This window comes from Lycium barbarum, chromosome 11 (assembly GCF_019175385.1).
Source record: "Lycium barbarum isolate Lr01 chromosome 11, ASM1917538v2, whole genome shotgun sequence".
NCBI lineage: Eukaryota > Viridiplantae > Streptophyta > Magnoliopsida > Solanales > Solanaceae > Lycium > Lycium barbarum.
In genome coordinates this window covers 101,167,307-101,239,395 of record NC_083347.1, presented here as the reverse complement: position 1 = coordinate 101,239,395, position 72,089 = coordinate 101,167,307, and the positions used below count along the sequence as shown (strand labels likewise).

Genomic DNA, 72,089 nt, shown 5'->3' with positions numbered 1-72,089 from the left:
GCTCTTTCGTCTACAGAGAGAAGAGTCTAGGACAAACACCATCAAGCATTTCTAAGTATGAGATCTCTTTTAGGTTAGTACTTGTCAAAATGAATTAAAATATTCCTTTTAGATTAGTAACAGAAAAATCTTTGGCAGGTTCAATTATGTTAACCTTCTTACCGGCCAATATGTTTAGGACACTGTTTGGAAATAAAGAAAATGTTTATGGAACTGTTTGAAATTTATTGTATTTGTAAGATGCAGAGTTAGTTTCTGTACATACAACAAGGAAGCTGTTTGACCCAAGAAGCTATTGCCTATTGGTATCTCTTTTCTTGAAATTCTTTCCCTTATAAAATTTGCAGATTCCAGAGACCACCTGGAGCAATACCCTCTTCAATGGTCGGCTTAGAGGCCATTACAGGAACTTTGGAGGGCTTTGGTTTCGAGGATTATCTAAATGGTAAACAAACTTAATGATATGCTACCTACTATTGTTTACAGTTATCTGACTATGCTGAGTCTTAACTATGTTTTTTCTTGGGAAGCGCCTTGGATTGATTTGACTTTTCATTTGGTTGGCAGTAGTTAATTAGATACTGAAGCAAACTATGTTATTGACCCAACTCCGGTGACTAATAGATTCTCGTTACTGCCTAATTTTCATTCAATTTGACCTAAAATATTTGTTTTTCCGGAAGTTAAGACTGTTCTCAGTTGGTTTGGGCAATGGGTTTGAAGTAACTGCATTACTTGACGAATGATAGTCTCTTTTGCCAACATTCTCAGACATCCTTTTGACAAACTTTGAACTACTAAAAGGCCAGAGAGTTCTTTCCTGGGAAGCTTTCATTGTAACATGATCCTTTTGACAAACTTTGAACTACTAAAAGGCCAGAGAGTTCCTTCCTGGGAAGCTTTCATTGTAACATGATTTTGACCTCAATAATTTTTTACACAGTGGAAGTCATACAATTCCTTCAGCTTGATCAGACTCGTATGAACTGCTCAAGAGTGAGAACGTGACATTAGATCAGTTGAAACTTATTTGGGTCTTCTTATTTTGTCGTAACTTGTGGGCTACTCAAATTGTTAACTTACACATGAGCTAACATGTAACAATTGTGCTTGGTCATCAATGCTGGAAAATACCATTTTCTGTAATTAAACGCTCTAACTATTGTTTACTTTGAGTTTGGGTTGATCTTTTAACTTCTGAAATACATGTATATTGTCCAGTTGGAGCTCCTTTTCCCTTGCTCCATTTTTTCTGTAACTTTTTGCTAAATGTGTTTGTTGTTAAGAAGTTTTCTTCGTGGTGCACTTCATTGATTTTGGAGAGTTCAACATCTGTTTCTTGATGCTTCTTGCAGATCCGAAGGATTCTGAAAGTTTCCGTCCAGTTGACATGCATCATGGCATGGAAGTGCGTCTTGGGCTTTCCAGAGGACCGGTGTGTCCGAGTTTTATCTGATCATTTAGCAGTTCACTGAGAAACCTTTCAAGTCATGTCTTATAAGGCCGAAGTGTACTTGTATTTTGAAGCTTGTGTCTTGGTTATTCCAATATAATTGTGTTAGATAAAAGTACCTATAATGAACTTGTTTTCTGTTGATTTCTCCTCGGTCTAGTTTGAAGCAGGAAGTTCTTGAGATTGTTATGAATGTGGTGAAAACTTCATTTATGTCACTAAGGGGTTGTTTGGTAGGGTGTATAAGAATAGTGTTGAATAGAGTGTGTTAGTAATGTTGAGATTAGTAATGCTGGAATTATATTTTATCGACTGTTTGATTTGTTGTATTATATGAATAAGGTGTTATTAGAATAGGAATAGTACCGAATAGGGGTACTAGAATATCAATAGTTCTTGTATTGCTAATGTCATGGTTTGCTATCTATAAAAATAGAATTGAATAGGGTATATAAGTAATGAAAATTTTACATAGCGTAGGTAACATCTAAGAGGTATTTACCTATCGTTGTTATACTTTAAATTAATTACCTATCGTTGTTATACTTTAAATTAATTACCTATCGTAGCTATATTATGTATTTTAACTACACGCTAAGTGTACTTATATCTAAACCTCATGCTCTACCGAGCCCCAACTTCTTAATCCTGTTAGCTATTTCCCCGTCTTCCTCTTCTTTTCATTAATCCTCTCCATCACATCTGTTCCTCCTAATTCCGGTAGTTTAATACATTTTTTTTTTTTATCAATCTCATTTCTTCATCCAACTAAATCCATGCATATAATAGAGTAAGTACGTTCTTTTGCTCTTCCAGCAAGTAGTGGCTTGTATTTTTGAATTTGTTACTTGAATACAATCGTATCCCTATATTTTTTGAATTTTGTTGTTTGAATACAGTGAATTGAATACAATTGAGTTACGTATTTGAATACAACGGACTATAGCTGGTAATTAATAGTTACGAAATGTTTATACCTAAACTATAGCTACGTAATGTTAGGCGCCTACAAACAATGGTTGTTTATGTAAGTTACTCATAACTAATACTCCTTCTGGCTCAATTTATGTGACACTTTTCTTTTTAGACTGTCTAAAAAAGAATGTCACCTTTCTATATTTAAAAAATAATTTAATTTTATGAGATGATTTATAGCCACGCGAGTATTTAAGGCTTCTTTTAGATCACAAATTTCAAAACTCTTCCTTTCTTAAACTCCGTGTCTAGTCATGCTACATAAATTGGGATGGAAGGAGTACATGTAATAATTCCTAGTTATACAAAGGTTGAAAACATTATTGACCAAGAAGGACTTTCTCTCTCTAGATGTTTATGCTCTCGGCGCACGATAAGCCAGGATACACTAACGTGCACTGAGTTTCCATGAATCGACGAAAAAAGAAAGGAAAGGGTAGGAATGCCACCACTTCGCGGGTGGTTAAGCCGGCGTCTGGAGTTGCTCCAACCCTAGACCCACTACAACTAGCTAGTTGGATCCCCGAGGCGAGCTCTTCGGGTACCAAAGTTGACCTTGGTAGTAGCCCTAGAACGGTGCCAGCAGCGACGAGCAAAATACCTTCTGCACAACAGGAGAGCCAGGCCCCGTCAGTAATGGAGGAGACAACTGCGGCTCGGAAATTGGATTTTGCTGGGCAGACCCAAGGCCCAACTCTTGCAGAAATTGTTCGGAATAATCGCGCAAATAAGCAAGGTATGAAGCTTAATTTCTTCCCACCTATCATCAAGGAGGGAATGAAACTAGTACGATTGAACCATGCTAAGGTCAAGGAACAATGCCAGAAGTGGGAATCTGCTTTGATTAGGAATGTGTTAGGGGGAATGCTTTTGTTCAAGGAGATGCTTAAGTTTGTTTATGGAGTGTGGTGTGTTGTAACTACCCCCAAATTATTCCTGCATGATGAGGGGTACTTCATATTCAAATTTGACACTGAAAATGATGCGGACCTTATACTAGAAAATGGCCCCTATACATTTAATAACAGACCTATGATTTTGCAAAGCTGGAAACCTGATTTTCAGCTGAAGTAGGAATCTATGCGTGTATTACCACTTTGGGTGACCTTCCCAGACCTTCCTGTACAATACTGGGCAGAGGAGAACTTAGGGAGGATTGCTAGCTTTCTGGGCAGACCTATTTGTACAGATAAACTCACTGCAAAAGAAGAAAGAGTCTCATATGCTTGAATACTCATTGAAATGGACTTAACTCAACCGCTTCCGGATGTGTTGTTAATTGAGAGGGCTGATGGGAGTGTAAAAGAGCAAGATATTGACTATGAGTGGAAAACTTGCTTCTGTCAAACTTGCAACCAGTTTGGCCATAATACGGATGAGTGTCAGAAGGATGAGCACCCACATGGTACAGGGCAAAAAAAGGGCAGAAGGAGGAACAGAAATAAGGTGGTGCCGCAGTGGTTAGCAAAGCCTAATGAAGGCAAACCAGTTGAGCATACTGAGCATGTTTCCCCAAAGCAGCCTAATGAGAAGAATGATAGTGGGGTTCCACATCTTACTCCCACCCCTGTACCTACAGAAGAGGAGAAGCAATCGGTGGATACAGCTACTGAACTGACTGCCCAAAGTCCTGAGAGGATACAGGACAATGCTGATGAGAGTGTTGATTTACAAGCAGTTGAGGGGGTGTTGACTCAACCCACTCTTGCCCTGACGCGGGTCACAGTGCCACAAACACATGTATCTGAATTCCTGCAGCACCCTCTTGTTGGTAAAGATCGAGGGAAAAGGGTAACTGATGGTGAAGGGTTGAAGATTTGCTCACTTGCCATCTTTCCTGAACTAAAATCCACTGCCCATCTGAAAGATCAAGAAGGCATATCAAAGAAGATGATTAGAGGGGTAACCCAAGAACTTGCTTTACCAGGAAGGGGAATGAAGGATCTAGGAATCAAGAAGGGTCATGATCATCAGTTCCTGGAACATCAGAGGGCTTAACCAGCTCTTCAAGCAGAAAGAATTACAATCTTTTCTGCAAAAGAATAAAGTGTCTCTAATTGCTTGCTTAGAGACTAAAGTTAAGACAAGTAAAATGCCAAAGATGAAAACAAGACTTGGCATGGACTGGCAGTTTAGTTTTAACTATGATCATGCTCCAAATGGAAGAATTTGGGTTGGATGGAGGACAGCACAAGTAGATGTCACTATTTTGCTAGACATTAGCCAACTGATTCACTGCCAAGTTGCTGATAAAAAATCTTCATTCTCCTATTTCATCACGTTTGTCTATGGTTTTAATACCACATGGGAGAGGAAAGAACTATGGGATCATCTGAGAGCCATACATTCGAGCTTATCAGGCCCCTGGCTCCTACTAGGTGACTTTAACATTCTGTTGTCTGCAGATGATAGGCTCCATGGAGCACCTGTACACTTCTCTGAGGTTGAGGACTTTCAATCTTGTGTGGATGACCTTGGGATGGGACAACTCACCAGAAGAGGATGTTTGTACTTTTGGTGCAACAAAAGGAAAGCTCAGGCCAGGATTTATAGTCACATTGATTAGGTATTTGGAAATGCAGATTGGTTCTTAAGATATGGAAGTATTGAAGCTGATTTTAAGAACCCAGGCTGCTCTGATCATTCTCCAATACTACTCAACACTGAAACTACTTATAGTCACACAAGAAGGCCTTACAGGCTACTTACTGTGTTATTAGATCAGGAGAGCTACAGGTTAGCAGTCCAGGGTGTATGGGATCAAACTATTACTGGTTGTCACATGTATATAGCCTGGCGAAAGCTGAAGCTGGTTGAATTAAATACTAGGCAATTGTCCAAAGAATATACAAGTTTGGAGGACAGACTTACTAATTTGCAGCAGCATCTAGCCAAGACTCAGGACAAGCTAAACAATGATCATTTTAACCTACAATTTATTACTGAAGAAAGCGAACTCATTACTCAGCTGCACAAGTGGAGTTCTATTCAGAAGTGTGTACTACGGCAGAAATCTAGGGCCACCTGGATTGCAGTTGGTGACTCAAACTCTAAGTTCTTTCATGCCCATCTCAGAGCAAGGCAATCCAGAAATAGAATCTCCAGTATTTACAATGAACAAGGTATCAAGCTCACTGACCCTGATCAAGTCCAACAGGAATTCATAGGTTTTTTTCAGAACTTATTGGGTTCTACAGCATCTGAGCTCCCTTTCATTGATGTCAACATAGCCAGGAATGGGCTGTGTTTAACTTTGGCTCAGCAGCAACACCTTATGCTACCAGTAACTACTAAGGAGGTATATGAAGCCTTAAAATCAATGCCAAATGACAAAGCTCCAGGTGTTGATGGATACCCAGTGGAATTTTTCAAGCAGTTTTGGCCACTCATTAGAAAGGAAGTCACAGCAGCTGTACTCCAATTCTTTCAGAATGGCAAGCTACTCAGAGAGGTCAATAGCACATCAGTCACCCTTGTCCCCAAGGTAAAAAATCCAACTTATGTTAAGGACTATAGGCCAATTGCTTGTTGTACTACACTGTACAAACTGATTGCTAAAATACTTACAACAATACTGAAGACGGTAGTAGACTTATTGGTGGGGCAGTCTCAGTCTGCCTTTATTGAAGGAAGGAACATACTAGACAATGTCATTGTGGCACATGAGCTTATTAAAGGGTACTCTCAAAAAAATGTTTCCCCCAGGTGCACTGTCAAAGTTGATATCAGAAAGGCATATGACTCAGTTGAATGGGCTTTCCTGAAAATGATATTGCTCGAGTTTGGATTTCCTCATAAGCTGGTTCAACTAATCATGACTTGTGTCTCCACCGTGTCTTACTCACTGCTAATCAATGGGGGTCTTACTCCTAGCTTCCCTGCTAAGAGAGGATTGAGACAAGGGGACCCTATGTCCCCATATCTCTTTGTGTTGGCAATGGAGTATCTAAACAGATCATTAAAGCTACTACGAATGGAACTTGATTTCAAGTATCATCCCAAGGGTGCCAAACTACACTTGGTTCATATATGTTTTGCAGACGACCAACTCATATGTTCTAGGGCTGATAGTGCATCAATTAAACTCATGTTGCAGAGATTCAACCACTTTTCAGAGGTCTCTTGGCTCAAAGCAAACATGGAGAAAAGTTCTTTGTATGTGGCAGGCATCACAGATGACACTAGAGACCAGCTGGTCCATGAGATGCATTTCACCCTTGGGACCTTACCTTTTAAGTACTTAGGAGTTCCTTTATCTACTAGAAAACTCTCCATTAGTCAATGCTTACCACTAGTGGAGAGGATTATAGCTAGAATCAAGTGTTGGACATCAAAATTCTTATCTTATGGTGGAAGGGTTCAACTCATAAAGAGTGTGCTTTTTGAAATGCAAACCTATTGGGCACAGGTCTTTCTGCTGCCTAAGAAGATTCTATCCCTAATTACTAGTATCTGTAGAAACTTCTTGTGGACTGGAAGTAATGAGTACTCAAGAAAAGCACTGGTGGCATGGGACACTATGTGTCAACCTAAGGCTACTGGTGGACTGAACCTTGTCAACTTCCCTTTGTGGAACAAGGCTGCTATATGCAAGTTACTATAGGCAGCAGCAAAAAAGAAGGAAAGGCTATGGGTTATGTGGATCCATTCTTACTACATAAAAGGAAGGGATCTAACTCAAGTTCCTACACCAAAGCAAGCTAGTTGGGTAGTGCGAAAGATTTTTGATGCTAGACACTGGGGGATGTTGGTGTGGACTGGAGAATCAGACTAGAACAGAAGCTGTACAAATCCATCCTTCCTCAATTTCCAAAGATGCAATGAAAGAGCCTGATTCTTGTGCAATGTATAATACCAAGACACCACTTCATCTTGTGGTTGGCTCTGCATAATAGACTCTCAATAGTGGACAGGCTAAGGAAGTGGGGCATACAAGTTGATCCGGATTGTGTCTTATGCTCCTCTACTCAAGAGGAAACACATTCACACCTATTCTTTGAGTGCCCCTACTCTAGATTTATATGGCAAACTCTACTGTCATGGCTTGGCCTGACCAGGCAAGTGGGTACATGGGCTGAAGAAGTACACTGGTTATCATCTATCATCAGGTGCAACAGCCCAAAGACGTTGATATTGGGTGTCTTGTTCTCTGCGACTGTATACCAGATATGGGCTGAAAGGAATTCAAGACGATTCCAACAAGGGCAGAAAGACAAGAAGGCACGAGTCAAAGAGATAGTCCTGCAGCTGCACATTGTAGGACAGCATAAACCAAAATGGAGCAGAATTCTGCATGAGACATTTTAACCGATACCTAGCAGCTACTATCAAAGGAATTACCTGAGTGTTCCACTTAGTGTAAACCTCATAGATAGTGCAAGCAGTTAGGATCTGTAGGGTATTTTTCAATTTCCTGATCTGAGAGCTAGCTCTAGAGTCCAAATGAGTTGGTTGTACATAATTGCTATACTTGGTTGAATAAAATATTTTAATTTAACCAAAAAAATAATAATATCATAGCTAATATAGTACACGTATTATTTTCTCTAATATATCGTGTCAAACGATCCCTTAGGCAGTGCTTGAGCATTGGGACATTTGAGAAGAGCACCTGGATGCCAACCAGAAAAGGGCAAAGCTACGCCCAACCCAAGTGAAGTCAGTAAAAGTTAATGATTTTTTTTTTCATTATGACACTTTAGAGCAGCCCAATCACAGATTACACCCACACAGAAAGCCAAGAAATCTAGAAGATGTGAACTAATATCTTGAAGCTCTTTGTTCCTGACACTTACTTTTATGCCAACACAGCTGTGGCTATCCATACCAAGAATTGAGATAATAAATACGTGAAACTAAAAAATGTGGTCCAAGGACTAAGCCCTGTTTGGCCATAAGAATTATTCACTTTTTTCCGGAATTAGCGTTTGCAATGAGAATTCCGAATACTAAAAACTCAAAAAACTTGTTTTTCAATTTTTTTTTCACTTTTTTATAATTACATTTCACCAAAAACTACAACTTAAAATACTATGACCAACTCCAACTCCAACTCCAACTACAAAATTCCAAAAAAAAGTGATTTTTTTTTTTGTATCTATGGACAAACGGGGCCTAAAAAATAGGTTGACTTCTTCCCTATTAATGCAATGATTAAAAATGCTAATTTCTACCAAGTTGAGTATTTTTATTTTTGTTGTGATCTTTTCACTATTGAGTTGCTCTCTGACAGGGGAATAATAGAATTACCATTTGAGGTTTACATTTTTTTTTTTTTTTAAAAAGGAAGTAAAATTGAACCGTACCAATTGAGATTTGAGAGTACCAACCAAGTTGAGTAACACATATTTAGTTTAAAACTACAAGTTTTTATTTTGTTTATATATTTTTACATTTTGTGTTCACTAAATACACATGAAATGAAAAGGGGAGAGTATGTGTTATTCCACGTTTAGTTCATCTCAAGCATTAAGCACAAGCATATGTTAGACTGGACACATGATAAGAAAGTGTTCCATGTAGGGCCTAAATCCTTTCTTTTCTTTAGGGAGCGCTTATTTGGTTCCTTTTTGGATTGCTCATAATTTAGTCCTCCAAACTTAATGGATGAGATTTAAAAAAAGTTCACTTATTTTTTATATTTGTGTCAAAAAAAAAAACGGTAACTTGATGATTAAGGATGGGTCAAGTAGAGGACTGACTCCCCTTTATTCTTCTAAAGAGTAGCTTTCATCTTTTACGTTTGATTTCATAGGAGTCGTTTTTGTTTAGGGAAAAGGGTCAAAAATACCCTTCTGCTTTGAGAAAATGACTAAAATATCAACCGTTACAAATTTGGGTCAAAAATATCCCTCCCGTCATTAAAGTTTTTAAATATACTCTGATCTTATTTAAGATCACAAGTTTTAAGTAGGGGCAGTGCCATCATTGAGTTACGGGTTCAGTAGAACTCAGTAACTTTGACTCAAGTCATGTATTTGTATGTAAAAAAAAATTATTTAACATGTATAAATAATCTAATTCGTCACAACTCAGTAAGTAAAAGACTAGATACGTAAACTAAGTCGAGTTGTTTCCTATTAACGCAAGAACTAAAAAATGCTAATTGAGTGCCTACCAAGCTAATTATTTTTGTTTTACTTCTGATCTTTTCATTATTGACTCCAACGATATCTTAATCTCGTTTGTTGATCTGGTCAATTCCATATTGTAGCCTTCTTCGTTAGTGAAGCTTCTGAGTACATATAGCTTTTACTACGGGACATGACTAAAAGTGAGTGCTTTGACTGGGAGCCTGTTTGGGTTGGCGTATTTTAGGTGTTTTTAAATCAAAATAACTTTTAAACACTTTTGTAGTGTTTGGATAAGGTAAAAAGAATTTTTAAACACTTATTTTTATGTCAAAATAATAAAAATAAGTCAAACGTCAGTTAGAATTCCTAACTCATGGCTTATGCTCGTAAGAATTACCGTTTGAGATATAATCTTTTTAAAAGTAAACTTTGATTCGTACCAATTGGGTGTGTACTAAGTTGAGTATCTTATCTATGGGGAATGAACCGACAAACAAGTATACATATCTCATTCAGCCTGGCCAAGTGTTAAGGATTATTCACTAATTTAGTTTTTATCTCAAGCATTCAGAACAAACATATGTGAGATTTGACACATGAAAATAAAGTATTCCGTGTAGGTCCATCTATAGACATATTTCTATTTATGATCGAGGTGAACTTTTATAATGTATCTTTTTATTTGTGAAGAAGTAAATGGGTGATGATGATAGGTGGTCAAGTAGAGGATGACTACTGTTTTTCTTCTAGAAAGTAATTTACAATTTTTTTCATATTATTTTTTGGAGTCCTGCGTTTATTTCTTATTAAAAATATAAAACTACGCATTTTTCGTCCATAATAACTAAAAGGTACTGCATTTTCTTTGGTAAATTAAAAATGCTTGACAAATTTAAAATCTTTCATTAGTTACACGACTTTAAATTTAAAATTTACTTTTTATGCATAACCAATGATATTAATTTTAGGTGAGAAAAACTATGTACCTTAAAAGACCTATTTCTCAATCCTTATAGGTAAAAAGAAAATTTTGGAACCAATGGAAGGATTTTATTCCCTTAACAATGAGTTAAGTACCATCGATAAAAATGCCTCTACATATACATAAACTAGATGGCATTAGCACGGGCCCAATACTTTGGGTTATATTGTATCAATCTCTATGTAGTTGTGTACAATTTGCAAAGATATGCATTGGATAGTGATAGTATATAGATGACACGCATATCGTAAAATGTTAATACATATACACAAATAGTGTTTGTTTATTACACTGATGATTGCACTGTCTATATATATATATTATATTTACAGAAGCTGGTACTGGTAAAAAGTTAAAAATTAATGCAGTCGGCTATTTTGTTGTTAAAATTAGAAGAAGTGTTTAAGTGATGGATGTAGAGAGTGTAGTAGTATTGCAATTGAATTAGTTGTGTCACGTACCTTTTCAAAGCATGGGGCGTCGCATATGTTCGTCTTTCTTTAATCCAGCTTTTCAAAAAGACAGTGTTGTGACAAAAAGATAGTTGTTTGTGCTTTACTGTGCTTCAAAAACTTGCTCCCAAAATCAAAGGCCAAAGGTGAGGATAAGAGTCTTGCAAGGAGATGATATAACAAAAAATGATAAACCCTGATAACAAAATGATGTCAGCATTGTTTAGTAATGTACATGTTCACCAAATGATTATGCTAACCTTATCAACTGATCACAAAATAAATTATCATGCGATATATGTACACATTCATCAAATGATTAGTACGCATGCAAAACACAGTAGTAATGTTCGGCAAAAAATGCATATATTTATCCATTGTTGCCTCACATTCTAATACTTTTAATTGTCTTTTGAGTATTATTTTATTGATTTGTGCTTAATATTATATTTTATTGTGTAAGAATAAAGTGGTATGAAATTGAAGAAATTTTGAGCAAAATTAAACAAGTGTTGAAATTGAAACAGAGGAAAATATTAAAGTGAGTATATAACATGACACGGGTATTGAGGTCTTTGGCGCTTGGGAGCACAGGATATTTGGAGATGAAGACTTTAGTATAATTAATTTAAGTGACGAAGGCAGTCTCACATGATGACAAAAAATGCACAGTTCAGTGGGAGTTCAGCAACGCAAGGATCAGCGTAAACTCTTGTTGTGTTTATTTATTGATCGACATTATTTTTAATCAAGTAAGTTATTGTTATTTTAATTATTCTTGTCCTTCAATGTTTCTTAAGGGAGTAGCTAACCCTAAGACTCGCTCATTTACTTTGTTTGAAACTTAGAAGAGGAAGAACGGGGTTGGGATAGAATAATTAACATGAATTTGGGGCGTTAACCCTCATTTAATGGAAATTGATCTAGGAATAGGCGATACCACTTGTAGCCATAGTCGGGTGTTCTTAATGCTTCTAATTGCTTTAGGGATATTCAATTAGGTAGTCTAGTTAATCTTCGGGAGAAGTTAATTTAGAGTCATTATCCAAGGTTAATTAACATAATATTATTGTTATCTGTAATTCGTGAAATATATTGGATCGTTACTTGAGAAGTAGTTTCCTTTATTCCATTCTTGTGGCCATTGATCAATTTACTTGCTTTCTAGATTAGATTTTATATTTTCGTATTTTATCAAAGTCATATTTAAAAACCACCATTGATGCGTTCGGCCCAGCTGTTGTTAGTGATAATTCTTAATCTGCTTAAACGTCTACATATTGTTCTTTGTGAGATTCGACCCCAACCTTGATGGGTTACTATATTTGACAACGTCCGCGTTATGCCATTAAAAGGTATAATTTGAGCGTATCAAATTTTGGCGCCGTTGCCGGGGAACAATTGGCGTATTTTGGCTAATTTAGGAAATAAGCTAACTTGCTTTGAACCGAACCTGTGAATATTTGTATAGTTGTTTTATGTGTTTTATTTTATTTTTAGAAAAAAAAAAATGGCATCTTTCCATCAAAACTTGTTTAGCAATGATTTTTATTGTGAGCATGGCCAAATTGGTAAGTTCAAACTCATGATGGAGTGCCTGCTAGATGAGGGTAACGAAAATAAAAAGCCTTAGAATAATACTTGGAAACTAGTCTCCAACTTGGTTTGATGCCAGAAGAAGAAAATCCGTCATGGGCATTTGATCCAGATCGGAATCATTATGAACTCCCTAATGCTAAATCTGAAAAGGTAATCCCTTTGTTGAGGGTCAATCATGAAGATGAGTTTATTGGGAATGCCAAAGAAAAATATAAATTGGAGTCAGCCATTATTCTGAAAAATATGGTTGTTGTTGACTCCAATCCGGGGGAAAAAGAGGGTGTCGAAATTCAAGAAGTTCAAACTCCATATATCCTGCAATTTGAAAACTCAAGAAGGGAAAACGACATTCCTCACTTAAGGGCCAAGGAGTGCAAGATGCGACACCTATTGCTTGGTTTATTTATTTTTACAACACCGCCCCAGAAGCGTGAAGAAAATCTGATGCAAAATTAGGGGTGAAATTCATAAGTTCGAGGTGGAGGAAAACGTTGATTCACGTCGTGCCGCGACGTTAACTAAGGCGCTTATTGGGAGGCAGCCCAATGTGTAATAATTATAGGTTTTTATTTTTATAGTGTTACGTTTTGTTTTGTTTTGCAGATTAGGGGAAGTCTGAGTACCCGAAGTTGATAGCTAAGGAGCGTGTTTGGAATTAAGTGTGGGGTCATTCGCCCCTTGATGTTGAAGATTATGCTGCTAGCGAGGCCCTAGAGGGTCTCAGGGAGTATTTCTCACCGTTGTTTTAATTTTTCTCTACTATATATGCATCGAGGACAATGCATATTTTTAAGTGTGAGGTGGGTGCTTCCGATATTGAAGTCAAGGATGATTATGCTAAAAAAAAAAAAATTATTTCTTAGCCTTATATATATATATATATATATATATATATATATATTTATTTATTTATTTAAAAAAAAACACACAGAAAACTAAGAAAAATTCAGAAAGATTTTTACTTTGTCCTTTTATTTTTCTTTTATAGTTTTTTTTCTCATTATCGGCATACATCATCCACCCCCTTTGGTTTTCTTATGGCCTGGGTTCTTTCCAGAGGGGGAGGGGGGCTTTGAACCGGGTAATTTTTTTATTTTTAGGATTAATTTTTCTAGCAGTAGTAAAAAAGAGAGAAGAAAGACCTTTTTGACTTGTTTGATACTAACATATTTAGGCCTGAGCTTGAGTAGTACGTTCCTGTGAATGCTTGAATAATGAAAAAGATAGCAGACTTCTGACACCTAGCCCATGGTTGTGACTCTGCATATACCTTGTTCTTATTTTGTAGTTCGTCATGATCCTATCTGTCTTAGAGTAGAATTGATCCATCTTGATTGAGACTTGTGCCATGTGTGGTGAGGATTTCTTGCATATATTCTATGTTTTGCATCTTAGTCTAGAACTTGCCCTGCATGTTATTGAAGCGAAATAAAAAGTGTTGCTCTGTTTGGAAGATGATGATAGGCTTTCTTTGATATGTCTTGTGAATTTTAGCCTTTCAGAAATTGTACCAGTAGTTAGCCCTTTGAGCCTATGGCCTTTTGTTGTTAGCCGTATTTTTGCCTTGATCCTTTTATTTGAATCCCAAGGTTTTTCACCCTACTTTCTTGAGTACTGTAGCATAGATTGTGTTATAATTGTCAAATCTGAAGAAAAGGGATGGTCAAGTGAAAAAATGGTGACCAGTGATAGCTACAAAGTGATGAAAAGGCCCTCTTAGAAAGAATGAAAAAAAAAAGGAGAAAAATTGCGGGAAAAAAAATGAAGCGTTCTTGATATGATGAAAATTTCTAGTGAAATAATTGATGAAGAGAGGGCTGAAAAATAAAGTGAAGATTTGAAAATAATGGGTGATGAAGTTTAAAAGTGCAAAGTGCTTGGGGAAGTGTAAGTCATTATTATATAGTTTTCCTACCATCCCCTAGCCAACATTACAACTCTTTAAAGTCCTATTTGATTCTATTCGAGCACACTTGATTAGTGGAGATGTACATAATGGGCAAGCCTATGGTTCTTTGTGCATACATGTGATTTTATTTTTTTGAGTGCGAGAGTTGTGCTTTGATGCTAAGTCCCTAAATTATATTCATTCTTTGACTTGAGCGTGTGGACTATTTATTCTTGTGAGGGCACTTGTTTCATGATATATAGGCGATGTTATTAGATTTCTTTGACAGAGTAGGTGAGCGAGCTTAAATTTGATGAGTTAGAGTCCATCTCTGAGACTAGGAGGTTAGAAGTTTGTACTTTGTTTGTTGACTTGTAAACCTTGCATGATGATCAGGAAGTAGATATTTGATGGTTAGAGTTGCTAGAGGACCTAATTGTTGGTATCAACCAAAGTAGTGGTGTTTCCAGGCTTGATTTATTAAGAGTGGTTTTAGTACTTACTCGAGGATGAGCAAGAGTTTAAGTGTGGGGTGGTGATGTTCGGCCAAAAATGCATATATTTACCCATTGTTGCCTCACATTCTAATACTTTTAATTGTCTTTTGAGTATTATTTTATTGATTTGTGCTTAATATTATATTTTATTGTGTAGGAATAAAGTGGTATGAAATTGAAGAAATTTTTAGCAAAATTAAACAAGAAGTGTTGAAATTGAAACAGAGGAAAATATTAAAGTGAGTATATAACATGACACGGGTATTGAGGTCTTTGGCACTTGGGAGTTTTGCTCCCAAACACACACGCAAGTATACATGGTCGTACAAGTAATATAGACTGTTAAGTCCATATATCGATCCCACAGAGACTAAAATTCTACTGTTAAGCTAATTCAAATTCGGATGAAACTATTCAAGAAAGTGAAAATCAAGATGTTTGTTGTACTAAACTAAAACTGAAAAGTAAATAATTGGTGATGGGTGTTTTTGTGACTGAGACTATTTTGACAAAGATTGTAAGAATTATCAGATGAGAGAAAGATCTAGGGTCATGGCTTTCGACAATCCAGTTGATCTTCGGACAATTCCACCTATTTCAGTTCCTGGGTTACTAGTTGACGGGTTAATTATACTTTATGATGTTCTCTCGAACTTCTCACAAGTCTGTAGATGTTACTATAACGCCTATATCTCTATGGTCATCAGAGGTAACAAGAACGCATTTATTTCACCGTATTCAACTAAGTAGGGCTAAAGGGTATATCTCTATCCTCAGTAGCAAAACGATTAAATCGAACAAACTCTCTTTATTCTTATTACGTACGTAAATTCCCTTTCTCAAGTTCAATTCACGCACCACAGATAATGTCTAACTATTGGCCAGATAATCAAACAAATTAAGATCAAGAATAAACAAGCAACCCAAAATATGGAAAATCAATAGATAATAATTGTCATCAAACCAACTTTCAAGTCTTTCGCCACAACCCTAGAATTAAGAGATTAGCTACTCATGATTCAATCATAGACAAAAGAATCCATGAATAAACTAGGGTTGAAAAAGAAAATAAACCTAGAGAGAGAAAAATAGAACGGTGGCTTACAAATCCTTGAATAATCCCAGCACACCGTTCTCAGCTATTAAAACGTCTATATATAGGCTAGGGTAAAAATAACAAATAAGGAATCCAAATCCTAGTCTAATCGAGATAACTTCTGCAGAACCCCGCTTTCCTTCCGCATCGCGGAAGGATCGCGCAATGTACTGAGGGTTCTCGCTTTCCTTCCGCGATGCGGAAGGATCGCGAGATGGTGATGACTGAGTTGGTTGGTCCGCTTTCTTCACGCGATGCGACTGGATGGCCTGATGTTCTGAGGCTTCCCGCGATGCGGAAGAAAAGCGAGGTTTCTTCAGTCGATTTAATCTCCTTTTAGTTCATCCTTTGTGGTCTTCGACTCGTCACCTCATCTAATCGACATATGCTACGAATTCCAATCATTTTAAGCACAATTTCCATCGTTTGTCGTCATCGTACCTATACACATGAAATATAACGACATAAGTTCAAATACGACGGTTACGTCATGAATTAAGCGATAAAAGTCATAAGCGTAGGCTGTAATACGACACAAAACATGATATTTGTGCCAAATATCACCACCCCCCACTTAGACTTTGCTCGCCCTCGAGCAAACACAAACCAACACCAGACTACACTTCTAGCTCAACTCATTCAAACAGGTCTGCAACGGGATTCGGCTAGTATGGCTATCTCTGAAGAAAGATTTTCAAAACCAAAACAATGACCGAAGTTGCGAAAGCCATGCCAAAGGTTTAAAAGCCTCATTTTCAGGACCAAGTACTTCTTCCCAAAGAAAACACTTCAAATTTCAAAACCAATTGACTCAACCACACCACTTTAACGCATATAAGCAACCTTATGATCAAGAAATCAACACTTCACCACTCTATTGCTAGTTACGTGCCCTTACTACAACAAAGTAGTCCATATCTCATCAAGAATCACATATGTTTAAATCAATGGACCTGAAATAAATAAGTACGCTCACTCTCACAAAGAACATCACATGTAAAATACGACATACCATAGGCTTGCCCGTAGTGTAACCACTCTACTAATACAAGTAAGACGAACCTAGAATCAAATAGGACTTCGAGGGTTGTAATGTAGTCTAAGGGACGGGTAGGAATTATTTGGATAATAGTGACTAACCTCCCTAAGCACCTTAATACTTCTACTTTTATCATTCTTGCACGATTTTTTCATTAGCCCTTATTCAATACCAACCAACCTTTAAATTTCTCCCCAATTCACCCATTTTCTTTGTTTAAGCACCACTCTTTTTAAAAGTCACACAAGTTAGAAGGGAAACTTTTTCGCTATAAAAAAAAAAAAACTTTTTCGACTCCCAACTAACAGGTGAACTAGTTCTGTTCATTCGGTGCTCCCATCGTCTTCCTAGATTTCAATTAACAACCATTTCTCCTCTTTATTTCACATCCCAACTCCCATTATACTTGTAATTGATTAAAGTGCTCATGGAGTGTTTTGGATCAAACATCAAGTGTTATAGAACGAAGGGGTAAAGGCTAATTAACTGCTATCAAAGAAAAGGCTAAAGGCTCAAAAAGGTTAACTAGGGTGCTATTTGCAAATTGGTAGGATAACTTTTAAGGCTTTTTAGTGACTAATCAAAGAAACGCCTCTATCACTTTCTAGGCTCAACCAAACTTCATTTCGCTTTGTGAACACACAGGGCAAGTTCTAGATGTCAATACCAAACATGGATTCAAATATGAAACCTTACTCACACATGGCACACAATCGACGCAAGAGGGATCCGATTGTACCTCGAAACAATCAAACAACAATGACAATCAACAATGCCAAGTGGGTCATACGAGTCAAAATAAAAACCATTTTCAAGTGCTTCCAAGAAAAGTGATACAATTTCACGGCATACTTTCACAAAAAAATTCAAGATCACTCATATGACAATACTTCACCTATCCCGTGCACCTAGCATTTGAATACACCTAGCCTAAGGAATAATTTTCCCCAAGCAGGTTGTCATCCACCCGTCATCAGGAACAGCCCTTCTTATGACTATAAAACAAAAATCTACCTACGCCCGATTCAAAGGCCCCCCCTCGGGAAAGAACCGAGGCCATAAGAAAACCAAAGGGGGTGGATGATGAATGCCTACTAATGAGGGACTTAAGAAGTTATCAAAGAAAAATAAATAAAATAAAATCTTTTTGACTTTTTTTTTTTAATTGTTTTTTCGACACTAAGATGCAAAACTACTAAAAAAATAAATCCTAAGGCATACTAATCATCATCCGCAACCTCAAAACATGTTGTTACAAACCAGGGATGTATTTTTCCACCCCATACTTAAAATTATGCAATGCCCTCAATGCATATATATTTGAAACCAAATAAATCGCAAGCAAGGTAAGAAATACTCCCTGGGGCCCACTAGTGCCTAGTCGTCCTCATCATCAGCCTCGCCCTCATCTGGCTCGGCGTCCTCTTCTTCTTCATTGTCGTCGCCTTGCATCAGCGACTCTACCTCCTCCTCCTCGTAGAATGCAGCTATGACTCGATCAGCCGAGTTCTCGTCCTTATCCGCAGGTAACTGAGACAGCTCGCCCACCAGTGCCCGAGAATGTGGAGTGTGGGGGTTCTGAATAAAGACCCTTGTGAGATCAATATTAAAGTTCTCACTCGCAACCATCATTCCCGAGTAAAGCTGGGCTAGTACGGTGGACTGGGCGGACCTCTCCTCTGCCGAAGTCAAATGATGTCCGGATACACTCTCTGGGGCCATGACATTTGAGATGTCGAGCGAGTCAATGGGCGCCTCAAGTACTCTATCAGTAGAGTATGCCAACTCCTCGTCGAGCCTCATTAAGTAGGAAGTGAGAGTGTTTCCATAACTCAGCCTTTTCGACTTGCCAGCCCGCACTTTGCGAATTTCCGGCAGCATCCAATACCCGATATTCACCGGCTGCCCTGTCATCAGGAAGTACACAATGCACACTCTCTCCCTTTGTACCTCCAAGAAGTGATCAAGTGGCATGATTCTAGCATTTAGAAGGCGCAACCACACTCGGGCCTCTCTACAAAAGTTACTCATGCTCATGCTCCGATGCTTCCGAAGAGGCCCTGAGTATCGAGCCCATTGAGCTTTTGAGTTGGCTCCACAAAGAGTTTCCCAGATAGCCCTATAATCGGGCCTTTTGATGAATTCTAGTAATGGCTCAGCAGGCACATCCGAGACTCCAATTGCCCCGCACAAGGTTGATGCCGTCAATGGCACCCAATTTTTTCGAATGAACACAGAATCTGGAGTCCTACGGATTGGCATGCTAGCATAAAGTTCCATGACCAAATCAATGTTCACAGGCCCCGGTTGTTCGAACACAGACGTCCATCCCATGGCAACTATACAGTTGTAGACATCCCGGAAATTCTTCTTCAAAGGGACTCGACTGATTGCTCGCTCATGATTGTATCCCTTCGAGGTGTCAAACCCCGCATACCACTCTGCCCCTTCCCCCCGAGAGATGGGGGTAGGTTGTCCTTTTAGATGCCGGCGGAATGACGACCGCGGGATGCTTTCCCTTTCCGGATGTTTGCACTTTTGTCGCTTTGGACATGTTTTGTGCTCTTCCTCTTTTTGTGCCTTGGGAGGAGGAGGCGACAGCTTTGCCCTTGGACTTGGCGTGAACCATTTTGCCTGCAAAACAACGCATTACCAAATGAGAGGTATAGGTCAGTAACTAAGGGGTCATGGCACAACCCCACACTTACTTCAAACTACATTATGAAAATTGAAAACAAAGGAAGTTAACTACTCCTACATGACAACACAAACAAAAACAAAGTAAGTTATTTTCATGTTGTAGGGCTTGGGGTGGAAAAATCACAATTCTCCAATCCTCCCTCACAATTCGAATTTTATGGTGAGAGGAGATGCACAAGGGTTCCTATGTTCGGTTAATGTTCCATTGCTACTCAATACTTCACAATTTCACAAAAACTTGGTTTAGGACTTTTATCGAACACCTTGTGGGCGTAAAATCGTCCCTTAACTTTTGATAACAATGGTGGGTTGAAGAACCCTCCCTTGTGCAATGGGAGTCACATTCTAGCCATAATCACCTATATCACACAAGCAATACCAATCCCCGCCCAATAGTCGCCCATACCCATATCCCTATTTTACAACTACACACATCGATAACAATGGAAAGAGGAAAACAATGGAAACCAAACCCACTTACCTTGTGAAGTTAATGGGGGATGGATTGGTGCAACTTGAAGTTGTTTTTGTTAGAGAGGGAATAGGGATGGGGATGTGTTTTCCGTGGAAAAGGGAATATGGGAGAGAATGGTTCTGTTTTGGGGTGAAAGTGAAGGATGGGTCGTGTATGTATTGTAAATAATAGAAAAACGAATGCAAACCGACTCGACCCGCACGATCCGTCTGCATCGCGGAAGGAAAGCGCGAGGCTGCAGTACTCTACGCGATTGGTCCGCATCGCGGATAGATCGCGTGAATCACTGAAGGTTTTTGATTTTCCACGCGCGATTTGTCCGCATCGCGGGACCAATGTGCAAATCACTGGGCACTTTGTATTTTTCTTCTTTCCGCCCAATTCCTGCAACACGAACAAACGTGACCTATCTCATACAAAAGGTTGGGTTGCCTCCCAACAAGCGCCTTAGTTAAGGTCGTGGCACGACACTTTTTTTTTACACGGGTTGCCTCCCGAGAAGCGCCTGATTTAATGTCGCGGCACGACGTAGGCTTTCCTCAAGCCTCTTCTAGATCGATGGTGGACCTTGCGCGATCGGTGGCCTCCCCGTAGTAATGCTTCACTCTTTGCTCGTTCACCAAGAATGTCTCATCTGAGTTGGGTCTCTTTAGCTCGGCTACTCCATGTGCAGTCACACGAACTACCTCGAATGGTCCAGACCACTTACTCTTCAACTTTCCACCGAAGATCTTCAGCCTAGAGTTATACAGCAAGACTAACTGCCTAGGCTCAAAGTCCCGAGACTGGATGCGCCTATCATGAATTCTCTTAGTTCGCTCCTTGTACATTTTCGCGTTTTCATAAGCATGATAGCGAAATTCTTCCAACTCGTGCAGCTGCAACAATCTCTTCTCTCCAGCTTGAACCATGTCTAGATTCAGCTTCTTGATCGCCCAATATGCGCTATGCTCAAGCTCGACTGGTAGATGACATGCCTTACCAAAGACGAGCTTATATGGAGATGTGCCAATCGGAGTTTTGTAAGCTGTTCTGTATGACCACAGAGCGTCATCAAGCTTCAATGACCAATCTTTTATACTTATGCTCACAGTCTTCTCCAAAATCCTCTTGATTTCTCTGTTCGATACCTCCACTTGACCACTCGTCTGAGGGTGATAAGCAGTCGTTATCTTGTGTTTCACCGCATACTTGAGCAATAATTTATCAAAGAGCCGATTGCAGAAGTGCGTACCTTAATCACTGATGATGGCCCGAGGGGCCCCAAACCTTGTAAAAATGTTCTTTTTCAGAAATCGCGCCACCACACTTGCATCATTGGTGGGAAGTGCAATGGCTTCCACCCACTTCGAGACATAGTCTACAGCGACCAATATATACTTATTTCCTTTGGATGGTATGAAGAGACCCATGAAGGCAATACCCCACACATCAAACAACTCGATTTCTAAGATGCCCTTCAAAGGCATTTCGTGACGCTTGGAAATATTTCCGGTTCTCTGGCAGCTATCACATGCGCGCACAAATTCATGAGCATCTTTGAACAATGTTGGCCAGTATAACCCGGACTGAAGTACCTTTGCAGCTGTTCTGTCACCGGCGTGATGTCCCCCATAGGGTGATGAGTGACACTTCTCGAGAATCGCTGAGACCTCTTCCTCTGGAACACACCTTCTGATCAGCTGATCTGTGCCAACCCGGTAGAGATAGGGTTCATCCCACACGTAGAAACGACTGTCATGCAAAATCCGCTTTTTTTTCTCGTGATTAGCACCAGGGGGTAAATCTCACTTACTATAAAGTTCACCATGTCTGCATACCATGGCACCTCAGCTGATTGAAGAGCAAAGAGTTGTTCGTCAGGAAAAGTCTCCTTAATCGCCACTGCTTCGTCCACATGTTCCCGATCTTCTAATCTCGATAGGTGATTTGCTACCTAATTTTCTGTGCCCTTTCGATCAAGAATCTCGATGTCAAACTCTTGTAGCAGCAACACCCAATGAATAAGCCTCGGCTTTGCATCTTTCTTTGCAAACAAATAACGAACTGCAGTGTGATCAGTATAGACAGTCTCCTTCATGCCCACAAGATATGAACGGAATTTGTCAAAGGCGTAGACAACCGCCAATAACTCCTTCTCTGTGACAGTATAGTTCATCTGGGCTGCATCAAGTGTTTTGCTGGCGTAGTAAATAGGATGAAAAATCTTGCCCCTTTTCTGACCAAGGACAGCTCCCACAGGAAAATCACTTGCGTCACACATCAAAATAAACGGCAGAGACCAATCGGGTCCGATGATAATAGGTGCTGACACTAACCATCGTTTCAGCTCCTCCAAAGCCTTCAGACAGGCTTCATTAAACATAAACTTCACATCTTTCTCTAACAGCTTGCACATTGGATTAGCAACTTTAGAGAAGTCTTTGATGAATCGTCGATAGAATCCTGCATGCCCAAGAAAACTGCGCACTCCCCGAACTGAAACAGGTGGTGGTAATCTTTCAATCGCTTCAATCTTCGCCTTGTCAACCTCGATTCCCTTGGTAGATATCTTGTGCCCAAGAACGATTCCCTCTCGCACCATGAAGTGGCATTTTTCCCAGTTAAGTACCAATTACGTTTCTTCACAACGGGCTAACACGGCATCAAGATGATTTAAACAGTCATCAAAAGAATCTCCAAAAACAAAGAAGTCATCCATAAATACCTCCACATAATTTTCCACCATATCGGTGAAAATAGCCATCATGCATTGCTGGAAGGTACCTGGAGCATTGCACAAACCGAAAGGCATCCTCCGGAATGCAAATGTGCCATATGGACATGTGAATGTGGTTTTCTCTTGATCCTCAGGCGCAATCATGATCTGGTTGTAACCTGAATAACCATCCAAAAAGCAATAATAATCGTGCCCAGCCAACCTGTCGAGCATCTGATCCATGAAAGGCAAAGGAAAATGATATTTTCTGGTGGCGTTGTTCAACTTGCGATAGTCGATACATATCCTCCAGCCCGTAACAGTTCGTTGAGGTACCAATTCATTCTTCTCGTTTTCCACCACAGTTATGCCCCCTTTCTTCGGGACACATTGTACAGGACTCACCCAATTGCTGTCAGAGATGGGATAAATAATGCAGCTGTCAAGCCACTTGATTACCTCTTTCTTCACCACCTCCTTCATGATCGGGTTCAGTCGCGCTGGCACTCAATACTGGGTTTGCTGTTTTCCTCCAATAATATTTTGTGCATGCAAAATGAGCTACTAATACCTCGAATATCAGCTATCAACCACCCAAGGGCTCGAATTCGATCTCTTAGCACTCGTAACACACGTTCAACCTGCACATCAGTCAAATAAGCAGAGAGGATTACGGGCAATGTGTCTCCACTACCCAAGAAAGCATAGCGAAGGTGAGGAGGCAATGGTTTCAACTCAAGAACGGGGGCCTCTTCAATTGATGGTTTCGGCTTTTTCCATGACTCTGGTCTGTCTAGCTCCTCAACCGGTGTCCTTGCGCGTAGATAAGCACATGAAGTGTCAAGAATGCTAAGACACTCCTCCACTTCTGCGTCAATTTTCAGATTTTCCCGATACACCAAAGCTGTCTCTAACGGATCTCGCGAAGCTAGAAAGTGATCTAACTCGGCATTAGTGAGCTCGGGTTCCACCACGGAAATCATCTTCAACTCCTCATAATGGGCTAGAAGTCTGGTAGCTTTAAACACATCAAAAGTCACCTCTTGCCCATTAACTGTCATAGACATCTTCCCATCTTTCACTCGAATCACAGCATCGACAGTAGCCAAGAATCCTCTCCCCATGATGAGAGGAACACTCTTATCTGCCTCATAATCATGTATCACAAAATCAACTGGCAGAATAAATGGGCCTACCTTCACAAGAGCGTCCTCAATAATACCATCAGGGTAAGCAAGAGATCGATCAACCAACTGCAACGTAATAGTGGTTGGCCTAGGCTCTCCCAAACCCAACGTTCGGAACACAGAGGTGGGCATCAGATTAATACTAGTACCCAAATCACACAATGCTAGCCCAACTTCAATGTTGCCAATCGTAATCGAAATTGTGAAGCTGCCCGGATCTTTCAACTTTGGAAATTTTACTCCTCACTCTAGAACTGCACTCCTCAGTAAGTGCAACAGTCTCAAACTCTATCCAACGCCATTTGTTCGCGACCACATCTTTAATATATTTCGCATATTTTGGGACTTCTTGCAGAAGCTCCACCAAAGGTATGTTGATGTGTACCAGTTTTAAGAGTTCAAGAAATTTCTTGCAAGTCGAATCTGCTTTCTGTTTCTGAAGCCACTGTGGAAAGGGGGGGGGGGGGGGGTGGTCGCACCACTTCCTCCACATGTTGCTCTGCACATGTTTGCTCTGGTTCAGCTCGCTTAGCAGGGATAAGTTCTGCCTCTGCTATGTTCTTCTTTTTCGGCAGCCATTCTTCTAGCTCTCTACCATTCCTCAAGGTGACTGCTTTGCATTCTTTTGGATTCTTTTCAGTATCACTCGGAAGAGCACCCGGAGGTCTGACATTCTGCATAAGAGCCATCTGCCCCATCTGATGCTCAAGCTCGTGAATAGATTTCTGCATTTCACTCTGAATTTTCTGATTTTGCTGCTGCATCACTTGATTTTGAGCTATGAGCTGCTTCATCATCTCCTCTAAATTGCTAGCTGGCTGAGCTTGAGGTTGCTGATAATTGTTCGGCTTGTGGAAATCCTGCTTCCCAAATGGAGTGTTGTAATTATTTCCATAATAGTTTCCCCGATTACCGGGACCGCGATTCTGCTGTCCCACAAAATAAACGAACTCTGGATTCAATGGACAATTGTTATAGTCATGAGGTTCACCGCAACCCACACATACTGCTTGTTAAATATGTTGGACTGGTTGGATCTGCTGAGCTTGAGGAAACACCCTCAACATCACGTTAGTGAGCGTACCAATATCAGCCCGAATAGCTGCAACATCATCAAATTTAAGAACCCCAGTAGCTTTTTGTGGTAACCCCCGGCTATTTTCATGATACTCATGATGACCCTCAGACATCATCTCAAGGAGATCTTCCATCTCTTCATATGTTTTGTTTAATATCTGACCTTGAGCTGAAGCATTCAGCAGGGCCCTTGATTCATGGTTAAGACCTTCTACGAAATAGTTGCCAATGATCTCCTTTGGCTGTATGTGATGGGGGCAATCTCGCAGATAGCCCTTATACCTTTCCCAGACGTGTGGTAGAGATTCGTAATCTCTCTGAGTGAAGTTAGCAATTCGTCCTCGCAGCTCATTTGTCTTCTTGGGTGAGAAGAACCTATCGATAAACTTATTTGATAATATCTCCCAAGAAGTAATAGAACCTGCAGGTAGATTCGTCAACCATTCCCTTGCTTCGCCAATCAGTGAGAACGGAAATAAGGATAGCTTCACATAGTCATCGGGAACATCTCTATATTGGAAATTTTCGCTCAACTTCACGAACTGCATCAAATGCTTATGTGGGTCTTCACTAGACTTACCCATATACTGGCACGTATGTTGCACCAGCCGCACTGTTCCTTCTTTTAGCTCGAAATTTCCAGTAATGTCGGGCCTAACAATAGCCTTAACAATAGTTGCCAGACTAGGCCTAGCATAACTGGATAACATAATATGTTGTTCTTGTGCCCTCGCAGCTGCTCTCTCACCCTGTTCATCAGCGTTTCTGGCTCTATCCCTTTCTGCCTGTTCAAGAGCAAGTCTTGCTGCTTCGTTAGCCATTTGTCTCTGTCGGTGAAAGGTTCTTTCGATTTCTTGATCAAGATCAACTAACGGTTGTCCTGAACTTCTAGTGCTTGGCATAAACCAGAGAAGCCTGAAGAATCACAAGTAGAACAACGAAAAAAAGTAAAGACTTGAATAGAAAAACAAACTCAAATTAGAAAAACAGTAAATTTTTCTAAGTCCCCGGCAACGGCGCCAAAAACATGTTGCTCCCGAACGCACACGCAAGTATACGTGGTCGTACAAGTAATATAGACTGTTAAGTCCAGATATCGATCCCACAGAGACTTAGATTCTACTGTTAAGCTAATTCAAATTCAGATGAACTATTCAAGAAAGTGAAAATCAAGATGCTTGTTGTACTAAACTAAAACTGAAAAGTAAACAATTGGTGATAGGTTTTTTTGTGACTGAGACTATTTTGACAAAGATTGTAAGAATTATCAGATAAGAGAAAGATCTAGGGTCATGGCTTTCGACAAGCCAGTTGATCTTCGGACAATTCCACCTATTTCAGTTCCTGGGTTACTAGTTGACGGGTTAATTATACTTTATGATGTTCTCTCGAACTTCTCACAAGTCTGTAGATGTTACTATAACGCCTATATCTCTATGGTCATCAGAGGTAACAAGAACGCATTTATTTCACTGTATTCAACTAAGTAGGGCTAAAGGGTATATCTCTATCCTCAGTAGCAAAACGATTAAATCGAACAAACTCTATTTATTCTTATTACGTACGTAAATTCCCTTTCTCAAGTTCAATTCACGCACCACAGATAATGTCTAACTATTGGCCAGATAATCAAACAAATTAAGATCAAGAATAAACAAGCAACCCAAAATATGGAAAATCAATAGATAATAATTGTCATCAAACCAACTTTCAAGTCTTTCGCCACAACCCTAGAATTAAGAGATTAGCTACTCATGATTCAATCATAGACAAAAGAATCCATGAATAAACTAGGGTTGAAAAAGAAAATAAACCTAGAGAGAGAAAAATAGAACGGTGGCTTACAAATCCTTGAATAATCCCAGCACACCGTTCTCAGCTATTAAAACGTCTATATATAGGCTAGGGTAAAAATAACAAATAAGGAATCCAAATCCTAGTCTAATCGAGATAACTTCTGCAGAACCCCGCTTTCCTTCCGCATCGCGGAAGGATCGCGCAATGTACTGAGGGTTCTCGCTTTCCTTCCGCGATGCGGAAGGATCGCGAGATGGTGATGACTGAGTTGGTTGGTCCGCTTTCTTCACGCGATGCGATTGGATGGCCTGATGTTCTGAGGCTTCCCGCGATGCGGAAGAAAAGCGAGGTTTCTTCAGTCGATTTAATCTCCTTTTAGTTCATCCTTTGTGGTCTTCGACTCGTCACCTCATCTAATCGACATATGCTACGAATTCCAATCATTTTAAGCACAGTTTCCATCGTTTGTCGTCATCGTACCTATACACATGAAATATAACAACATAAGTTCAAATACGACGGTTACGTCATGAATTAAGCGATAAAAGTCATAAGCGTAGGCTGTAATACGACACAAAACATGATATTTTTGCCAAATATCAGGGAGCACAGGATATTTGGAGATGAAGACTTTAGTATAATTAATTTAAATGACGAAGGAAGTCTCACATGATGACAAAAAATGCACAGTTCAGTGGGAGTACAGCAACGCAAGGATCAGTGTACGAAGGACTTCAGGTTACGCCTTAGCTTGTGCGGCGCAAGGATTCTTCTGTTGCTGACTTTGGACCAGTTTCTCTATTTGAGTTGGGATGGGACTAAAAATTCTCCCAATTTATTTTGGATTCAGTTATTTTTTTGGGCTTTTTCCTACATCTTTAAATATTTCATAAGCCACCATTCTTAGACATCTTTGGCATAAAACACAAGTTTGGAGGCTAGGGTTCCTACATATATTTTCTTTCTTTTATTCAAATCTTGTTTATGGGAATTTCTTGGTGACAATTGAGATTGAAACTCTTGTTGTGCTTATTTATTGATCGACATTATTTTTAATCAAGTAAGTTATTGTTATTTTAATTATTCTTGTCCTTCAACGTTTCTCAAGGGAGTAGCTAACCCTAAGACTCACCCATTTACTTTGTTTGAAACTCGGAAGAGGAAGAACGGGATTGGGATAGAATAATTAACATGAATTTGGGGCGTTAACCCTCATCTAAAGGAAATTGACCTAGGAATAGGTGATACCACTTGTAGCCATAGGCCGATGTTCTTAATGCTCCTAATTGCTTTAGGGATATTCAATTAGGTAGTCTAGTTAATCTTCGGGAGAAGTTAATTTAGAGTCATTATCCGAGGCTAATTAACATAATATTACCATTATCTGTAATTCGTGAAATATATTGGATCGTTACTTGAGAAGTAGTTTCCTTTATTCCATTCTTGTGGCCATTGATCAATTTACTTGCTTTCTAGATTAGATTGTATATTTTCGTATTTTATCAAAGTCATATTTAAAAACCACCATTGATGCGTTCGGCCTAGCTATTGTTGGTGATAATTCTTAATCTGCTTAAATGTCTACATATTGTTCTCTGTGGGATTCGACCCCAACCTTGTTGGGTTACTATATTTGACAACGTCCGCGTTATGCCATTAAAAAGTGTAATTTGAGCGTATCAAGTAGCTAAACATACATTCCTGCAAGTTAAATTAACATTGATATTTCTAAGAATAAAATAAAGGAGGTGAGATTAAAATCTATGAGGGAAATGAAACAAAGACCAACCATCACAACTATACAATTGGGCAAAAACACTTCTTCATCTTGAGGTACTCAGCTCTGTGTTAGAATGACAACAATAAATTTGAAGTACGCAAAAAGGAAGAGAAATTGAATAATTTTCTTAACTTAATGACTACTTAGCAATGCTATAAATAAAGGATTAAAGCAAATGCATTCGTTCAAATCTACCAGGCATAATCACATCTTTGTAGACTAAGAAGGAATGATGTTGGTGCAGGGACTATTAAACACTACTTTGTCCTACAATAATTTGCACTTATGAATTATGATCTAGTGAGAGATCATGAACCTTACGAACAAAGCCGTTGTTGCACTCTTATTTACCACCACTCATAAACAGATTTCAAAGCCCTTTGTCGGATTTGAACCGATGACTTACATCCACTGAGTTAAAATATTGTGTAGAGGCATGAAATTCATATGTATTAAAATTGGCAAACATAAAGTGCTTCAGTTCAAATATAAAAATATAATTAAAGAAAAGTGTGTTAGATTTTTACACAATAGAAGCTGGCTCACTGAAAAATGGAAATGTAAATTTTAAAGGACATTTTTCATATTTACAAGCTTAAATGCAACTCTCAGTAAGTGGACACAATAAATATTTGTTTAGTGAATTATTTTTAGGCTAATAAAACTCATGAAATGGTCCTTTCAAAGAACAAAGCTCTATGGACTGTGGAGAGACGGTGCCAGTCTGATTCTTGATAACTCTTTATATTTTCATAGTACATCTTGTTTCTATTTTTTATGTGTTATATAGTGTTGTGCGACAAGAAGGTGCCACCAAAACTTAAATACAAGTTCTAAAAAGTGGTGGATAGACCTACTATGTTGTATGGGGCGGATGTTGGCCAGTCAAGAAGTCTCACGTTCAGAAAATGAAAGTGGCGGAAATGAGAATGCTGCGATGGATGTGTGGGAACATTAGGAGCGATAGGAGTAGGAATGAAGTTATCCGAGACGAAGTAGGAGTAGCCTCGATGGAGGACAAAATGCGGGAAGCGAGGCTGAGATGGTTTGGGCATGTGATGCGGAGAGACGCAAATGCCCCAGTGCGGAGGTTCGAGAGGCTAGCTATGGACGGTTTCAGAAGAGGTAGAGGTAGGCCGAAGAAGTATTGGGGAGAGGTGATTAGACAGGACATGGCGCATCTCTAGCTTACTGAGGACATGACCTTAGATAGGAGGGTTTGGAGGACTCAGATCAGGGTAGAAGGCTAGTAGGTAGTCGCATTTATCCTTTCTTGCGAGTAGCTGCATTGATCTTTAGTTTCTTATCCCTTGATTTCTGCGAGTATCTATTTGCACAGAATGGTTTATCATGGCTTATTCACTTTGGTTGTTTTCATTTTCTTAATTGCTTTGAATTGTTTGCCCGTATCTAACCTTTCCTATTCCTTTTCTTGAGCCGAGAGTCTTCCGGAAACAGCCTCCCTACCTAATGTAGAGGTAAGGTCTACGTACACTCTACCTTCCCCAGACCCCACATTGTGGGATTCATTGGGTATTTTGTAAAAAAAAAAAAATTACTCATATTCAAGTAAGGGAGCTTATGTGAGGTTTTTTTTGGGTATTGGCAGCCATCTCATTCTAAGTTTGCTCAAGTCAAGTTACAGAGGTAGTAGAAAATGCAGTTATGAGTGATGTTGTGAGACTTACATTTCGAGCACCTTTCTGTCCCTTTTGATAGGGGCCCTGATTTTGATTTTATGTTTACTGCTGGAAGGTTTGTCTTTGGCGGGCAGGTTTTGTTGGTTCCTTAGTTCTGAGACGATCTCCATAACCTTGTGCTTGCTTGCTTCCGCGATGCCCATCATTACTGCAGTTGGTAATGGCTGGTTGGCAGATTCTTTTTCCTCATAATTCAGAAGAGCTAGCTTGTCCAAAATTTTGGAAAATAATCTTTTCATTTGGATTCTGAAAGTCTATGCTCTTAATTGTCTATGCGCATTGTCAAGAAGTAGCGCTTTTCTCTGCATTGAGAAAGTTAGTTAGTTATGATGATTGGCTTAAGTTTATAAATTCGATCATGTAAAATACCTTTGCACGGCAGACGTCATAAATCTCTTGTACTGTGAGGTTTAACATCTTCTCTGTTGATTGATCTGAAATGGAGGCTATTGTGGAACCAGTGTGATCGGTGACCATAACTTCGAATTGGATTCTGTTGTAAAATAGTAAAAAGACATTTTGAAGTTTAATAGGTAAAGCATGGCGTCATCATAAATCAGCTACCTAGAAGATAATTAAGATGTGAGGAAAGTTGTTAAAATCAGAAAAAGTATACACTGATATGTAAGTTCCATTACCTCAGAGCAATAGAATTAAGAATAAAATTCGATTCTAGTCTTTGACTTAATTTCAAATTTACCTATATTTAAGAATACAATAGTATCATAGATATATAGTAACAGAGAATAGGAAGTTTAAGTTCCAGTGGTTGGGTTGAACAATTTAACTTAAAACTTTGAGTGATCATTTTAATGTAAAATAGTAAAGGGTGGCAAAGTGTATTTCTTATAAATGAAGCAAACAATTCAAACATCTTTCAGTACTTTTTCAAAGGAAGAGTATTTTTCGATGTTATGTTCATTAGTAATAATTGGGGATAAGTTGGGTGGATCGATCGCAGTGTATACAGTAGATTGGCCTTGGTGAAGTAGTTCTTAAAAATGACATCTTACAATTTGAGCAAGCCATTGAACAGAAATGTTGGTCCTCATTATCAGTGAGAGTTCACCATCAATGTAGAATATTTGCCTCTGTAAAATTTAGAAATTAATTTAGTATTTGTTGATTGAAAAAATAGCTGCAACGGACTGGAAGGTTAAATGTCACTCTTTGTTGTTGTACCTGCGGCTGCGTTTGGATATCAAATATGAGTATTGGTTCTTTTTCAAAGGGAACAAAAAGAAGAGTGCCTTCTGGGGGTGTGATCTTTGTTGTTTACTCAATCAGCAATTGTTAAATTGTTTTGGCCCTACAAAACAGATGGCTTCTCTAATTGTGTCTTGCATAGATATGTATTTATGTTATTGGAAGCAAATGTTACAAAAGTTGTATCGACAGAAGTGAAATATATGTGTATTACCATGCAGCTAATGTGGTAGCTTGTGGCTATGTAGGATCTAGGAGTATCGTCGTGTTGTATCTGCTCCATATACCTACATGCATATGGATATTTATTTTTGGTTGTGCACATAATAAAAGATTAGAAACTCCATATATGAGTGCAAACAAAAATATAGCAAAATCCAGCCTCAAGATTATAACAAATGTGAACTAGAAAGACAAATGTTAATGCCACTTAAAAAGTAAATGATCAGTCGGCCAGCACTCGGTAGGAGTAAATAGAAAGCAGAGAAAATTGCAATTGTTGGGGGAATCGAATTGAGACAAACATAAAACAGCTTTAACATTCAAACTCAAATAGGACGAATTTTTTTTTAATGAACTTTTCAGTAAAATAAATCATAAAGATTCAATCTTTAGACTAATCCCAGAAAGATTCTATCATCTAAGTTATTGCAAATGATATTCTGAAATTGAAACCGAAAGAGAAAACATTAAGGATGAAACTCCGTTATTGAGGATGTAATTTAAGTTGGAGGCATACTTTAAGGATGTTTGTTTGCCAAAATCTCCAAACCACCATCTTCTTCATTATTCCTTTTTTCCAATCCAACATTTTGTAGCTTCCCTCATCACCAGTATCTTTATTTTTTTTAACACAATTATTATTCCTTGAACACCATATTAATTCAAGTAATAGCATAAGTTATCATTCTTTGAACTCCTCATTAACGGAATAAAAGCATGAGAACCCATATTTATTACTAAGAATTTCGAGATTGAAACAGATGCTAGAATTTAAAAGCATGAAAATCGATGTATCATGAATTGACTTGGTGATTCGTATTAACTTAATCTTTAAGCAAAACCCCATTTCTTTCAAAATATCAATTGGGATTTTTTTGGAAAATCCAAAGTTGTAATTGTTATAAAATTAAGCTACTTCTACCCTATAGATAAAGAGTCTCATCAAAACCCATTACACATCTAGATCTTTGTAATCTTTGTAAAGATCAAAACCCACTACAAACCAGAGAATGATATCAAAAACCACTTTCTTGCAATCCCTTTTTGACTCATATCGCGGTAAAAATCAAAACTTTATGAAACCACAGAAATAAATCCATCAAATGCCCAAATAGACACTGATGTAAATTTAGAAGAAGAGAGGAGAGAAGCTTGCAGAGCAACAGGAAAAGAAATACCTGAGAATCATAGTAGAGAAGATGGAGGATGCAAGTGCGTGAGAGTGTGATTGAAGAACATAGAAGATGAGAAGCAAAAAGTGATAATGAACTCACAGAAACACGTGTCCTAAAATAAGAATATAAAAAAAATTGTACCTGCTTTTAATTGACACGTAAGTTTGCTGACAGATTTATAAAGAGACATGTGAATTGTCATAATTGCCCTTAAAATATAAGGAAGCAAGCATGTCGATCCTTGCTTTTAACCCACTCTTCTATTAAGTAGAAGTACCAAAATGAAATTTATGTTTACGAATTGTTTACTAAAACAGGTAGTAAAATTGATAAATAATGAGAACTTTACATGGACAAGTTATTTTTAAGTGCTAATTACAACTATTTAGGGTATTAAATTTAATTACAAAATATAACAACACTTTGTTCAATTATAGCAAAATAATAGAAAAATTAAGGGATTAGACGTCAATATTCTTCATTTTAGGCTCTAATCTTTCCCACTTTCTCTTCCGCCCTCTCTCTTTCTCATGAAACACACTCAAAGCTGTAAACTCCATGAAAAGTTCCATTGGCAGTCAGTAAAAAAAGTTGAAGCTTTGAATTTGAAGACCGGGTGCGAAATTGATATTTGCTTGGATGGAATGTTGCATGTTGCAAACAATTGAGAATATCTTGTGGAGTTTATATCTCAATTAAGGTAGTTTGGTGAAGATTAGAGTTGGGTTTGGTTGGGATTTCAGATTGAAATTCGAAGAGGAAGAACAATAGTTATATGTATTTTGTTTGTCGGGTGTATGTTATTAGTATGTCTAATGTATCAGAGGATATACAGTGACATGCACACGACATACAAGATACATACAAACGACATACATTATATGTTTTTACTTGATTGTTTATTTTTGCAGTGTATATATATTTTATAAGAAAAACTACTATTCCCTCTGTCTCAATTTAAGTGTTTTACTTTTCTTTATGATATATCCCAAAAAGAGTGTCTCTTTATATATTTAGTAAGTTTTGAAATTCCAATATTTTACATGGCATGTTTAAGATCATAAGATTTAAAGGATTACATACATCTTTAATTTGAGACCATAAGATTCAAAAATCACCTTTTATTTTTTAAGGCTAAATACCTAAATAGCCCCTTAAACTTGACTCATTTTGTAAGACATTTTAGCTTTGCAAGTGACAGATTGACACTTAATCTTGGCAAAAGTGTCTCTCATAGACACCTCACCATGACATGGCAAGTGCATGTTGTGCACGCACTAGTGCTGCGCTTGAATAACTTAAATTATGTGTTTTTTTAACATGTATGCAGCTATTTTTTGTAATAAAAAAATTACTCCATGTGGGGTCTTGTAATTTCAGCTTACTCCTTCTATACTTATATCTTCAGATTGTTTTCTTTCCTCATTAGCTTCATATTCTCCATAATTAAAACTATTTTTTTTTCATAATTAGATTATTATGTCACTAAAATTATAATTTTATAGAAGAAAACCCAATATAAAATAATTTTACAAACAATAATTTTGATCTTTTCAATGTGATATTACAAAATCAAGCATTGTACTTAATAAATGAATACTTTTAAACATCAAATATTGTATTAAAGAAATAGCTACATTGGAAAAACTCTTCTATATATATATATATATATATATATATATATATATATATATATACACATAGAGAACCTTTAAATATATTTAGTGCCCCTACAAGACAAAACGTCCAATGGGCGCGCTGGTTCAACCTTTGTGTTTGTTTTGGTTCGAATCCCTACTGCATTAGTTTCTAGTCTTCGCTAAGGGGTCCAAAAAATTGAGCCAAAAATATTTATACCTCCTCAATTTTATCTTAAAATCAAGCACTCCCTTCGATTTTGACTAAGATATTTTCTCCTTCTATTCTATGCAATGGTTATTTCTTTCGAATTTTTTATTTCCATCCATGTAATACCTTTATATATTAATATTAGTTTTCTAGGTGTTTCACCTATAATTTTACTTATGTGTCTCTCTATGTGTGTTTTTGTTTGTCTATATCCATCATGTATATAAGTTTTTCAGTTTTAATTATAATTAGTAAGATATTCTTAAAATCAAAATTTAAAATATAAATAGATAATTTTTTGCAAAATTATTATAAAATTACTTCTATTTATAATAATAATTTTTTATTACCTGCACTGAATTTATGTTTACAAAATGACCAGTGACTCATTTTTTGTTTGAGAAAAACTAGGAATTTTGAAGTTTGAAATATGCTTAAAACAAACGCCTTCCCTTAGCACCCATTTCGCAAAGAAATTTACCTGCTTTCACTTTCTTTAAAAACTTCTTTTTATTGTTCAGAATATAAAAACAAGTCAAGTTTAAGTGCGATGGGAGGCGTAAATTTTATACATTAATATCAAGTTAATGATATTCAATAGTATTAAAGTTTTGCTGATAAGTTATTTTAATCATTAAGTTTTTAAAGAGTCGTACATCGAACTTTGGCACTAGTAGTTAGCATGTTCAAAGGAAAAGGTGCCCCGTTATGCTCAAATTTTGCGTCGCGCCTCTGGTTAAAATTGGGAAGATTGGATGGGGGTCTGAGGGTGAAGTCTTATTTTAAGCAGTTTATTTTTAATTCATATGACCAAATTGAGTTACTTTGGAGTGCAAAGCACTCTGAAGTTAAGGGATGTATCAGAGCAGTTCCGTCCTAGGGTGTGTCTACGAGCCGTGTCTAGTAGAGTCTTGTTTATGGTGTGTTGCGTGCCACATTTATAAACAAGAGGCTACAGGGCATTTAGCGCAAATGACCATTCTTCTTCTTATTAGATCGTGCGATAGAGCCATGTTATAAGATTTACTCCTCCCTAATGGTATGATTATGATTTCAGAAATGCCGATAAAGAGAAAAGCTACCGCCGCCCAGAAGGACAAGGCTATGACAGAAAGGCGGATAGAAAGGGAGCTGCCAACTAATGTAGAAGAAGGTGAATCTCAAAATGAAGCTCCATCTAATACCTCTCCCACTCCGCCTATTTTAGAGGAACAAGAGGGGGCTTCAACTCCAGCTTCTATGCCTACCGTTCCTCCACCGGCTGCTTCGAGTCAACAAATGACCGAAGCTATTCATTTATTGACACAGTTAGTTGCCGCTCATGCACAGCGGCATAGTACGGGTCCAAGCGACAAAACGGCTAGTACTCGAGCCCAGGACTTTATGAGTTTAAACCCTCCAGAGTTTTTCGGGTCAAAGCCGGATGAAGACCCACAAGGTTTTATTGATGAAATGTTGAGAACATTGAAAATTATCCATGCCTCCGAAACTGAATCCATGGAGTTGGCTTCTTATAGACTCCGGAATGTAGCGGTCCTTTGGTATAATAATTGGGTATCTTCAAGAAAGGAAAACGCACCTCCCCCAGTTTGACAAGAATTTGTAGATGCTTTTATCCGCCACTACTTGCCACCCGAGATTCGAAAGGCCCGTGCTGACAGGTTCCTGAATTTAAAGAAAGAAAGTATGAGTGCCCGGGAGTATAGCCTTCACTTTAATTCATTGGTTATATATGCTCCGACTATGGTGGCCGATATGGGAGATCGAGTGCATAGATTTGTGAGTGGTTTAGGGCCACATTTGTTTAAAGATTGCTTGACAGCTTCATTGCAAGAGGGGATGGATATTTCCCATATTCAGGCCCATGCCCAGAACTTAGAAGAGCAGCAGTATCCCCAAAGGGGTGAGCGTGATGTTGATAGAGGGCAGAGTAAGAGGGCCAGATCTGTTGGTGCCGGTAGCGATTATAGAGGGGGATCGAGACAGCCATATTCCAAATATTTAGGCCAGTCGGTGACTAGGCACCTCCTCGGTCTGCAGGCAGGAGGTTTGACCTCTCCATTCATTCAGGACAGGGTCAGAGTTCGAGGGTCTTAGGTTCCCAGTTTGGGGATGATTATAGCCAGAGGAGACCACCGGTCCCACGATGTAGTCAGTACAGAAATTTACACTCGGAGCCATGTCGCTAAGGTACAGATGCTTGTTATGTTTGTGGACAAATTGGGCACGTAATGCGTAATTGTCCCTCGAGTTACGGTAGAGGTGGGGTTCAGCCCACAGGCTCAGCGACTGGTTCTTCTTCTGTACGTCTGATAGGGCAGACTCCCCAGATTCCAGCAGGTCGAGGTAGAGGCAGAGGGGGAGCATCCAGTTCAGGTGGCACTCAGCCCCGTATTTATGCTCTAGCCGGACGCCAGAATCTTGAGTCCTCCTCGGATATGGTTATAGGTATATTATCGATATTCTCCCATGAGGTTTATGCATTGATAGATCCGAGTTCCACATTGTCTTATATTACCCCTTATATTGCTGGCCATATTGCGGTGAAACCCGAGCCAATTAAACCTTTTGAGGTATCTACTCCGGTTGGTGATCCCGTGATAGCTAGACAAGTATATAAGAATTGTGTAATTGTAGTATGTGATCATCAGACTAAAGTTGATTTAGTTGAGCTGAAGATGTTAGATTTTGATGTGATTATGGGTATGGATTGGTTGGCCTCATGTTATGCCAATGTCGATTGTCGAGGGAAAGTAGTTCGATTTCAATTTCCGGAAGAACCCGTACTAGAATGGAAAGGTAATACAGCGACTCCCAGAAGTAGGTTTATTTCCTACCTTAAGGCAAGAAAGATGATAGCTAAAGGCTATATCTATCACCTAGTCCGAGTTCATGACACCGAAGCAAAGCCACCAACTTTTCAGTCTGTCCCGGTAGTGAATGAATTTCTGGATGTATTTCCAGATGAACTCCCAGGTATCCTTCCTAAAAGGGAAATTGATTTCGCTATTGATGTGTTACCGGACACCAAGCCTATTTCTATTCCTTCTTACCGAATGGCTCCTGCAGAATTGAAAGAGCTAAAGGCACAACTGAAAGATTTGCTTGAGAAGGGATTCATTAGGCCCAGCTCATCGCTGTGGGGAGAACCCGTCCTATTTGTGAGAAAGAAAGATGGTTCCCTACGGATGTGCATTGACTATAGGCAGTTGAACAAGGTGACAATAAAGAACAAATATCCTCTCCGGAGAATCGATAATTTGTTTGACCAATTACAGGGTGCCAAGTGGTTTTCCAAAATAGACCTGAGATCAGGTTATCATCAGGTGAGAGTTAGGGAAGAAGATATTCCCAAGACAGCTTTCAGGACGAGATATGGTCATTATGAATTCCGGTTGATGTCATTCGGGTTAACTAATGCTCCGGTAGTGTTTATGAATTTGATGAATAATGTATTCAGGCCTCTCTTGGATCTGTTCGTGATCGTTTTCATTGATGATATTCTAGTATACTCTCGGACAGAATCAGAACATGCAGATTATTTGCGTATTGTCCTTGGGATTCTTCGGACTCGTGAATTGTATGCAAAATTTCTAAATGTGAGTTTTGGCTAAATTTTGTGACTTTTCTGGGTCATATTATTTCAGTTGATGATATTCGGGTGGATACCCAGAAAATTGAAGCTGTGAAGACATGGCCAAGGCCTACAACACCTACAGAAGTTCGTAGTTTCCTGGGATTGGCAGGTTACTACCGAAGGTTCGTGGAAGGATTTTCCTCTATTTCAACCCCATTGATGAAGCTAACCCAGAAGTCAGCTAAATTTCAGTGGACTGATGCTTGCGAACGCAGTTTTCAAGAATTGAAGGATAGGTTAACTTTAGCTCCAGTCCTGACACTTCCAGAAGGACCAGACGGTTATGTTGTGTATTGTGATGCCTCTGGTATTGGGTTAGGTTGTGTGTTAATGCAGCACGGTAAGGTCATTGCCTATGCTTAAAGGCAGTTGCGAAAACATGAAAAGAACTATCCAACTCATGATCTTGAATTGGTTGCGGTTATTCATGCACTAAAGATGTGGAGACATTATTTGTATGGCGTTCATGTTGATATTTATATGGATCATAAGAGTCTCCAATATATTTTCAAACAGAAGGAATTAAATCTTCGACAGAGGCGGTGGTTAGAGCTATTGAAGGATTATGATGTGAGTATTTTATACCACCCCAAAAAAACAAATGTAGTAGCTGATGCACTGAGCCGCAAATCAATGGGTAGTCTATGTGAAATCCCTCCGAAAAAGAAAGAATTAGTCCATGAACTACACCGGCTAGCCAGAATTAGTCCGTGAGCTACACCGGCTAGCCAGCCTCGGAGTTCGTCTAATTGATTCAGGCAGTGCAGGAAGTAATATTAATAACCCAACCGTTTCATCTTGGAACATGGAGGTAAAAGAGCGTCAATATGAAGATCCTCAGTTGAGTCATTATAGAGATACATTTCATGAGAAAGAGAGGTCTCTATTTGAAACTTCTTTAGATGGAGTTCTTAGATACCAAGGCAGGCTATGTGTTCGGAATGTTATGGAATTACGTCGTCAAATTATGGAAGAAGCTCATTATTCTCAGTATTCTATTCACCTAGGAGCAACAAAAATGTATCACAATCTCAAGCTAATTTATTGGTGGGATGGAATGAAGAAGGACATAGCGGAATTTGTAGCTCAATGTCCAAATTGCCAACAAGTAAAGATTGAACATCAAAAGCCAGGAGGATTATTACAAGCCATGAAAATCCCTGCTTGGAAATGGGAAGTGATTAACATGGACTTCATTGTAGGGTTACCTCGCTCCCGAAGTAAGTACGACTCTATATGGGTGATCGTGGACAGACTCACGAAAGCAACTCATTTTCTTCCAGTCAGAACTACATATTCAGCAGAAGATTATGCAAGGTAATATCTTAAGTAGATAGTGCAGCTCCATGGTATTCCGATGTCTATTATCACAGATCGAGGATCACAATTTACAGCCAAATTCTGGAAGTCTTTCCAAGAAGGTTTGGGTACTCAGGTAAAGCTTAGCACAATGTTCCATCCACAAACTGATTGGCAAGCCGAACGCACTATTCAGACCTTGGAGGATATGTTACGGGCATGTGTGTTAGATTTCGGTGGAAGCTGGTTGACCACTTACCTCTCATTGAGTTTGCATACAATAACAGTTATCACTCCAGTATTCAAATGACACCGTATGAAGTTCTATATGGAAGAAAGTGTAGATCCTTAATTGGGTGGTTTGAAGTAGGAGAAGTACAACTAATAGGCCCTGAGTTGATTAAACAAACAGTGGAAAAGGTCAAGGTTATCCGAGATCAGTTATTGACAGCCCAAAGTCACCAGAAATCCTATGCGGACAACCGTCGACGAGACTTAGAATTTCAAGTCAATGATTGGGTGTTCTTAAAGGTATCACCGATGAAAGGAGTGATGAGATTTGGTAAGAAAGGGAAGTTGAGTCCTCGATACATTGGACCTTATAATATTGTCCGCAAGGTGGGTCAAGTAGCTTATGAATTGGATTTACCCCCAGAACTAGAAGCAGTCCACCCAGTTTTCCATGTCTCAATGCTCCGGAAATGTGTCGGGGATCCTACTAGAATTGTGCCAGTAGCGGATGTGCAAGTTACGGAGAAGTTGGCTTATGAAGAGGTACCTATTGTCATACTAGATAGGCAAGTATGGAGACTCAAGAACAAAGAAGTAGCTTCAGTCAAAGTCTTGTGGCGAAACAATAACCGAGAAGAAATGACTTAGGAAGGGGAAGAAAATATGAATTTCAAGTACCCACACTTGTTTCCACCTCCGGAAGAGGTCCAAGATGAGGCATAAACATTATGAGGTATGTATGATTTCTTTTTATGTTTTTGGTCGTGCGTGTCAATAATTTCTTGCTATTATGTTGTGGCCCTGTGAGGCATTGTTATTGTGGTCTGTTGTGACAGGACGGTAGTGCCCTATTACAGGGGAAACTCTGGCAAAATTTTAGTAGAATTCCCGAGAACTTAACATTCGAGGACGAATGTTTTTAAAGGAGGGAAGAATGTTACACCTCGAAAAATTCCATGTCGTTGTGCAGTGAATAGACTAATGAAGGGTATGAAGTATATGATGTTTCCATAAGTAACAAATAGTATTTAATGGTCCTAATTGAGATTTCAAAGACGTTTGACGCAAGAGAAGAAAGTTCGTCAAGAAAGGCGAGGTATACGTTGTGTATCGGAAAGGGTTTGCAAAGTACCAAGTTAATGATGGATTAATGGTGTCTTAGAGAAGAGTTATAATGTCCCTTAGATTGTTAATGAAGTGTTAAACAGGTGTTAAGAAGGTTCCATAAGGATTGAAGATCAAACGAGTCGACGAGAATAAGTTTCGAAAAATTGTGGATTGTATGGTCCACTATACGGACCGTATAAAAGGTACTGGCTGTATATTAGACCGTATAAGCTGCCCAGAATTGGAGCCTTCACTGGACCAAAGATACGGTCACACATACGGCCCATATAAATTATACGGACCGTATGTGTGTCCGTATAACCGAGTCGGGACAGATTTTTAAGTTAATATAAGGGACCTCAACCTCATTTATTTCATTTCATTTTTCACTCCATACCTCAAGAACTCTCCAGAACGCTCTCTACACTTCTTCTACAAGAATCCAAGAGAAGTTAAGGATCAACTTCATCAAACCAAGAAAATTAAGTGCAAGAAGCTCTCTAGGGTTCATCCAAGACAAGAAATCCCTTTGGAAGTGGAACTAGGGTTTTGCTCAAGTGAAGTGTTTCCACCTAAAGCTCATTTCCACACTATCCAAGGTAAGTTTTATGATCAATTCATGTCATTTAAAGTATTGAGAGGTTGAAAGACTTAGATTATAGAAGGGAATAGGAAATGGATCACAAATATAAGAATAGTGACATAGTTGAGTAGTAGCTTAATATGAATCATGATTCTTGATATGTTGTGATTATAATTACGTTATAAATGATATTAAGATCATGGGAGGAACATTATATAATAATGAATGTAATATTGCCCTATGGCCATGGTTATGGATGATTTGAAATGAAATTGGGAGACTTGGATGATGTAAGGTGAATGAAGATTGTTGCTTATGATATTATGAATGTTATTATTGACGTTTGGGAGTTGATATATGATATGGAGAAAGTTGTATAAACAAAGGAGATGCTGCCCAATTTTCTCTAGCTTTAGTCAAGTATGCTTAAGCTATCGATTATCTAATATTAGTATGAACTCTCTTGAAGGTAGAAACGTGAATATTGGAAGAGAACGTTCAAGTGATAGAGTAGCTAAACGAAAAGGTATGTAAGGCTAGTCCCTTCCTTCTAAGGCATGATTCCCGTGACATGAATCCTCCTATTTTTCCATGACTTTCTTACATTCCGGAAATTATGAGTCCGTGATTATAAAGAGCCTCACATGAGATAACGAAAAGAGATATGTTGCGAGTATGATAATGATAATGATGAGCCTAAGTCTAAAGTTCATGATATAATGTTTCTACAAAACTAATGACCCAAATTACGATCCCTTGATGTTGTTTATTGTGTTACACTCACCTTACAATGCTAGTTCCTTCAAGGTGAGGTATGACAAATATGATCACTCCATAATGTAATCAGGGATTCCCAACCTTATGTCACCCCGATATGGTTATAGATTATCTTTAGGTTCTAATGCATGTTTTATGACAAATGTATGATGATGATAAGTCATAATGAGTATATTGTGATACGAACCCACCGAGCCTATAGGGCCGGGCATGACACCGCTAAGGCGGGCTACTTATGATTACACCGAGCCTGTAGGGCCTGGCATGACACCGCTAAGGCGGGCTGCTTATGATTACACCGTATCTAGAGGGCTGGACATGAAACCACTAGTGGGCGGCGTATGATGGTTACCCGGACGCGGGTTAACGATGACGGTATACAGGATATGTTGATATAGGTGATATGTATATCATGTGTTCTCTTTAAAAGGTTAAGCATGTTATATCTTCATCTCATGTTTCGTGATTTCTTTACTATGTCGATTTTATTCATGCTTTACATACTCAGTACAATGTTCGTACTGACGTCCTTTCTTTTTGGACGCTGCGTTCATGCCCACAGGTAGACAGGGAGGCGACCCAGACTCATAGGAGTTGATCAGCAGAGTCACGAGAGCACTCCATTATTTCGGAGGAGCTATTTGATTTATTGTTTTGTGTACATATTTGGGCACGACGGGGTCCTGTCCCGTCCTTATGTCTAGTACTCTAGTAGAGGCTCGTAGATACGTATGTGTGGGTAATATGGTCTCATGATTTCCTCATTGTATGGCATATTATTTTTGATAGCCGAAGGGCTTATGTATATAAAAGTAGTTATGTTTTTAGAAGTGATAACGGGTTTCCCTATGATTAGAAGTATGAGAATAATAAATGAATACAGGATAAGCATGATGGGCATAGAATGAGTGGTGCTCGGTAGTTAGCTCCGGGTACTCGTCAAGGCCCCTATTCGGGTCGTGACAGGATGGCCAGGTTTTATTAGGAAGAAGATGGAAAAAACGAAAAGTGTGTGTGGGTGGTTTGGGGATCGGGGAGGGGGGTGGGGTGGGGTGGGGAGTTATTTTGCTGAATAAAATGGACAGGAATTTAAGAGGCTTTTCTTTTTCCTTTTTTTCCTTAACTGTAATTTCCTTTTCCATTTTTTATATTTCTTCTACATAATTTTAGTTTTGAATATAAATATAATTTTAGTTTTGAATATAAATACTTTTTAATTATATTTGTTAATTTTTTTAAAATTTACATGTGTCATACAATTATTCGTTCACTTAACACATCATAAGCAAGTGTATTTCACGCACTTCGCTTTATGTATACAAGCGCTTAAAAGATGCACTTTTAGTAAGTTTAAGTATCTATCTGGTCACTTGCAAAGTTAAGGTGTCTAACTTACAAAACGTGTCAAGTTTAAGGGGCTATCTAGGTATTTTGCCATTTTTTAAACTTCGTACCAGTCAAACTACGATACTTAAATTGGTACAAAGGGGGTATTACATTTTGAAAAACTAAGTTATTCCGTTAAATCAAATGAACTTACCCATATTACGTATCTTTAGGTAAAAGTTCCATTGATAAAATCACAAAATTAAAGCCCATATGTGACAAATAAATTGTGAGTCAGAACTGGATAATGTGAAGTGTATGCAGACAGGCAAAATACATGGCTTAGAACCACCCCCACCACTCGCCTCTTCCCATAGCTTCCTAGAACCAACCTGTTGACACCGTGGCATTACAATGCAGGCATATTAACCGCCAAAAACGCCCCTAGATCCTTCACTATTTACACTTTCACCCCTCTCCTTTAACTACCTTTTAAGGGCATATTCGACAATTGGCTAAAACAAAAGTCACTTTTCATCTTAAGGCGGCCCCACAACTTCCCAAAACACCCTAACCTAACGGATATAATTACCCAAACAACAAGGTCAAAAATGTAACTTCATAAATAAGAATGGCTGCTGGACTTCAAACAGTAAATAATCAAAATTAAACGGGAAATTAGCACTTTTAGTCCCTTAAATATTGAAAAAAAATTGATTTTGGTCCTTGTGATTTATAATTAAACACATTCAATCTTCAATTAATTAATATGTGCAGTTTTGATCCCTTTAAGTGCAAATCTCCAAGATTTTAATGAATTATTAAGTGTTAAACCGTTCAACTGTTAATTTATTGTATTAAATTTACAATGTTATATCATATTTGAGAGTAATATAGTTCCAAAAATAGTCTAAAAAATTACATGTTTATTATATAGAGGGACCAAAAACACACAACAATAACAATAACAATAACAACAACAACAACAACATACCCAGTGAAATTTCACAAGAGAGGATGGAGTGTATGCAGTGTGTGACCCTTACCTTGTGAAGTTAGAAAGAATGTTTCGGATAGACCCTCGGCTCTTGCAAAGCAAATATAAAAAAAATACAATGAAAGGATAATGGAGAAAAGAATAGTAACAATAACAAATAATATGATAAGCGAAATAAAGAAAACAAAACGCAATAACAATAAAATCGAAAAATAAAAATGTAGAATAAGGGGCCAAAAACCGACATTTCAGTTAATTTGTTTAATCAAATATTACAAGTACCAAAATAAAAACTATCAATAATAAAAGGACTAAAAGTGAAATTATCCCAAATTAAAGAAAACAAAAACTGAGTAAGTGGGTTGCATAAAAAGAGCGTAGGTAGGGTGGGTGGTTCAAGAACTACGGTGAGGGTTTTCAAATTCCTTCCTTAATCAATACTATACTAATTTTTCCCAACTTTCTTTATTACCAATACGTGAAACCCATCTCCTTTTATTTCATGAAAGTTGAAATCTTTGATCTGTAATTGTTGAAATTAGGGGGGCAATTTTGTAATGTCTACACCACCGAGAAAAGTGTTTTCCGGGTGGACGATGACGCCAAGAACCGATCCGGCAAACAAGACACTTTCCAAGGGAAAAGATATGGGTTTGTCAGTCCAAGATTGTGATAATATGGATAAAGTAGTGCTACGTGAGAAAGTTTCAAAGCTTGAAGATGAGGTTAATTTCACTTACCCCATTTGTGTGTTTACTTTCCTTTTTCTTGATTGGATTACAGTGGGTATGTTATTTTTATAGAATATGATTGTTTTTGCTCTTCTTTGGTACTTTTTTGTTTTCTTGGGTTTAGACTATGTGCTGTGTTCGCCTTATTAGTTAGTAATCGCCTAGTTTTCTTGCTCTTTAGTCTCGTTGTTTTCTTCAATGTGTATTACTATCTGTGTTTCATTTGCTTTTTATCTTGCTATTGTGTTGGCCGAGGGTCTATCGGAAACAGCCTCCCCAGACCTCACTTGAGGGACTACACTGGGTATGTTGGGTTTAGACCATGTAGGAAGAAAAGATTTGGCGTTTATGGGTTTTGCACGAAAGGGTTTGTCAATTCAAGATTGTGACAAAGTAGTGCTACTTGAGAGAGTTTCAAAGCTTGAGGACGAGGTTAACTTTTACTAACCCACTTGTGTTTTTAAGTTTCTCTTGTAGAATAGTGATTGTTTTGCGGTTTGCTACTTTTTAGTTTTCTTGGGTTTAGACCATGTAGGAAGAAAAGATTTGGGCTTTATGGGTTCTACACAAAAGGGTTTGTCATCAATTCAAGGTTGTGATACGGTGGAAAAAGTAAATGCTACTTGACAAGGTGTTAAAGCTTGAAAATGAGGTTAACTTTACTAACCATACTCGTGTTTTTAGTTTCTTTTTTTATAGAATATTATATTATTGTTTTGCTCTATGGTGTTTTTAGTTTTTTTTTTTTTTTAAAATAGAATAATATGATCGTTTGGCTCTATGGCAGTTTTAGTTTTCTTGGGTTTAGACTATGTAGGAAGAAAGGGGTTGTTAGTATTTGTTTAGACCATGTAAGAAGGAAAGATTTGGCCTTTTATGGGTTTTACACGAAAGGGTCGAAGGTTGAACATGAGGTTAAATTTACTAACCCCACTTGTGTTTTTTAGTTTCTTTTTTTAATAGAATATGATTGGATTACACTGGGTAAGTTGTTGTTGTTTTATAGGATATGAAGTTTTTGCTCTTTGGTAGTTTTTGTTTTCTAAGATTTGGCTTTTATGGGTTCTGCACAAAAGGGTTGTCAATTCAAGATTGTGATACTATGGACAAAGTAGTGCTTCTTGAGAAGTATCAAATCTCAAAAATGAGATTAACTTTGCTAACCCCACTTGTGTTTTTAGTTTATTTTGTTATGGAAAATTGATTGTTTTGCTGTTTGGTACGTTTTACTTTTCTTGGGTTTAGAGTCTTTAGACTACGTAGGAAGAAGAGGTTGTTATTTGTTTAGACCATGTTGGGAGAAAATATTTGTCTTTTGTGGGTTCTGCACAAAAGGGTTTGTTATTGTGATACTGTGGACAAAGTATAGCTACTTGAGAAAGTGTCATAGCTTGCAAATGAGGTTAACTTTACTAGCCCCACTTGTTTTAGTTTCTTTTTTTATAGAGTGTGATTGTTTTTTGCTCTATGGTGGTTTTAGTTTTCTTGGGTTTAGACCATGTAGGAAGAAAAGATTTGGCCTTCATGGGTTTTGCACAAAAGGGTCTTTCAATTCAAGATTGTGATACTATAGACAAAGTAGTGCTATTTGAGAAAGTTTCAAAGCTTGAAGATGAGGTTAACTTTACTAACCCCACTTATGTTTTTAGTTTCTTTTTTATAGAATATTATTGTTTTGATATATGGTACATTTATAGTTTTCTACTAGTTCCTGAGTTACCAAAACAGCTTGCTAAATTTTGGTGAACTCTTGAATGTCATAGTTACTACTTCTCCATGCTCCCAAGTTGAGCCCAATCAAAATAGAATGATTTATGCTAATACTGTTTATTGGTGACAGAGCGGAGTTGTGGACTCAACTTTTCCCTTTTTAGAGGCAATCCTTTATCCTTTTTATGCTTGGGGTCTTTGGTTCACCGGTAAGGACAAAAACACATGATATTTGGGCGCACGTAACGGGTTTGAACTCTGTCGTGAACAAAATACCCAGTAGAATCCCACAATATGGGGTTTGGGGAGGGTAGAGTACACGCAGACCTTACCCTCACCTCAAAAGGTAGGGAGACTGTTTTCGAAAGACCCTCGGCTCAAGAGAGAACAAGACAAAAAGGTCAGATAAGGACAAGCATATCAAAACACTATGAAAACGAGAAATAACAAAATCGAGAAAGTCGTGATAAAACAGTCTGGAAAGAAAGGAGCAGTAGCTACTATAGATAAATAAGATAATCGAAGTACAAGACCCAACAAATATAAGCAGAAATCAAATGGCAATAAACGAATGAACAAAACTACAACTACTAGGACAAAAGAATAAGTGAGACTACCTCCTATCCTAATCATGTCGTCGGTAAGCTGTGTCCTGTCTAATCACCGTGAACAAAATCTGGTATTTAAGGTGTGCGCGTATTCCCCCGAGTTTCAAACATGTGTGGCAACTCGAGTTGGGCTAGAGAAGGCCACAAGGGATTTCTTCAGTATAAAAAAGTCCTTTTTAAATTTTAACATTCAAGAATGTTGCTTAAATTGATGACAATTTCTAACTCCTTTCTTGCAAGTGGACCTGATTGTAATGTTTTGACATGTCATCATGTTTATGAGATCATCAATCTATATGTTAGTGTTTCTCGGTATTTATATGCTGTGCCGTTGGTGTTACTTCTCTTGAGTTTGAACTAAGTTAACTAGGATCTTGTATAACTGCTGTGTTATTTCTGTAGCTTGTTGACTATCAATACAATATGGGTCTTCTCTTGATTGAGAAAAAGGAGTGGTCTGCTAAGCTTGAAGAAATTAAGCAAGCATTAAATGAAGCAAATGAGGCCTATAGAAGAGAACAAACAGCTCACTTAATTGCTCTATCTGAAGTGGAGAAACGGGAGGAGAATTTGAGAAAAGCATTGGGTGTTGAGAACCAATGTGTGCGTGAGGTACATTTCTTCTACTTTATTAGGCTAACATGATTATTAGTTTATTACTATCACACAGAACAAATCAAAGAAACACAGTGTGATATGTGTCAATTATGACCATATCTCCTATACATTCCATCCTATGTGCTTTAGAACATCACCAGTATTTGTTGCCAAGAATTATTAGTAATGATATGTGTCAAGTTATGACCATACAGTATGGTAAACCATGTAACTAACGAGTAGACAAATTCTGCATTTGTGTTAGAGCTACGTATGTTTATCTGGAGTATTTACATGTAGCGCAAACTTGTTATACGAAAATTTACCTTGACTTCGAGTTAGAGAAGGCACTTGGAGGTAATTTTGTTGATCTCCATATTTTTAATATGGTGAACTTGCTCGAGTCTCCTAAATGAATATTGAACATCCTTGATCCCCTCTATGGATGTGTCCGGTAAATTTTCACTTTTTAACAAAGTATCTAATGAGGTTTTGTATGTGCTTCTTAGAGCGAAGGCTTTGTCCTCTATAGAAAAAGCATCTATTCTACCAGCTTGCCTTTGAATAACTTCAAGATTGTTGGTTGGTGCAGTTAGAGAAGGAATTGCGCGAGATGCGCTCTCAGTATGCTACTAATAAATATGTAGCTGATTCGAAATTAGACGAGGCAAAGGCATTGGCTACTAGTGTTGAAGAGAATTCACTACAAGTAGAATTGAAATTGCATGCAGCTGATGCCAAGATTGCTGAGGTGAGTAGAAAAAGTTCAGATGTTGAGAGGAAACTACGTGATGTTGAGGCTCAAGAAAATGCACTTAGAAGAGAACGGTCCTCTTTCAATACCGAGTATGTTCCTTGAACGTTATTATTTTTCTCATTTCTCTATGCCAACATTCTTTTTAGGTTCGCAGTCACTGACAGTAATAGTTTTTTTCCCGTGTTATGTCAGGCGCGAAGCTCATGAGAGTGCTCTATCTAAACAAAGGGAAGAGTTGCGAGAATGGGAAAGAAAACTGAAGGAAGGAGAGGAGAGGCTGGCTGATGCCCGAACACTGCTTAACCAACGAGAGCAGCGAGCAAATGAGAATGACAGCATTTTGAGGCAGAAGCAGAGTGACCTTGAAGACGAGCAGAGGAAAATTGACATAGCTAATTCAGTTTTGAGGAAGAAAGAAGTTGGTATGAGCAGCCGACTAGCTAGCCTTGCTTCTAATGAGAAGGCAAGTGTCTTTTGAATTCTCCAAAGGACTAGCTAATGTGTATTTTGATCTTTATGTTTATTAATTTTCCATTTGATACAGGAACTTGAGGACGTGAGGAAGACCCTGGAGATAAAAGAGAAAGAACTAGATGAACTACAGGAAAAACTAAATGCAAAAGAAAGAGTGAGTACCTCCATTTTATTACTGATTTGTTATTCTGTATACATGATTGATATTTACGGAGACAGCCATTCTTTTTTTATTCAATTTCTCTACAGTAATTTTTTCCACAGAATTATGACACATTTATCTCCTCTTGCTTTTATTTAAAAAATTTCTTATTGTGCACCCCTTCCAATGGAGTACTCTTTTAAAACTTCTCTGCTTTACATGATCAATTAATGTCTTTCATAAAGATATTCAAAATAATTTCTCTCTATAATATCCCAATAGTAATCGTTCATTGGTACTTGTCCTTTTTCGTATTTTGACACTCAAAAGCACTTTTTTAAAAAGATTAGCCAAATACAATCTGCTTATCAAAAGCACTCAATTGCACCTTTCAAATGAATTAGCCAAACACAAACTGCTTCTCATCAAAGGTACCTTTTTTTGAAAAGCACTTCTCAAGATAAGCGGTTTTTAGCCGCTTGGCCAAACAGGCTCTAATAGTCGTATGAAGCGTCCCTTCCCCACGCTCCAACACATCTCACCCCTACCCCACCTTCATAGCCCCTATTCTCTCCCCCCCCCCCCCCCCCCAAACCCACCCACCCACACTGCTAAACCCCCTTACGTAGAACCACTTGATTTTTCAGGGAAACATTTTCCTTCATACCAAACACACCCTTAAAGTCTTTTGTGTCAGGGGAAGAAAGAAACTTGAAAAAGAGTTGTCAAGTATTTGAGTATTTACTTACTGTGTAATTGTCCTTGTGATAAAAAATGAACAGGAGGAGATTCAAAAGCTAATGGATGAACACAGAGCTATCCTGCAATCTAAGGAAGAGGAGTTTGAATTGGAAATGAAGCAGAGGCATTCGTCACTAGATGAGGAACTGAAAAGCAAGGTGATTGAACTAGAGAAGAAGGAAGCTGAAGTTAATCACATTGATGAAAAGCTCACAAAACGAGAACAGGCACTTGAAAAGAAAAATGACAAAATGAAAGAGAAGGAGAAGGATATTGAATTGAAGCTGAAAGCATTGAAGGAAAGGGAGAAGTCTCTGAAAACTGATGCGAAAGAATTGGGAACTGAGAAGAAGCAGATATTTACTGAGAAGGATAGTTTACTGGCTTTAAGGGTTGAACTTGAAAATGAAAGAGCTCAACTTGAAAAACAACAGCTCAAGATTAATGAGGAAATTGAGCAGCTTAAAATAACTGAAGCTGAGAAAATGGAACATGCTCGCCTTCAATCAGAACTGAAGCAGGAGAGAGACAAGTGCAGAGATTTACGAGACACTCTTCTGAAGGAAGCTGAGGATTTAAAACAGGAAAAAGAGAGGTTCGAGAAAGAATGGGAAGAGCTGGATGACAAAAGATCTGAGATCAAGAAGGAGTTGCAGGAATTCAATGAATTAAAAAAGAAATTTGAAAAACTGCGGCACACTGAGGAGGAAAGGTTAAACAAGGAGAAGCTGGAAACCGAAAATTATGTTCAGAGAGAGTTGGAAGCCCTTACAGTGGCACAAGAGACATTTGCAGCTACAATGGATCATGAGAGGTCAGTATTAGCTGAGAAAACTCAAAGTGAGAAAATCCAAATGCTTCATGATTTTGAAAGAAAAAAACGAGAACTTGAGAGTGAAATGCAGCGGAAGCGGGAGGAAATGGAGTTTGCGCTGCATGAGCAGCAGAAACTCTTTGAGGAAGAGAGGCAGAGGGAACTCAGTAATGCTAACTACTTAAGGGAAGTTGCCCGTAAGGAAATGGAAGAGATGAAGTCAGAAAGAGTTAAGCTGGAGAAGGATAAACAGGAAATTTCTGCAAATAAGATGCATCTTGCAGAACAACAGCTAGAGATGAAAAAAGATATCGATGTGCTCGATGGTTTAAGCAGGAAGTTGAAGGATCAAAGGGAAGCTTTTGTAAAGGAAAGGGAGAGGTTCATTGCTTTTGTCAAGAAGCAGGAGAGTTGCAGCTCATGTGGAGAGGGAATTCGTATATTTGAGCTTTCCGACCTTCAAGCTCTAAATGATGTGGAGGATTTCAATGCCCCTCCCCTGCAAAGTGAATATTTTACTGACGGTCTGCGGGACATTACACCTGGAAGGGCTAACAACGAGTTGTCTCCTGCCGGAACCATGTCTTGGCTTCGAAAATGTACAACAAAGCTTCTGAAATTCTCACCAGGTAAGAAAAATGAGGATCCTGCATCTCAAAATCTCATCGGTGGATCTTCTCTGGAAGAGAAATTTGTTGGCGAATTACCTGATGATATGTCGAACAAAGATCAACTAGATCTGGCTGTCTGTATCAGTGACACGTGTAATGACCAAAAACTTCAAACGGATAACAGCGTTAGAGAGGTGGAAGCTAGCCAAGATATTCCTGAAGACTCTCAGCATTCCAACATGAAATCTGGCCAGCGCAGACCCGTCAGGAAAGGGCGTGGTAAAAATAGCAAGACAGGTCCGGCTAATTCAAAAGCCGCAGGTGCAAAAAATCTTAAGGAGTCTGAGAGTGCGCACATCAATGGAGGTTTGGAGACCTCAATGAATGTGAATGGGGAGAGCCAGAAAGAAGAATCTAGTCTCTTGGGTGGAGCGCGAAGTAAGACCAGAAAGCGTACTCGCATGCATGCATCACATGCAACCGCAAGTGAATTTGATGGAAGTCATAGTGATGGACAGTCGGATAGTGTGACAGCCACCAGTAGGAGGAAGAGGAGACAAAAGGCTGCCCCTTCTTTGCAGACTCCTGGTGAAAAAAGATACAATCTCCGCCGTCCCAGAAGGTACATCCCTGCTCTTTGGTTTCTGAATTGCGTAAACCTGTAATGCAAAATTAAATTTGTGCAGACATTTAGAAGGGCTTTTTTTTTGTTGTGAAACTGGTACTGTTGTATTCCTCAGCATTAAGGGTATGCTGGCGACCTCCAAAAACAGACAGTAAAGAAAAAGATTTTAAAGATAAGCTTACAGTACTCCTAGTAAATCTACAAGGTCATCTACATTCTCTATACATTGTTCTTTACACCAAAAATAGAAAGATACAATACAATTCTCCTTCACTTTCTGAATAGAATTTGATGTATCTTCAAAACATCTCCCATTTCTTTCTTTCCATACTGTCCACCAAATGCATGCGGGGATTACCCTCCACCATTTTTTCTGGCTCTTGCTTCCCCCTCTTCTGATCCAGCAGGTCAGTAAATCAGCAGTATGTTCAGGCATTGTCCATTTGACTTCTGCGAGACCTAAGAACATTGACCATAATTGTGCTGTAAATCTACAATGAAGAAAGAGATTACAGCATAGAAAACATCTGGGCACAACAGTTCGGCCTTTTCTCTGAAGCACCTCTTGAGTTAGGCATGCCCTTCTTGCAACCAACCAAGTGAAACATCTCACCTTTGCGGGTGCTATACTTTCCCAAACATTCTTCCATAAACCTGGTCTCCCTTCACTAGCAACCGTGTTTCTTTTCCTGTACAACCTCTTAACATAAAAGGCTTCATCAGAGTTGTGTCTCCATCTAATAGCATCAGGTATATTGGTTGTACCAGTGAACAAACCAATATCTTTCAAAAGTTCTGCCACTCTTTCCACCTCCCAATCATTCAGATGTCTCCTGAAAAGCAGGTTCCAACCTTGAGGTGTCCAGCAGTCACCAATTGTAGCATTCGGATTTGAACAAATGAAGAACAGATCAGGGAAAGCATCCTTAAGTGAAGTTCCATTTATCCAAACATCATTCCAGAACAGTATCTTAGAGCCATTGCCCATTCTAAGACGTATCTTCTTTCAGCATGTTCCACAAAGCTCTGATAGTTTTCCAAACTTCCACACCATAAGTGTTGTTGACTTCATCTGTACACCAATGATTGTGTTCATATTACTTTGAACAACCTCTCTCCATAGTGAATGTTCTTCTTCAATAAACCTCCTTAACCACTTCATCGTAAGACAATTGTCGTGTAGCCTTAAGTTTCTAATGCCCATCCCCCCTGTTTCTTGCTTTTTTGGACTACCTTCCATTTAACCAGATTATAGCCTTTTCCTTCTTTGTTACTGTGCCACAAGAACTCTCTTCTCAGTTTGTTTAGCCTCTTGATCAACTTGGTAGGGATAAATGAACCTCACCTTCCCTTCCCCAGCCCTCCCCTCCTTCACTGCCGCAATCAATAGTTAAAAAGCAGAGAATAAATGGGGAAAACTAAAAGGTTTAAGCTTGCCCCTGTGGGTGGTACTTCCATGGCTAAGGGATGTCAAACTGATTCACTTCGGTGACTTCTGACGTCATCAAGTCTCTTGGATAAGGTCACTTGTGGGCATTTAGAATGTAAGGATTGTGAATGGTAGTTGAATGTTCAAGTTCGGATGAATTTTTCCAAACGGAGTTGTGCGAATTTGGAGTTAACTCATATCACAGTTCCGTCCTCGACCTTGTCCTTCAAGATGGACGACCTCCATGTGATGACCGTTGGAATTATGTTAGTGTGACGCTATATTACCCTAAGAATTCTCTTTCCCTGAACATTATCTTCTCTTCAGTACAAGTTCTAGGTTTTGAATCAAGAATGTAGCTAATCATGTACTACCCTATCCAAAAAATATGGCTAATCATGTCTAAAGATGTTTGTTTTACTGGAAGGAAGAGTTGTTCAATTCGAATGCTCTCCTTTTATGACCTATTTTATTTCTATAATAAGCTCAATTTGATTAAATTAAGTAAAACACGCAGACCATTACCAAACAGATTTCAAAATTTTGTAAGGGTACTTGGCAGTGGTTAGTCCTTTAATCACCTGGATGTTAGAGGTACTTTCCTCCTTGTTGCAATCTTGTTACAAAGTTTTGTTTTAATTGTCTACCCAAAGGGACTAGGAACCAGATGTATCACTAGAATTCTCATGCTTGAGAGTCAATTGGGGTGGTCTGTCGATCAACTGTTTCGGATAAAAAGTTTAGGTATCATGAAACTCTTTTAACTTTGGAAGGAGATGACCAACTTTCTAGTCGTCTTTTTTTTTTTCATGGTAGATTTATCGTCTCTGGGAGCAGGTGTTATTTTGACAGCTAATGGTGTTTTGACTTTACATGTTTACCATCAGTGCTGCTGTAGCAACCGCTAATGGATCCTTGCCAGAGCTGGTCTCAAAATCTCAGGAAGAAAATGGGGACTTCAAAGCCATGCCAGCAACTCCCGCAGCGGTCAGTGGTGGAGAACTCAGAAACTCTGACGCTGCTCTTCCCACTGTAGCCAATAGCCCTGTGAGTATACTTTCTTCGCTCCTGCAAATGTGCATTATTCTCATACCTAGTATGATGTACTTTGATATTTCTGTTGTTAATTACTGCATTGCATCTGCACGTATGCTATGTACGTATGTTATACTTTCTTTTGTTCTCTAACACCACCTTCCCCTTGGATATTAACCTACAACAGCACTGGTGCATGAAAATTTTAAACTGGATTAAATCTTTTACTCAAAAGAAATATTCAAATACATTTTTCTGGCAACAACTTTTTCCGTTAAGGGGTCGTTTGGATGGTGTGGTGAGGAGATTTGATCTCCACATAAAATCTAGCATTATTTTATACAACGTTTGCTTGCTACTTTTGTTTTACCTCATAAATAATACCTACATAAATTATGCAAAAATATATGGATAAGAAACACTAAAATGGTAAGTGATAATAGAAACAGATTTTTATTTTATGTAAAAAGTAAACACGTGTTAGAAGTTATATCAAACCATACATCCAACAAGATATAAACCCTGCATTATAAATCTTTTTATGACTAATCTTTGCATTGCAATTGCAACATTACTAATTTCTGCATAACTCTGTCTCTAAATGAAATGATCTCTAAAGTTTGCTATTATTTCTCTGGCAGTCGAAGGATGCAGCAGACGATCAGGGATGCAGTGCTGATATAGCTAATGAATTAGTAGATGATACGGGGATAAGTGAAGAAGTGAACGAAACACCAGAAGGACCCTCAGCTTACAGTGTCTACGACGAGGACCCCACTGTGCGAGAAGATGGAGAACGGGATGAGGATGATGAAGAGGACGAGGGCGACGAGGAGGAAGAGGTCCCACATCCTGGTGAAGTCTCAATAGGGAAGAAGATTTGGAATTTCATCAGCACATAGTGAAAGCCCGGTGTGCATCGGTTGCATGTCTGAGGGTAGTTTTTCTAGGCATGTTGACGAGTATTCCATTTATTTTGCTACTTTTAGAGCAGTTCGATGCTTTTAGAGTTTGTGTAGTGGTGTGTGATCTTACTTGAAATGAGATGAAGTGAAACAGAAGTTAGTTCAGGTAGTAGCTTTTTTAATGTTTGTGATTAGGGTGTCAGGTGCTTGCATATTGTTTAACAATCTTAGTGTCCATAATCTTGGTAGGCACGATTTGTAACACTAGATTTCCCTTTACTGAAATGTCATTGAAACCAATGTTACAATAACTTAGTCGTTTGGTGTTCTATTTTATTTGGCACTTAAAATTAACTTAATTTATAATAATGAGGTCAATCCTTATTTGTTACATTAGGTGGTGTTCACTTATTTGCCGGTGCGTTAAATGGTCATGTATGGTTACCTGATTCCATGGAGGCTCCTATTTTGGCTCTTATATATGCTACTACAGCGGTGGGAATTTCCCTTGCAGCTCGACTTCTTTTTCAAAGTTATACTCTTGCAGCTCGACTTCTTTTTTCAAAGTTATTGTATTTGATCTCGGTTATAAGATGACAATATCATTAGGGGCTACTCTTGCTCAAAAAAGCATTAAAAAGTTTTAGTTTATTCCAAAATGTCTCGATTGGCTGGTGGAGCGGTATAGTATAGGGAGAAGAAAAGGGACTTGCATATGGTGTTCATTGACCTGGAAAAAACATACGACAAAATTCCAAGGGAGGTTATATGGAGATGTTTGGAGGATAGAGGTGTTTCTATAGCTTATATTATGGTGATTAAGAACATGCATAATGGTGCCAAGATCCGAGTCAGGATTGTGGGAGGTGACTCGGAACACTTTCCAGTAATGATGAAGTTGCACTAGGGATCCGCTCTTAGACCGTTCTTGCTTTGGTATGTACGTACTGACGCGACACATTCAAGGGGAGGTGTTGTGGTGCCTGTTATTGGTGGATAACATAGTATTGATTGACGAGATGCGAGACAAAGTTAATACAAGGTTGGAGGTTTGAAGAGAGGCCTAGGAGTCGAAAGGTTTCAAGTTGAGCCAGACTAAAATTGAATACTGGGAGTGTAAGTTCAGTGATGTGACTCTTGAAGCGGACGTGGACGTGAGACTTGACTTACAGGTATCCCTAAGAGAGCAGGGCGGTTCAAGTACCTAGGGTCAGTTATCCAAGGTAATACGGAGATTGACGAGGATGTCACTCATCATATTGGAGCAGGGCGGATGAAATGAAGGCTCGCGTCCGGTGTTCTGTGTGATAAGAATGTGCAGCCATGACTTAAAAGGTAAGTTCTACTAAGCAGTAGTTAGACCGACTATGCTATACAGGGTGGAGTACTGGCCAGTCAAGAACTCCCATGTTTAGAAGATGATAGTAACAGAGATGAGGATGCTGAGATAACCATGCAAGCACACCAGGAGAGATAAGATTAGGAACGTAGATATCCGCGAAAAGGTAGAAGTAGCCCCGTGGAGGATAAGAAGCCGTGAGGCTGAGATGATTCGGTCATGTGAAGAGGAGAGGTGCAGATGCCCCGATAAAGAGGTGTGAGAGATTAGCTGTTGCGAGCTTAAGGAGTAGAGGTAGGCCAAAGAAGTATTGGGGTGAGGTGATTAGGCAGGACATGACTCAACTTCAGTTCGCTGGGGACATGATCCTTCATAGGAGGGTGTGGAGGGTCGAGAATTAGGGCAGAAGGGTAGTGAGTGACCGAGCGCATTTTTTTTTTCCATTCCCAGAGTTTTAGCATTATTCTTGTATTCTCTTATTCTTATATGTTTATTACTATTTATTGTATCTTAGCCTTAGTTACCTTATTATCTTGCTAGTGTTGTTGCTTGTTGCTACTGCCTCTTTTTCTTCTTTCTTTGAGCCAAAGGTCTCTTGGAAACATCATCTCTGCCTTCTCAAGGTAGAGATAAGGTTTGCGTACACTGTACCCTCCCAGACCCTACTTTGTGAAATTACACTGGATATATTGTAATCGTTAGTGTTAGCTCTAGGTATTGGGTAGTGTACCGCTATATTTTGTTTGATGATTCGTGCTTATACCAAAAAGAACTGAATCTGATAAAAAAAAAGATGAAAATTTCTCATGAATGGAGCATTTTCCTGATAACTCTTGACTGGGCAGGGTGTTCTAATGATAGCTTTCTAACTCCATGTGTTCTAAAATAAACTTTAACTTGGTCAAAACAGGTATTTCAGACGCCTATAACTTCGCGTGTTTCGCTTGCAGTGACATGGATAACGCAACAAATCTGGCGCACGATAAATTAATGACACATCATCTAAAACTAAAAAAAACTCTTGGAAGCTACAGTGCTACCACCACCACTGTAGTTGCTGCCCGTGATATACACAATATTGCAGTTGTATGTACACTTCTATATTGCCATGGAGTAATTATCATCATCTATTTCTGCAGCAGAAAATTGTAAGCCTAAAAAAAGTCAATTACAGCTACATAGTACTTGACCAAGCACGTTGCATACCAAAAGGCGTACAACTGGATCAACAGGAGATGCAGGATTTGTCTGACTTAAAAGAAAATCAAGCTCCTGCTATTTTACAGTACACATCAACACATCGGGAGTTCCAGTTTCGTAACTCTTAAAAGAACCAACACTTCACATATCCACTAAATCTCATACCAGATCTAGCTTATGTACAACATTTCAATAACTTGCTGAGGAATACGGAGATAATAGGTACACTTTCAAAACATGCCATTAAACTTTATGGAATGATGGCAAAGAGAATGCTGAATCAGAGTTTGGATCCTCCACTCAATCAGATTGTCTAGAGTTTATCTAGGGGAACCATAGTAACTGTGGTGGAAACTGTGGTGGGTGTTACCATCATTGACAAGTGGACTTCTCCTATCTCTATCTGACAAGGATCTTCCGAAACTAGGGCTTCTTGGCATTGAAGCACCGTCCCTTGGGCTATGAGATGAATAATGGGAGTCATAAGCCCCGTATCTATAAGAATAGCCTGACAACGAGGGGCTAGTTCCAGGATCAACACCAGGAGGTCCATCATCTTCATAATCCCTAGAAGACCAACGCCGTTCATGATAATGCCCTCTGTTGACATTGTCTTTTGCATGGTTATAACGGTTGTGTGAATGACTTCTCGAATAACTCGAACTCGAAGGCACAGCTTCCCAACGTCTTTCATCAGCATGTTCAGGTATTGGGGCATTTACACCTGGAAAATCAACACTCATCTTCCTAGGCGGATTCGGAAAGCTTTTAGGCAGATTTGGGAAGCTTTTATCAAGTATTTCCCCTTCCTCTGTTTCTTCCTTCTTTTCCTCATCAGCAAATATTGTGATTCCAGAGGGTTGATCCTCGTCTTCTTCTAAGAAGGTCAAGTAAATTGCAGAACCATGAGTAGATACATAGCTGTTAAGAAAATTGAGAACAGCATGCAATACTCCGGGAGCAAAACCAAAGAAATTATTATGTCCAAAAATCTAGAGGAAAAAGATGAATGCAAGTACGGAAGAGGGATGTAGGTATGGACTAGTTTGGGCCTACCTACTAGATAGGTTAAAAAGGCAAATGTTTAACCAGGTCAGGTACTACCTTGACAAAAAACTATAGATATAATTTGTAATACCAACAAAATATAAACTGATATGGACTTAATTAATGAGGGGGATATGATTTATTTACCCAAATATCCTGGTGGATATCCCATTTCCCTCATTCTATTAATCCAGGGAGGCGGATCAAGCTCCTGAAAAGTGGAAAAGGAAAATATTGTTGATGAAAATTAAGATATCATGCTACCAGTGTCTTACCACTTCCATAACTAGAATGAATTGCACTGGATCGAAAACTTTAAGCAGTTAAGAACAGGTAAAATCATTGATCACAGGAGAAAGCAAAGTCAGAACATAAATCTCACCCCAAGGCCCAAAAGCTTTCGTGTTTCAGGATCCAGGGCACCTGGTCTTAAACCGTCATACTTTCCCCTCGGAGAATCTTGATAATATCGAGTTGGGTTGCGGGAACTGGCACTTTGATTCCTTCTGGACTTATGTTGTTTACGGGCATTATTAACAGCTGCATTATCACGAGGCTTAGGGCAGTCTTTCAATGCGTGGCCATAGGAACCACAATTGAAACATCGGGAACTATCAACCATTTCCATTCCTCTGCAATACAAAAGACATCATAAGATATTATGCCTAGAAAATCAAACAAAAAAATTCTTGTCACCAAGTAAACATCAAATATCAGCTTCAAGGATCTGCTCATAGTACCCCACATGATTCCTTCATTCGTACTGCTTTTCCTTGACAACTACGAGTATAAGCAGAGAGCACAGATCATTAAAGAACACAACTGTGCGATCGAAATTACAAAAAAGGATATTTGAAGGCATAATCTCAGTATTTTTGAGGAAAACTACTGCCATGAACACAATCTAAATGAAGTGATTCAATGCAACCGCTAGTCAGATGACTGTTTTAAAGTGGGAAGACTGACATTACATAATATCATATAATTATCTCAACATGAAAAGAATAACATGACACTAAACTGGGAAGCATTCTAACGTTGACACAGGCCACTATAGATATTGACTTTTATGAATCTTATGCAGGATCCTGAAACACATGCCACTCACCTGACATGGAAGAGTAATCAAACAGCACCCAGTAGATGTCATCATGTAAGAGTTTGACAAGATGACAGGATGAGGAAGGTACGTCTAACTCATGAAAGGTACAGTCCAAGACTATTATGACAGGAAGAAAGAGAGATGGAAGGAAAAGAAAAGAGGAAGAGGCAATTAAGAGATGGAAGGAAAAGAAAAAGAGGAAGAGGCAATTAAGAGATGGAAGGCTAAGAAAAAGATGAAGGGCAATCATAAGGTTGTATGGGTACAGACCAACTGCATAAGAATTCTTTAAGCATAACCACATCAACAATAGGTTATCACATCAGCGTAGGAAAATATTTGAATTTTACCAGTTAACACTCAACATATTCTACCTTCACAAGGTAGGGGTAAGGCTGTGTATACACCACCCTCCCCAGACCCCACTAGTGGGATTACACTGGGTAGTGGGTATGTGTGCCTAAAATACCCATGATTTTTGAAATAACACGCGCACCTGCCCTGCAGTGTCACTCACCCAGACAGTACTCCAAACTAACAATTGAAAGATTAAAGGACACATGTTCTAGGAATGAACTTACTCCCTAAGAAGACTGAAACTGTAACTTACTTTTCCACGTTGCTTGAACTATCTGTTGCAGTCAAAGCAAATGAGTATCCACGATCATAAAGAGGGATAGAGTTTCCATCCAATGGAATAAACTCGCTTTTGTCGTTCCTTGCTTGTTTGTCCACCCAATATGTCTTAACAGAAAATAGTACTATTAGCCTCTTAACAAAAAGTTAATGCTAGGCAGCCAAGATAGTCAAATTACAATACTACTCTGCTTGATTTGAGCTGTATGGGTAGATATACCACTGGATTCAACAACAGAATTCTCACCTGCCACCATGAGAGGATTGGTGTGTGCAAGATGCGCACATATTCCAGATAAGAATCTAAAAATATGAAAGACTTCGACGGCAAGTTAAATATTCAGACTTTCTGGACAGGAGAGTGAAATATAACTGACTAACCACATAATCTTTACTGTGCCTTAACTCATTCTGACCAAAGAAAATGTAAAATAGACGTGAAATAAAAGGCACATTATCTAATGATTTGAAAAGAACATTAGCAAGAACAATTCCTTAAAATATACTTCAATTCTAAATAGTATTGCATAATCAACAAAAAGATTTTGCAAACAAAATTTATTTCACTTACAAACATCCATAAATTTACACCATAATTTGAAAGCAGCCCATCAAGCGCATTAATTTTAGGATTAAATGTTTGAACATGCCCCACATTTTTATGAAGATAAATCTCACTAATGGATGGAGATAAACCCCGTACATGATCTGTACAGCTAAAACATATAGAATCTTAGGAGCCGTTTGGACATGATTTCATCTCATGAGATGAAATTATGAAATGAAATTGTGAGATGATGCAATTTGGATTTCTTAAATTGCAGTTTTTTTATAAACATAAAAACCCCACAAGTTGTGAAAACCATCAAAATTTTCCCAATTCTTACCAAATGAGTAAATCATAGTTCATAATAAAATTAATACGTTACTCGAAGGCCTTTTTAAAAAATACAACATCAATTGATCAAACTTTAGTTCAATAAAAAGGAAAATTTAACATGAATAGTAATGTAACTACTTTTTAATATAATCCTCCCACATTGTAAACATGATTGGTAAATATATTTTACCAACTTGCAGATTAATATTTAATACAAATAGTTGGTAAACATGATTGGTAAATATATCTACCAAATTATGAGTCTTTTTTTACAAAATATAAATGTATGGGTCAAATTTTACATTTATATTTTTTGAAATCATGATTTCAAATCCCAAATCATGCCTTTTTGGATGATTTGGGATTTCATCTCATGAGATGAAATCAGAGATGAAATCGCATGTCCAAACGCTAATTTCATCTCATGATTTAAATCGCATGTCCAAACGCCTACTTAAGACAAACCCAGTGTTGATAATACCCGCTTAAGCAATGTGAAATGCTCAGCCCGTTTTTCCCTTAAGCTTCAGCGCTTAAAGCGTGCCCAAGCAAGCCTTTGACAACAGTGGAGTTATTTGTAAGAAAAAAAGTGAACTACGTGATACAAAATAAAAGGTTATTTTTACATGGTAATCTACAAAAGTTATAATTTGTTATATCACAGACAATTATGATTATAGACTTGCGTATTTCAGATAATACTGCAATGTTTTTAAAATTCTAAATGCAGATGTCAACCAATATACTGAATGATCCCAATTTAACTCGGAGATTAATTGATCTTCATCAAGACAATTCTAGATTTGAAAGGTTTCCAATATTTTGTTTTTTTTTTTTTTTTTTTGGGTGCGGTGTGGGGGAAAGGTTTATGAACTTGTTCTTTCCCAAATTATCTTCATCAATCCACTCACGAAAAATGAAGATGCAAATGCAATTTCCAAAATCAAATCAGTCTGATTTGTTTATTCCTTTAGGAATCCATGGTGGCTGACGAGAATAAATGTCAACTTTTACGCGTTAAGCAAAAAATAGTGGAGGCAACTGTCTTCGAAAAAAGATCCTCAAATGCAACAGTAACAATAGCTCAACAGAAAATTTAAATTTGTACATGGGGCAGATATAGAAATATACCACTGCAGAAGGTTTCTCCAAACCAACATGAAGAGCAGGGAAGTACGTCTCCTCGCCAGATTCTAACACTTCTCTTGAATCCTGATATCAAAGAAACAAGGCTCAGCGCAATCAAGATGAAACCTACAGAGACACTGAAGATTACTAGAAAAAACCTCATTAATCATAACACAAAACACATCGACAGATGTCCAGTAACATAATATAGTAACAGTATTAGGATTAGTTTTTTTTTGAACAGTTAAACATAACTATTATAAACAAAGAACTACACCAAAGGTGTACTTCAGTGATAATTACAAGTAGTCAAAAGAGCAAAACCTACTACCTAGACCCCTCATAAACTGTTTAAAACACTAGTTATGTCCCCTGCCTCTTGACGAAATTCATGAATACACCAAAAATAGAAAAGCACTAGACAATTCATTTTCAACTTCTAAGATGCTCTTATCTTCAAAACACCTCTGGTTCCTCTCCTTGCAAATAGTTAAAATAATAACATAATGCGATGCCAGAGAAGTAAGTATGTCCGACCATTTTTAACTTATGCGTTAAACATGCCAACTAACTTCCACCCCCGTGCAATATCTGGACAGTGGATTCGTTCTCTTAACTTTGGCTATCCCCAAGTAATCACTTATTATTCTTTTTTTTCGTTTTGGGTAATCACTTATTATTCAATGGAAAAGAATCAAAGACATCCAGCCAGATATCCGCTTAATCCAACAAGGTTAATGTATCGTTATCGTTATGGCTTACACTTGAAAACAGATAGATAAAGCTCTTATCTATATTGAACCCTTACTCTCAGCATTTGAGTTCAAAAAGCTTCTAAAACGATTTCCACTGACAGCAAAAGAAATGGCACATGAGTTGCAATCAGGTCAAAAGACAAATTCTTAATGCAAGTGAAATGCCTAGTTTTTCTTCGAACAATTTTTCATTTTCAAACTATCATTCCCTTTCAGCTCTACAATTAGCGATCAAACATGAAAGGCTTACATGAGCACCCAAGGTGTATGGCCTAGTAGTCAATGAAGTGGGCGCAAACCTTTAAGACCAGGTTCTTCTCCAAAGGTCAAATCTCAGCAGAGAAAGGAACAGTCGGGGTGGGCACAAGATGTAATAGTGGAAAACAGCATGTACCTGGTGGAATAGTCGAGGTACGCACTAGCTGGCCCGGACACCACCGTTATCAAGAAAATAATCATAATAGTAATAAAAACATGAAAGGCTTACATGTGCTGAAGAGCAATGTTTGGCATGCCACTCTGACCATTGTTGTAGCAGCCCCTCAAGCATCTTTTTGCTCTCTCTGGAAACGCAGTGAGCCCGTCAGGGTCAAGAAGTACAACAATGACATTTTTACTACCAATATATGCTTAATGATAGAAATGGATCACGACTTCTACATCTTGGTTCAACAAAAGAAAAGAAAAGTGCAGACAAAGGTGATTGAGATTTACTTCCCTACGTGAAGTATTTAAGCGCCCCTCATAACAGGAAGATAATTATATGAGGACCACTTCCTCTTATTCCATTTTAAACAGGTTGACATCTAGGGGCACATGATCCCTTCCAATCCTCGTTGAGTTCGAACCAAATAAGAGAAATGATCCTTACCCCTCCTCATGTACTTACACTTGTCACTCCAAATAAACTTCATATTAATGTGGCTACGGAAGAATGTAATAGAACATAAGAACTTTCATCAAACCTTGTTAAAGAATTATAAACGACATGCACTGACGGTTGCTCAACATCAAGAGTTGCTCGAGGTCTCTTAACTCCAGATAAGCCTGCTAATAAAGGTCAATATTTAGAGAAATTTATTTCAACCAATAGGGACTAAGTGAAAACATACTAATCAGAAGATGCAAACTTGACACTAAAATAAAAAGTGAACTATAGGAATAAAGATCCATTGCTTAAAAGTCAGCAGCCCTTATAAGGCAAAACAACAACGACAACAACATACCCAGTATAGTCCCACAAGGTGGGGTCTGGGGAGGGTAGAGTGTACGCAGACCTTACCCCTACCTTGGGAGGTAGGGAGGCTGTTTCCGATAGACCGTCGGCTCAAGAGAAGGTGCCAAGACAACAATAATAATAGGTACACATTGGGCAATTACAAAAAATTAAATATAGTACACATTAGGCAATTAGAGCAGAGAATACCAAATAAAGAACATACGTTTGACACCAACAATCTCCTGAGTGCTGACATTATCTTGATCCTCTTTATGATTGCTACTATTGGTTCCGTCTTGCAAACTTAGAAGTCCATCTTCAGCATGTGCTACAGACTTGAAGGGAGTTACTTCTTCTATTATCTCAACTGTTTCAGTCAACTCAACGCCAACTTGTGACAGTGTTCCAGTCAACTCAGCACCAACTTGTGAGCCAGGGTCACTCTCCAAATCCATGTCACTGTCACTTTGCTGTAAAGGTTCCTTACTTTCACTGACAACGTCATTATTGGTTTTGGAAATCTCTCCATTTGCACCATCTTCATTATTTTCAGTTCCTCTTTCAAGATTATAAGATGCAGGAAGGTCATTTGAATCCTCAGTTCCCATGAAAGTGATATTACTATAGGCTGCAAAACAGTAGATAAACGCCATGGTTTACTAGTCTTTTGCTCAAAAAATCTCTTCAAATAAATTGAAAAGAACAATAATAAAATTGGCATTCCTCACTAAAATTGATTAAAAATCTACAACGCATAGTCGTCAAATCAGGATATCATTATGTACTTAGAGCCCACTTTGTGATCATCTATACTATTGCATAAGATAGAACTGATTTTTTTTTTTTTTGGTAAAGCATAAGATATAACTGAATTATAACTGCATCAATAAAATAATAACATGTTTACAAGTTCTTCCTCTGAGATATTATATCCTTTCTCAGAAAAATAATTACACGTTCATGACCTAACCAACTTTTTTTTAACTAAGCTGGAAATCTTGTTTTAACAAAATAAAATTACTATAGCCAAGCGAAGGTAGCACAACAATGAAACAAGCGCTAACAGAAAATATAATAAAAAAGCCTTTCCAATACATTCATAAAGATCTTTAAGATCAGGATCATAACTATCGTTTTGATAACCAAAGATCAAGATCACAACTATCATCAAGAACTTTTAAAACTCTTCTTCGTGCCAAGGCTGATGTAGCACCTAAACAATATTTCACCCTAGTAAATCAACGGGTCTTCTGTTGTAAGCCATCATCTGCCTTCTTTAAGCCCTTATCCAAGTTGTAGATTAAAATAAGTGGAAGGGGGAATAGCTTTATATGATCAAGATCCAAAGTGACACAAGCTTCCTTCTCTCACTTCAATAAGTGCTACTTGCATGTTCCGGTGAATATGATTAGACTAAGGAAATGGTGCAAGTAGCACACGTGAGGATAAATGAGAGAGGCTACTTGAGATGGTATGGTCATGTACTCATGTCCTGCATCGACCTACAGATGCACCGGTTCGTAGGCATGAAACCATGGTAAGTGAAGGTGTTAAAGGGGGACGAGGTAGACCTAAAATCACATGGAAAGAAGTTGTCTCGAAAGACTAACAATAGGACACAATGGAAGAAAAAGATCTATATAGGTGATATCTACTAGTTGAGAATAGGTTTTAGTCTTGTTAATAAGTTGATTTTAAACCTACAATATTTTTAGGAGTATTCTGACCTTATTTTGCATTTTATGCCAATACAAACATAGAGAGCTTTTAATATTAATATATATTTTTTTTTTAGTAAAAGGTAACTTTGTATTCACATAAAAAAACTCATCATATGGTGATGAGGTATAATCTTACATCCCTTGGTAGGCTGAAACTCCCCTGAAACAACAAAAAAAAACTACAGATGTCCTATAAAATCAACTAAAGATTCTACTTCCCCCACCATATCCTGTTTACACCAAAAATAAAGTAAACTAAGGCACTTCATCTTGATCTTTTGAGTGCTGATGCCATTATCATGAAAACATCTTGCATTCCTTTCTTTCCATAGTGTCCACCAGATGCATGCTGGTATATTCTCCCACCAGTTCTCCCTAGATATTCTTTTTCCAATTCCTTTCCAGCTGTTCAAAAGTTCAAAAGTGGTCTTTGGCATGACCCAACTCACTCCAAGTAAACATAAAAACATGCTCCACAGATTTATAGTTGTTTTGCAATGTAGGAACAGGTGACCATTGATCTCTGTTTCTTGTCCACACATAAAACACCTTGAGCAAATCTGAGTACCTCTTCTCCGTAACACTTCATGAGTTAGGCATGCTCTTCTTATCACCAAACCATGTACAGCAGGCAACCTTATGAGGAACTTTGACCTTCCAGATTAGTTCCCAAGGCCAGTCTACTAGCATTAACTGATTGCTATTCATGTTCCAATAACAAGATTTTACTGTAAAATCTCCCTTGTTATGCAGCTCCCAGACAGGTCTATCAGGGCCAATTGAGGTGCCCTGGAAGGTGCCTAAAATCTGGAGCAAGTTTGTTACTCTGTCTATTTCCCAATCGTTCGAGGCTCTTCTAAAAATCAAGTTCCACCCTTGATTGCTCCACAATTGAAAGACAGTGGCATTTTTCTGAAGGCTTATGATGTATAAGTCTGGGAACATCTCTTTTAGACTAGTATCTCCTATACATTTTTCATTCCAAAAATCTGTTTTTAGTCCATTCCTCACTTTTATGTGCATTTTACTATTTAGCAAGGGCCACAACCTTCTAATTGTCTTCCATACACTACACCCAAAGGTTCCATCAACTTCTAAAGTGGTCCACTGATTTAGAAGACCACATTTCTGTGCAATGAATCTTTTCCAGAGGGCCCTGTCTTCAAAGCAGAATCTCCATAGCCACTTAAGTAGTAGACAGTTATTCTGTATACTTAAGTTCTTTATCCCCAAACCTCCTTGAGTTTTACTGAGGGTCACATCATACCAATTCACCAGATTATGACCTTTCTTTTCTTTGTTACCATGCCAGAGGAAATTTCTTCTCAGTTGGTTAAACTTCTTTTCAATGCTTTTTGGGACTGGGAATAGGCTCATCATGTAAGAAGGAAGACCATCCATCACAGATTTTATCAGTGTCACTCTGCCCCCCAAAGATAGATACTGGCTCTTCCATCTAGCCAGCTGCCTTTCACATTTTTCCAGCACCCCACACCAAATTTCCAATTCTTTGTTTTTAGCACCCAAAGGCAGGCCTAGGTATTTCGTGGGCAGAGATCCCACTTGGCAGCGTAAGTTCTCAGCTATCTCCTGTAGGTTCCCAACTTGATTCACTGGAAAAAGATGGCTTTTCTGCCAGTTTACATGCAGCCCAGAAATACCTTCAAAAATGGTAAGAATAACCCTCAGATGCCTGACTTGTAATACCTCAGCTTCACAAAAGACCAGAGCATCATCTGCATACAGCAGATGAGTTACTTCCATGGCATGACCCCTATTTGTTAGAGCCCTGAAACCTTTCATCCAACCATTTGTCTTAACTTTCTTGATCATATGATTGAGCCCCTACATGGCTAAAATGAAGAGGAAGGGGGAGAGAGGATCTCCCTGTCTCAGTCCTCTTTGAGAATTAAAAAATCCTTCAAAATTTCCATTGATAATAAGTGAAAATTTAACATTGGATATGCAGAATTTAATCCAATTCAACCACTTGTTGCCAAATCCCATATCCTTGAGAATCTTCAAAAGATATCTCCAGTTTACATGGTCATAAGTCTTCTCTATATCCAGTTTACATAGAATTCCTGGAGTATTCTTCCTCACCCTAGAGTCCATCAGCTCATTTGCTAGCAAAGCTGCATCCAAAATTTGTCTTCCTTTCAAGAAAGCCATTTGGTGGACATCCACCAATTTATCCATCACTGTTTCAGGCTTGGTACCCAGGTCATCCCAAAGAAAAGAAGTTTCAAATATCTCGGGCCTATTATACAAGAAAATGGGGATATTGATGATGATGTCTCACATCGTATTGGTGCAGGGTGAATGAAATGGAGGCTTGCTTCAGGAGTGCTGTGTGATAAGAAGGTGCCACTAAAACTTAAAGGCAGGTTATACAAAGTGGTTGTGAGACTGACCTTGTTGTACGGGGCAGAGTGTTGGGCAGTCAAGAGCTCTCACGTCCAAAAGATGAAAGTTGCGAAAATGAGAATGTTGCGATAGATGTGTGGCACACCAGGCGAGATAGAATTAGGAATAAAGATATCCGGGATAAGATTGGAGTAGCATCAGTGGAGGACAAGATGAGGAAAGCGAGGCTGAGATGGTTTGGGCATGTGAGGAGAAGAGGCACAGATGCTCCAGTGCGGAGGTGTGAGAGGTTAGCTATGGATGGTTTCAGAAGAGGTCGGGGTAGGCCGAAAAAGTATTGGGGAGAGGTGCTGAGACAGGACATGGCGCAGGTTCAGCTTACCGAGGACATGACCCTAGATAAGAGGTTTTGGAGGACTCAGATTAGGGTAGAAGACTAGTAGGTAGTCGTTGTTTCGATCTATAGTCTATTGCCCTTTGTTTCTTGCTACTATATGTGGTTTCTTGTACTTCGATTATCTTATTTATCTGTGGTAGCTACTGTTCCCTTTTTTTCAGACTGCTTTATTTTGACTTATTCGTTTTCTTTAGTTTCATTTGCATTCTGCTTTGAACTGCTTGTGCTTATCTAACCTTTCTCGTTGTGATTTCTCTTGAGCCGAGGGTCTTTCGGAAACAGCCTCCCTGTCTTCCGAGATAGGGGTATGGTCTGTGTACCCTTTACCCTCCCTAAACCTCACATTGTGGGATTTCACTGGGTATATTATTGTTGTTGTTGTTGTTTTCAGCCTCTCAGTAAGCAACTTGGTGATAATTTTGTACACCCCCCCCCCCCAATCAGACTTACAGGTCTAAAATCTTTTAGTTTCTCTGCTCCATGCTTCTTGGGGATAAGAGCTATAAATGTAGCATTAAGGGATTTCTCAAAAAACTCATTCTAATGGAAGTTTTGGATAGTCAACATCAGTTCATCTTTTATTGTTGTCCAGCATGCTTTGAAGAAACTCATAGTGAAACTATCAGGCCTAGGTGCTTTGTCACCATCACAGTGGTCTACAATTTGCAAAACTTACTGCTTCTGTAAATGGCCTTTGGAGCCAGTTTTTCTCTTCAGTTGAAATCTTTGGGCAGTCTACAAGTTCAAAAGATGGCCTCCATTCTTCAGTTTCTAAATAAAGTTTCTTGTAAAACTCTATCATTTCCATTTTGATTTCTGCTGGTTCTGTTATTTCCTCCCCCCTTACCACCAATCTGTCTATGTTATTATATCTTCTGTGAGCAGTTGCCATTCTCTGGAAAAAATTTGTATTGTTATCCCCCTGCTTTAGCCATTGTATTCTAGACTTCTGCCTCCAACTGCTTTTCTCATTCTTAGCCAATTCTTCCAATTCAGCAAGAACTGTTGCCCTTATCATCATCTCATCTTCAGATAGCTCTCTTTGGTCCTGAGCCAAGTCAATCTCAGTTAGTTCATTGAGAAGACTGTTCTTCCTGTTTATGAGTTCCCCAAAGGTTGTTTTGCTCTAGTCCTTGAGTTTCTGTTTGAGCATCTTTAACTTTGAACAAAAAATATAATCAGGGCACCCTTCTACCAGGAAATCATTCCACCAGTTCTGGATCAACTCATTAAATCCCTCCACCTTTAGCCACCAGTTTTCAAACTTGAAACTTGCTTTCTTCTGTTCCCACATTCAAGGACAATGGGACTGTGATCAGATACAATTCTAGGCAGAATTCTCTGTCTGATGTTCTTGAAGCTTTCCTCCCATTCCATAGATTATAGGAATCTGTCTATTCTCGCTGCATTGCGGTGATTAATTCCCCTAAACCAAGTAAAGCTCCCACCATTTAAGTGGGGATCATGCAGTTCCAGTTCTTCTATCCAGCTGGAAAAATCATTCATCACATTTGTGATCCTGCTACAGCCTCTTCTTTCCACCATGAATCGGACAGTGTTGAAGTCTCCACAGGTTACCCAAGACCCTTCACAAAACTCTCTAACAGCTGCAATTTCTTCCCAGCATTCCAGCTTTTCCATTCTTGTATGTGGAGCATAAACCCCTGTTAGGTGCCAACTGAAGGCACTCTGGACTGATTCAAATTTATAGGAAATAGAGTAATGCCCAGATTCTATATGTTTCCCGCTCCAAACCCTGCTATCCCACATAATCAGGATCCCACCACTACTACCAATAGCTTCAATGAAACCACACTTCATCCACCTGCAAGGCCACACTTGTTTAGCAATAGCCTCCACCTCCTTGTTCACCTTTGTTTCTTCAAAGCAATAAACATCTGCCTTCCATTTTTGCATAGCAGTCTTAACAAGATTTCTATTGGATATCTTGTTAAGTCCCCTCACATTCCAAGTGATTATTTTGACATTCATCTGAAAGACAAGGCAAGTACTCTCCCTCTACTTCTAACTCCCTCTACCTCTTCATTCAGGCTGGATTGTAGGTTCTTCAGTTCATTTTTCCCTACTCCTCTGCTTTTTGGGGAGACAATTATTTTCTTCCTCCTTTCTTGATCTTTTTCACTTGCAGCCTTCCTTGCATCAAGTTTCATGAGCAAGGCTTGTGTTTTCTCCCTCAGCCCTTCTATGGTTACTCCATAGTTGCTGCTTATATCCAGAATTTC

The 72,089-nt window shown here is 38.5% G+C and overlaps 3 protein-coding genes and 1 long non-coding RNA gene across 8 annotated transcripts in view; 2 read left to right on the top strand and 2 right to left on the bottom strand.

The window, feature by feature from the left end:
* LOC132617284 (cyclin-B1-2-like) overlaps window positions 1-1,807 on the top strand; it is a 5,893-nt gene extending 4,086 nt beyond the window's left edge. Inside the window, exons 3-4 of the mRNA XM_060332254.1 lie at window positions 348-445; window positions 1,356-1,807. Of these exons, the coding sequence (XP_060188237.1) occupies window positions 348-445; window positions 1,356-1,456 (199 nt within the window). The 3' untranslated portion in view covers window positions 1,457-1,807. The remainder of the gene's footprint in view (window positions 1-347; window positions 446-1,355) is intronic.
* A 24,661-nt stretch (window positions 1,808-26,468) lies between these two features.
* Window positions 26,469-33,204, bottom strand: LOC132619051 (uncharacterized). 2 transcript variants are annotated; one of them, XR_009574485.1, is made up of 7 exons: window positions 33,075-33,204; window positions 31,889-31,961; window positions 31,651-31,777; window positions 31,482-31,559; window positions 30,838-30,961; window positions 27,658-30,770; window positions 26,469-27,468 (listed from the first exon to the last, which is right to left on the bottom strand). It is a non-coding gene; the product is annotated as an uncharacterized LOC132619051 (long non-coding RNA). The 2 variants fall into 2 exon arrangements; XR_009574484.1 differs by having other exon boundaries at window positions 26,480-27,468; window positions 30,457-30,770.
* A 12,042-nt stretch (window positions 33,205-45,246) lies between these two features.
* Window positions 45,247-56,366, top strand: LOC132618383 (nuclear matrix constituent protein 1-like). Of its 2 annotated transcripts, none has more exons than XM_060333439.1 (8): window positions 45,247-45,601; window positions 48,328-48,537; window positions 49,115-49,368; window positions 49,472-49,742; window positions 49,824-49,907; window positions 50,678-52,683; window positions 55,003-55,162; window positions 55,792-56,366. In XM_060333439.1, the coding sequence occupies exons 1-8, from the start codon at window positions 45,434-45,436 to the stop codon at window positions 56,050-56,052; spliced, it is 3,414 nt and encodes a 1,137-aa protein (XP_060189422.1). In that variant the 5' UTR covers window positions 45,247-45,433; the 3' UTR covers window positions 56,053-56,366. The 2 variants fall into 2 exon arrangements, with proteins under 2 accessions (XP_060189422.1, XP_060189423.1); XM_060333440.1 differs by lacking the exon at window positions 45,247-45,601 and adding an exon at window positions 47,060-47,224.
* Window positions 56,367-58,524: 2,158 nt separating this feature from the next.
* Window positions 58,525-72,089, bottom strand: part of LOC132619238 (uncharacterized) — a 17,515-nt gene continuing 3,950 nt past the window's right edge. For 2 of the 3 annotated variants that reach the window (XM_060334181.1, XM_060334182.1), the window contains exons 2-9: window positions 65,585-65,989; window positions 65,108-65,192; window positions 64,630-64,705; window positions 63,391-63,471; window positions 61,354-61,487; window positions 60,024-60,273; window positions 59,789-59,852; window positions 58,525-59,471 (exon numbers count right to left, since the gene is read on the bottom strand). In XM_060334181.1, the coding sequence (XP_060190164.1) occupies window positions 58,915-59,471; window positions 59,789-59,852; window positions 60,024-60,273; window positions 61,354-61,487; window positions 63,391-63,471; window positions 64,630-64,705; window positions 65,108-65,192; window positions 65,585-65,969 (1,632 nt within the window). In that variant the 5' untranslated portion in view covers window positions 65,970-65,989 and the 3' untranslated portion in view covers window positions 58,525-58,914. The remainder of the gene's footprint in view (window positions 59,472-59,788; window positions 59,853-60,023; window positions 60,274-61,353; window positions 61,488-63,390; window positions 63,472-64,629; window positions 64,706-65,107; window positions 65,193-65,584; window positions 65,990-72,089) is intronic. The other variant, XM_060334183.1, reaches the window with a different exon arrangement.

Excerpts from the sequence above, each read along its gene's own strand:
- LOC132618383 (XM_060333439.1), top strand. The coding sequence starts at position 45,434 with ATGTCTACACCACCGAGAAAAGTGTTTTCCGGGTGGACGATGACGCCA. Across the intron at positions 48,538-49,114 it reads AGAACCAATGTGTGCGTGAG|TTAGAGAAGGAATTGCGCGA; the intron begins GTACATTTCTTC and ends TGGTTGGTGCAG. Across the intron at positions 49,908-50,677 it reads AACTAAATGCAAAAGAAAGA|GAGGAGATTCAAAAGCTAAT; the intron begins GTGAGTACCTCC and ends AAAAATGAACAG.